A 72,089-nucleotide genomic window follows, 5' to 3' on the forward strand; every position below is an offset into this window, starting at 1 on the left:
CACTAGATGGTATTCCTCATGTACACACATTTATAGGATTGTGAGGTGCACAAAGCACATCACTTCCCCAAAATGGGATTTTCCATTAATCTCTCACAAGAGCCAACTAAGATACACACAAGATGCAAAAAGGCTCGACACAATACTCTCACGTACATGATGTGCAAACCAACATACACATACTTGATTACTCAAGGCAAGCAAATTCAACATCATCATCATTCTTATCATCATAATTATATCGGGATTCAAAGTGGGAGATACCTTTGAAGCCTTAGCCATAAGGCAAAATGCAATAGATGATGATGTGGGATCCCTTGAAGCACCATTCAAGACCACATCTTGTTCCATGGGGTGTTGTGTTTCCTCTACATTGTTAGCATAACAACTCGAGGAAATACATGAATATTTAGCATGGCAACTAGATATAGAAAGCATATCATAATGAGATTTAGTCAAGCTATTTATACATGATATGCACGGACTATCAACACAAGCATGTGAAACATGTAAGGTGCACGAAGTGTTAAAGTCCAAAGATGGAGCATTGTAATAAGATAGTGATGGAGAGTCATCAACGATAAGCACACTATCATCATTGCAATGACCAACACTACTCACCATAGCATTACCTTGTGGCAAACCAGATGTAGGTGAACTAGAGGAAGTTGAGAACACTATACGACCGGAGGTGGAGAGAGTACAATCATATCCAAATATCTTGGACACGCCATATTTAACTTGAAGCATTGTCCACAACTCAATGAGCATCCTAGAATGGCATGAGTTGAAATATAACTACATTGCTCAAAGCATCGAAAAGCACATTAGAAGCTTGGGCATTGAGATAAGAGTTTTTTTCATCCTCTAAAGATAATATTTGCGGATCCTTTGGAGGAGAAAAACCCATATCTACAATTCGCTCTAAATTTGGGTCCATGACCCTAAAGAGATTAAGCATGGGAATTACCCAAACATCAAAATTTGTGCCATCGAAACTAAGAGTGTCAGAGAATCCTAATTCCCTAGTCAACATCCTTACTCTCTAGGCGGTTAAGCCTAACAAAGAGAGACGAGGGTCTGATACCAATTGAAAGATCAAGGATGTTGCCTATAGGGGGTGGGCTGAATAGGCGCTTTAAAATAATTATGGTTTAGGCTTGAACAAATGCGGAATAAACCTAGCGGTTATTTGTCAAGCACAAAACCTACAACAACTAGGCTCACCTATGTGCACCAACAAGTTATGCTAAGAAAGATAAACAACTAAGTGATAGCAAGCTATATGACAAGAAACAATATGGCTATCACGAAGTAAAGTGCATAAGGGCTCGGATAAGAGATAACCGAGGCACGCGGAGACGATGATGTATCCCGAAGTTCACACCCTCGCGGATGCTAATCTCCATTTGGAGCGGTGTGGAGGCACAATGCTCCCCAAGAAGCCACTAGGGCCACCGTAATCTCCTCATGCCCTCACACAATGCAAGATGTCGTGATTCCACTAAGGGCCCCTTGAGGGCAGTCACCGAACCCGTACACTTTGGCAACCCTTGGGGGCGGCCACTAGAACCCGTCAAATTGCTCGGCTTGATCTCCACAACCTAATTGGAGACCCCGACACCTTCCCGGAGCTTTACACCACAATGATTGAGCTCTGAACACCACCAACTGTCTAGGGCGCCCAAGCAGCCAAGAGGAACAAGCTCAAGGGTACCAAGCACCCAAGAGTAATAAGCTTCTCAACTTGTAACTTCCACGTATCACTGTGGAGAACTCAAACCGATGCACCAAATGCAATGGCAAGGGCACACACGGAGTTCCCAAGTCCTTCCATCTCAAATCCCACCAAAGCAACTAATGCTAGGGAGGGAAATGAGAGGAAGAACAAGAAGGAGAACACCAAGAACTCCAAGATCTAGATCCAAGGGGTTCCCCTCACATAGAGGAGAAAGTGATTGGTGGAAATGTGGATTTAGATCTCTCTTTTCCCTCAAAACTAGCAAGAATCCATGGAGGGATTGAGAGTTAGCAAGCTCGAAGAAGGTCAACAATGGGGGAAGAACACGAGCTCAAAGGATAAGGTTTATTGGGGAAGAAGACCCCCTTTTATAGGAGGGAAAAAATCCAACCATTATGCTCACAGCCCGCACAGTACTACCGCTAGGGCAGTGGAAGTCCTTTGAAAAACAGTAGCGAGGAGGCAAAAGGCCAGTAGAACCGCTGGAGCGGTACTACTGCTCGTCCTCACGATACTACTGCTAGGGGTAGCGGTACTACCGCTTGCGAGCGGTAGTAAAAAATACATCCGTGCCTACCACGGCTGGACTTAATACGAGATTTTGGTCCAGAGCGAAAGTAGCCACGGAAGTAGCCGCGGTAGTACCACTCTGGAGCGGCAGTAAAAAATTACATCCCCTCCAAGCGGTAGTAGCCGCAGTAGTACCACTGCAGCCTTTTAAGGGAACCAAAACAGCCACAACTTTTGCAAACGGACTTCGAATTCAACAAAACCAAGTTTGTTGGAAAGCTAACGACATGGGCTAACACAATCTTGATAGAAATAACAATAATAAGCAAATTAGAAAAGTCCCATAAGAAAATGGTGAGAACCCTTCCTCGAATAAGACCGGTAAAATGATACGGTCAAGCTACTCACTTGAGAGCCCCCCTTGATAGTACCGCTATCGATCCTATAACCCAGTCTCCAAACTATCACCATGAGACCGGTAAAATAGAAAACCTATCAAGGGAAAACCTTTGCCTTGCACGAAGTCCACTTGAGCTAGATGATGACAATCTTGACTCCCTCAAGTTGGACCACCTTTCTTGATTGCGTTAGCTCAATAAAGACTAGTTGATTGGTCCCCCATACTCCACTCCGGGTGAGCCACTCTTTGGCACATTTTCACAAGTCCATTGACACCACAATGGACGGCAAGCTTCATCGTGATGCTCCACTTGAACTTGCACACCGCAAACTTGATGATGATCGCCACTTGATGTCATCCTCGATGGGTTGTATGAGATCTTCCTCTTGATGCAAACCCATGGAAACAAACCTAACCCCACATAGAACTCACACGTAGATCATGGGTTAGTAAACAAAGCATAATGGACAATGCTTACCATACCATGGGATCACTTGATCCCTCTCGGTACATCTTCTACACTTTGTGAGTTGATCAACTTGATTCACTCTTGACTTAGTCTTGGTCAACCTTGAACCTTTCCAACTCTACTCATTTGGATGATACCTTGAAGATAAGCATGAATGATCACACAATCTTCTTATTCAATACATGCTTGCAATAAGCTCATGTAACGCCCAAGATGCGGCTATATCTCCCACGTGTCGAGGCACGACTTAGAGGCATAACCGCATTTTGGTATGATCGCAAGAAGGGTCATCTTCACACATTCCCATGTAAATGAACAAGGAAGTAAATAGTTGGCTTACAATCGCCACATCACACAATGATCAAATTATTCATACATCATTTAGAGTACACACAAGGTCCGACTACAGACGGATCCAAATGAAAATAAGACAACCCCCATGCTAAGTCCTGATTGTCCCTACTGGGCGCCACTGCTGATCATCCGGAAAGGAAACATAGTAACGGCCAAGGTCATCATCGAACTCCCACTTGAGCTCGGTGGCATCACCTACAACTGTTTTTGTAGTATCTGTGAGTCACGAGGACTCAGCAATCTCAAAACCCACGAGATCAAGACTATTTAAGCTTAAAGGTAGGATGTGGTTATAAGGTGGAGTTGCGGCAAGCACTAAGAAAATATGGTGGCTAACATACGAGTACAAGATTAAGATGAGAAAGTACACAACGGTCGTAAACTAGAAGTGATCAAGAAGTGATCCTGAGCTACTTACGTTCAAGCATAACCCCACCGTGTTCTCTTCCCTAACCTCATCGGAAAGAGACCATCACGATTACACACGCGGTTGGTGTATTTTAATTAAGTCAAGTGTTAAGTTCTCTACAACCGGATATTAACAAATTCCCAGCTGCCACATAACCGCGGGCACGGCTCTCGAAAGTTTAAACCCTGCAGGGGTGTCCCAACTTAGCCCATGACAAGCTCATGATCCACAGAGACAATGCTCCATTGCGGGACCCTTTGATCAGACTCGGAATCTCGGTGCACAAGATATTTCGACAATGGTAAACTAGTCCAGCAAGACCTCCCGGTGTGCCGTCACCCTGATAATAGCCGCGTGTATCTCGTCTCAGGCCACGTCTGGATGGGTCAGCCTACAGGTATATACCACATACCTCGGGTTTCCCCGAGGCGGCCTCGCAGTCTGCCTGGGTTTGGACCAACACTCATGAGGAGCACTGGCCCACGGGGTCCGGAAAGTCCCTATGCAAGTTCTAGTTGTTATTAGGCAAATGGTAAAACCAATGTTGTGCCTTGTTGGAGGAGTTTTATTCAAAGCGAACTATCAAGAGGGGCCCATAAACCCTCACCGTGTTAGGGATGCAAAATCAAGGAACATAACACTGGTATGACGGAAACTAGGGCGGCAAGAGTGGAACAAAACACCAAGAAAAAGGCCAAGCCTTCCACCCTTTACCAAGTATATGGATGCATTAATTAAATAAGAGATATTGTGATATCCCAACATATCCATGTTCCAACATGGAACAACCTGCACTGCACCTGCAACTAGCAACGCTATAAGAGAGGCCGAGCAAAGCGGTAACATAGTCAAACAACGGTTTGCTAGGAAGGCGGGTTAGAAGCTTGACATGGCAATATGGGAGGCTTGATAAACAAGTGGTAGGTAGCGCGACATAGCGATAGAAGGAACAACTAGCAAGCAAAAATAGAAGTGATATCGGGGGTAATGATCATCTTGCCTGCAAAGTTCTCAGGGTTGTCGAAAGCTTGCTCCTCGTAAACGTACTCAATAGGATCCTCGTTCACGAACTCGTCTCCCGGCTCTACCCAAAGCAAGAACACAAGCAAGGGAACAACAATCAATCATGGTGCAATGCACAAGCAACATGATGCAAGACATGGCATGGAATGCAAGGTATGATGTGCAATGCATATGGGTACTCCAGAAGGGAAAAGATGATCATGGAATCAACTTGGCAAACCAAGGATGCCACTGGATAGGTTGAGAGATTTCGGTCAAAATCGATATGAAGATCACCGGAAACGGATGCACGGTTTGCAAATGACGAGCAAAACAAGAACAATGCAAAACTGCGCTTAACAACAACATAGCACTTAAGATGCATCATGAAAATATGCTACAACACCCCAACATAAAACCAAAACACATGGCAGTGAAGTACATGTGGAGCTCTACAAATCATGAACACTGAGCTACTGCTAGAACTAACTAGAACAAGTCTAAAACAGCATGGCAAGAATGCAAATGACAACAGTTTCACAGACTTAGCAGAAAATCACTGATCATGGCAGAAACAACATCAGTTAGCAATGTTTAGAGCTAGTAAACTACATGCTACAGGAACATATCAAGACAAACTTGAGCATGGAATGCTAGTACTAAAGGTAATGAACAAAACTCCCTTACTGAACTTGAGCCAAAGACCCATAGAAAAGATGGTAGCATCAATGCAAACATGGCAAGTGATATGAACAGGTTTCGGACTTGGAGGAAAATCAAGCATGGCAGAAACAGATTCATGATAGCAACTTTGCGAGCTTGTGCAACTCACCACAAGTCATTTCATGGCATAACAAAGCAACCAATAATAAGAATACACAATTATGAAGCTAAACATGGCAAGAGCATGGTCATAGGGTGCATGGATCACTAGCAAAACACATGGCAAAAATGCACTTCCTGGTAATAGACTGACAGCAATAATATTTAGCAAATCGAGAGCATGGTAATGACAAGCTAAAGCACCCCATAATTGCAAACAAAGGCATCGATGCATAGAGCATAACCATATCTTCAAAACATCCTTACTGAACTTCATCAAAACATGCATGTATTCACTAGAGGCAACAAGTTAACATGGCAATCTAATGTAACAGGAAAAGACATAGTTTTCTGCTAAGTGGCTGAAATCAGCAACATCAAGTGGCCTACTTGGCATGCTTGTGCTAGTCACCACAGAGCACATAAAAATACAAGGATTGCACCACAGTAAATATGGCATGAAGATGCTCCTAAAACATGTAGACATGATGCTCAAAAGACAAACACACAAAATGCTATAAAAAGACAAATCAGCAAGTACTGATAGTTTCCAGCAGATAATATCATTTAGCACTTTTGCAACGAATATTAGGGCACCAATATTGACAATAACATGCATGAAAAAGACACTAGCATGTAGAGCATCATGAGATGAACATTTCGACATATCATGCATGCAAAACGGAGCTACAAGCACGGAGTTATGACATAGCAAAGTAGCACACATGAGATGAAATCGCAGGGACTTGAAGAAAAGAAACCACCTCAGATCTAGGGTTCCGTGCATGCAAACCAAGGCAGCGACGAGCACGTCACCAGCGAGGGCGAGGAGATGGCCGGAGGAAGGTCGGCGATGGGGCGCTCCGGTCGGATCCGGACAGATCCGGTGCGGCGACGACGGAGGGCGCGGGCGGCGCCGAGGCGGGTCGGCGGCGACAGCGCGGCGAGCTCGCGGCGGCGGCACCGGCGGACGGAGGCGGCGCGGGAGGTCGGGGGCGATGCGGGCGCGGGAGGCGGCGACTCGGGCCGCGTGGGCCTGATCCGGGCTCGCGGGCCGGCGGCAGCGGCGGAGGCCATGTGGCGCGAGTGGATTCGTCCGAGACGGCGGCTGGACGCGTCAGGCCATCGGCGGACGTGTCCGGTGGCGCGGAGGAGGAGATGCTAGGGTTTCACCCGTGAATTTCAGAGGGGGGGCTATTTATAGATTGTGGGAGCTAGGAGAGGGCTATTGAGGTGCGGTTTTCGCCCACACGATCGTGCTCCAACAACAGAGAGCATGGAGGGGGTTTAGATGGGCTAGCGGGCTGTTGTGGAGGGGTGTTGGGCTGCAAGGAGAGAGGGGTTTCGGCGGTTACACGGTTAACCGTTGGGGGCATCAAACGACCTCCAAATGGAACGAAATTTGACAGGCGGCCTACCGGTGATGTACCAAGGCCACTCGACAAATTTCGGCCCATTCCGAGAACATTTTTCTCCCGCTCACGAAACAAGATCTGAGAGGTGCAACAGGTGCATGTGTGAGTGTCGGATTCCGAAACGGACAACGGGGAAAATGACCGGATGCATGAGACGAACACGAATGCAAATGAGATGCACATAATGACATGAGATGAAATGCATGACATGGACAAAATGCAAAAACGAGGACAAAACTCAACCACGAAGAATATAACATAACATTGCCGGAAATGGCAAGAGTTGGAGTTACAATTATGGAATGTTATATCCGGGACGTTACAACTCAACTCTCACATGACCAATCTTTGGATAATTCCTTAATAGCACCTTGGTCAACACATAAACTCCTTGAAACCAACACATGGACTTCAAGAAATGCCTATAGACAAATCCTTCAAATATAACTCAATGCAACCATTAGTCCATAGAGAATGTCATCAATTACCAAAACCACACATGGGGGCACCGCATGGACTTTCAAGATGGAAATCACCCGACGAGATTGGGAAGGGTGGAATTTTTTTCCGGTGGATCGGGCTGGCTCTGATAACTATTGTTATGTTCCCACACGCTCTAAGTAGTACTCTGAGTAAATATTCGATACAAGCCCCGATCGGTCCAGGGTTCCACGGAAGAAGAGAGGGGAATCAGGAGGGAAGAGAGCCGCAGCCAACCAATTACTTTCTCCACACCTCGCGCAGGAGGCTTTGAGACCTACTTAACCCTACCCGTCGTCTCCCAAGTATGGGCCGGAAACATGCTATTGGGCTTCACTTTGCGTCGCGGTTGTTCCAGTCCGTTGGTTGATGTAGCAGCCTGGCCCGTAGTGGTTGCTGCAGGTGGGGCCAGGGTGGCAGGGACCGTAACACGCTCCAGTATTCTTTTCACCTTTTCCTAGCCGTTTGTCTCTTTTGTTCATATATATTGTTTTATTTTGTTCTCAAAGAGTGAAAGTTCTTGCTGCTACATTTTAGGTTATATTTGATATTTGAAGAAATGTTTACACCGGTGTTTTGGCGTACATAGCTTGGATTTTGACAGCTATACCGTGCTACATGTTATCATAGATTTGAAACATATGTTGGGGCACACATTACAACTGGAATTTAAATACCCTTCTAGGCTATGATCTTCTGTTGAAGAATGAACTATGGGCTCTTCATCCGTTTTAAATTTGCATCAAATTTGTTCACATTCATTAAACTTCTTCCGAAATGTAACTGCATACTTGCGGCTAGCTTTGGATACTCCCATATCTGTGAGACTGGTCCCACCGGTTTGGGGGTCAAGATGCAGACACCCTAACTCTGTTAAACTAGATAATGCCCCGCACGTTGTTACCGGAATATTTGCAATATATTTCAGAGATATTAATTTTATGAAAATAAGAATATTCAGAGAAATAATATAAGAGTTAAAACTAAAAATACATATGGTTTTTTTGTGTTTGATTATTATATTTTTTGTAAAATATTTATTAAATATATCATGCACGTCTGCATGTTGAGATAAACCTTTTTTATGGAGGTGTTTGGTTTCAGAGACTTTTTGTGTTGGGACTAGAAAAAGTCTCTAGCAAACCAAACAGGGTGAGACTTTTTTGAGACTTTTTGCTAAAAGTTCTTAGAAGCACCTCCTTGAGAGTCTTTTTTAAAAAGTCCTAGGACTAGAGAAACAAACACCACCTATGACTCATTGAATGTTGAGGTATGCTTTTTCTAGTGCATGTTAAAAATGTTTGCACGTTGAAAGAAATAGGTTAACGAAGGCTAGCTATTTATATATAGAAGACTTTGCAATAAAGTGCCAACTGGTGGGTTTTTTTTTTCTTATACAAACACACCCCCTTCTCCTAGCCGTTGGTTCGACGACTGGAAGACCTAGCCCCAGCACGGCATGCCGCACGGCGATGGCCACACGACCCTCTCCTCTTCCCTGACCTGCTCCGCGGCAGACACACGAGGGCAGTCCGCGCCGCGCTGATTTGTTTCCGCCCCAGATTCCTTCTGGTACGCGAGGTGCGCACGACCTGTATTATTAGAGTGTCGTGTTTCCTGTTTGCTAGATTTACTAATTTTGCGCCAGATCTGTCCCCGCTTTTGCTGTTAGGTGTACGAAATGTACCACCCACGTTGGTAATATGCATTGTGCCCTAGAAACATGGGATCGGAATCTAATTCCAGTGTCTGGGTCAACTTGAAGTCCTGAACTGGACTAGTTGATTCCATTCAAATTCTAGCAGGTGGAGATTCTCTTATTTACCCTGGCACTCGTTTGGAACCTGAAAAATTGGATTTATAATCGGCTTGTATATTCCAGTTCTTAAGAATTTGAACCCATCTCTGAAATCCAATTCAGTTCTTGGGAGCACATGTCCTTGTACTAGGATCCGTTTCATGATACTTCACATCTGGGCAATGTGCTTGTAGCAAAGGAAATAAGGGAAGGGGCTGGTCGGATTATAAGTTTTAACTGTTTGTGAATAACATCTCTTCACATCCCTCCATGCAGGAGGATCCTTAACGAGACGGTATGTGCAAAAATGACCTTCAGCCAGCATTGTACCTGCACGCTCCAATCTGGCAGACTGTTTCTGATGAGAGGGTCTAGAACTCCAGATTGGCCAAGTACATGAGTGCTGTCAATAGAATGTTAATCAAGTTACCATTCCGCCAAAGAGAGGGAGGTGAGGGTAGCAGGCCGAAGGTAAGAAACTTGTGTCAAATCTTTGATGGTCGGTACAATTGCAATTGAAATACCATGAGCCAGAGCCGGAGGAAGTGAAACTTAATTTTAGGGCTTTGTGTCAGAAGATTTGGTAGGAACTGTGTGGGTCTACATTTGATCTGGTCATTTCAGGAGCATTTCACGTATAAATGCTCTGCTATAATGCAAGTTGCATCTGGAGAATACACACAATGAGCATTATTAGGGAATCAGAGTTATGTTTAGCATTGTCAGGTTGTCGTCAAATAAAGTACCCCTTAATTAATTAGGCTGGTATGTTTCCCTCGTTCGGCTCAGTCTGCATTTACTACATCTTGACTTGTATAGAAGTCCTTCAAGGGCTCAAGTTGGGCTTAAGGCCCTGGCAGTGTGCCACCTATAATTTGGCTGGTATGAGGCCATTTTAAACGCTGGAGTATTTTTGCATCGAGTTAAATAAAAGGAACAGAAGAAAACACCATGTTGGGGTGCACCAAGCTTGTGTGTTTATCTGCTAATCCATGGGGTTGATCTCAAGTTCAATTGTGCGCAAGTTCTGTTCTTGCTGATTCCCTGCAATATCTGAAGGCTCAAGCATATACTTTCTCAAGGTTTCGTATATTGCAGAGCCAGTCGTTAGTAAACATCGAACGAATATAACTCATCCATCTTCTTATTTTACGCGATCTTGCCAATACTTCAACAAGGAAGGGCCATTTTAAACGCTGGAGTATTTTTGCATCGAGTTAAATAAAAGGAACAGAAGAAAACACCATGTTGGGGTGCACCAAGCTTGTGTGTTTATCTGCTAATCCATGGGGTTGATCTCAAGTTCAATTGTGCGCAAGTTCTGTTCTTGCTGATTCCCTGCAATATCTGAAGGCTCAAGCATATACTTTCTCAAGGTTTCGTATATTGCAGAGCCAGTAGTTAGTAAACATTGAACGAATATAACTCATCCATCTTCTTATTTTACGCGATCTTGCCAATACTTCAACAAGGAAGGGCCATTCCAGCCTGTTGTAGCACTTGAAAGTCCCTGCGATCCCATCTACCATTTTGCTGCTTGGCATTCTAGAGATTTCCTATTACCCTAAACTTTCAAATGTTGGTCAATACTCAATCGTAATATTTTTGTTCAATCAAGTTGGTCGTTGAGCCTAATGTGGAAACCAAGATAGTTCTGGAAATCAAATTACTTATACCAAGCTTCCAAGCTTCATAGTTTAGAGAACCAACCAACTGGGATTATGATAACACACTGAAAGAGATTGATTATATGCTTTTCGTAATAAGACATTGATGTTAATTCTTAGAGAGGATGGAGGTGAGGGAAAAGCTAAACGGAGAAAAAAAAAAGAAAACCAATAAAAGAGCCTTAGACTGTCCTGATCCCTGCTTGTGTCCATGAAATATTTTGGAACCGCTTTACTCTTGCTGGCTAAGTTTATTTTAGCTTTAACTTTCGCTAAAATCAATTAGATCCAAACCGAAGCTCGCCTTTAGAGTTTCTGTAAACTTACCAATAGCCCACTAGTGTAAAATTGCCTACAATATACTATATTCAAGTTCTCGAGGTACAGCCTTCCAACATACTTCCAATGGATTGTTTTGATGTTTTTGTCTCTCCCTGCTTTTGGTGCGGTATGGTTGGTGGCGACTATTTAATAAACGATGTAATAAGTCTATATGCATCTATGATGAAGAGGCTGAGGGTAATAAAGGCCTCCATTATCTGTAAAAAAATGCTCTGGATCTCATGAGTTTGGCCTAAATCCATATGTTATCTCTTACCAAAACAATATGTCAACAGCTGATAGCAAGTCACTGGGTTTAACCTTTGCATAAAGTAAACTTTGAAGCATACGTGTTGGAGCACACGAGATACAATTCACTTTGGTAACAAATGGAGATCAATTGTTCATCTCATAGTTTTCCTTTTTATTATTTACATCATACGAGTCCTTTTATTTCTCCCTTCCAGTAAGTACAGTTTTATTTGTTATGTACATTGTCAGAGTTTGAGAGTTCTAATTTTCTTGCAGCTACGGTAGCCCTGCAACTGGAGGTCATTGATGAGGGCCTAGATTTGAAAGTCATTGTAATAGATTGGAGAAGAACATATCATGGAATGTAATTGTATACACATCCTTCCAATCAGCACCTGTAGAAAATACAGAAATGTGATGCTGCAGAGGTCATGCTGTCTTGCCAGTTCCATGAATGAAATACTAAGGTAAGATGGCCAAACTTGTTTCTCCTAACCAATTCTTCGGTCTTGTATATTTTCTTCACAGAAGTTATGTTTATCGTTTGCAAAAGTATAGTTCACTTAAAATATGATTTTCCAAATATTTACCCATCTTCCGTTTCTCAGTGATCACTTAGGTCCAGTGTATCTATATGTGTAAAAAGAACACACTAAGCAATTAAGTTGATACATGCGATTTCTATTGTAATTAATTGCGACTGTTAGGGACTCATTTTAGACAAGTGCATGACTGATTACTTGAGTGGAGGGTTGCTGAGGATCATTCGCAGCTAAAATGCACCTTCCCTAGTTATTAGGTTTCCATGATACCTCAAGGATTGTTATGTCTCTGCACATCCATAGTTATTTAGAATGGAACATTGTAGTAGATACATGGCACGACTATTGACGATTTATGATGCTTTATTTTCATACATGAAGAAATGGAATTTGGTGTCACTTGCAGGTTCAACTATTCATTTCTACTAGTAATTTGGAAACTAAGTTTAAAGGAATAGGGACAGTGAAATTTATTTCTTAATAAATAGCACAATAGTAATGTCAAGGAAAAGTAGTATACCTTGTTGTAAGTCCATGATGCATTTGCCCATATCACTTATTGGGTTAGACTGAAACTTTAAGCGCTCATCTCCTTTGGAAGACTAACTTCCAGGAAGTACAAGCTGCCAATTGAAGTTTTATTGCACATCAGGAGACATTTCCAAACATATTTGCACTGATGTGAGGGAAAATGCAACTGTTATAAATGGTACTGGTACGTCAATTTATGTATCAGTGCATTGTTAGATAATGTTACCAAATTATGCCCTTTGCATCAATTCTTTGTCAAATTATGATCTTATATCACTACATGTTTCTGAGTTTTCTTCTGTATATCACTAATGTGGTCCCTTAAATTTGTGTGAAGCAGTTGTTTCTTTTGGGGGCATAAATATATGTAACGAGTCCTGAGCAAAAGGTGTTCCGAAATCTTTTTAGATAGTTATATATTGTACTAGAACTCGTTAAGTTATAAAAAAAATATGAAGATACAAATTTTCATACAAGACCTTTGTGATTTTCAAGTTCTGACATACGGACACAAACTGCTAACATATTCAATATAGTAAGTTTATGCATTACTTCCATCTTGCATAACATTCCCTACTATGAAGCCCTCACTGAATTGAAAGATCTTAATAGGATTTCAACTGTTTGGAATTTGTGCAATAAGGGACCTTTTGGATTTCAACCGTTTGGAATTTGTGCAATATGCCTACATACGGACACAACTTTTTGGATCAAAGAATAAGACCACCAAAATTCCTGTGGATTCCTTTCCTTCACCTCATTTGCATAGGATTCTTAAGTCCTAACAGGAGGTTAAACCTCATGTAATTTTCCTTTGTGTCTTGCATGCACCTTCTCTCTTTTTTGATTCCTGTTTACTTCCTGTGGAGTATGCAAACATCATCTGTGCAAATTCCTATGTTTTGGTTCCAAAATCATGACATTTCGGTGCTATGTGCTTCCCATTCCTGTGTTTCTAGAATATTGCCTTCCAGAGAGGCTCTAAAAATAATATAGAGAGGGTCCCCCCTGACTTATTATGAATATGTACATGATACATTGAGCCGATGTAATACTTAGATGTTCTCATTATTAGTTTTGACTTTTGACTATTTAATGTTGCTAGCTACAGAAGTATTGGACATAATCTTGTTGCTAGCACTTGGGGATTAATCAAAGATCAACATATAGTTAATGCTGGTAGACATGATATTTTTATGTTAGCCAAAGTATTACAAACTAGAAATGGATTAAAGTAAATCTGTACTTGTTTGATGTCTCAGACTTACAATAAGTTAGTTGCATGATGCATGGAAAGTTATATGTAAGCAAGTGTTATAAAACTGCTTTAGTTTATAACTAGGATCTCCTAAAGATTGTCTCCAAAGTTTTGATAATATTCACCAAAGTGTGTTTACTGTTCTGTGTCTACTACTTATTTTTTGGATAACTTTCAGAATCTGGCCACCATCTAGTTCTTTGTTGGGCCAAATGCAATTTGTGGAAAAAATCTTGTGTGACCAAATTGGGAGGTAGATTTGGCTGTAGTCTTGTAGTCAAATTTGGCCAATTCTGGCTACAAGCTGACATGCATAACCCTTGGAAAGATGAATATACACACACCTCACGCACATAAAAGATAATTGCCTTATGTAATTTGAATTGCATTGCATATCATATGAGTTTAACGCACCTCATGGACATAAAAGCCATGCCAACGAATACAGCTTTCACAGCATCCTTGCGTCCAGCGTATTCAATTGCTAATGGTAGCATCTCATACAGTGTCAGAAATGCCATTACTCCTCCCACTGTACAAAATGGAAAATTTGAATAAATATTATGTTACTTAGCAAAACTTATTAACATTTTTGAACTGTTCTTTACTCATTACCTAATCCAAGTAGACCTTCCAATATTTCTGGATTTAAGTTGCTCGGAAATAGGTATGCTGCAAGTAGCACAATTTTATATGCCATGTTTGAGATACAAAAGAGGAAAATATAAATGAAGTGCACAAACTCAACCTAGGATGTTACTCACTGAAGGGGGGAAAATCTGCTTGTAATAAAGATAAGTTCTAGAGAAAGATTAGTCGCAACTGGTTGTTCACTGTTTAATAAAGCTCTGCATCTCATTGATTAGAGCATTTTTTAATGATCTACTCCCTCCGTCCTATAATATAAGGTGTTATTACAACCAGTGTACTCATATATTGATTGTAATAACATATTATATTATGGGACGGAGGGAGTATGTACCAAGATCCATTTTCAATGACTGAGCTTCTCAATCAGATAGTAACATGGATCAGTACATCATTACTTCGTGGGGAAAACTCAATTGCTTTGAACAAGTCACTTGTAATAGAATAAGCGAAGACAACCTACCGACGATAATTACACCTATTGGTTCCGCAAAACCAGCAAGGGTTGCTAGTTTGAACGCTTGCCATTTGCTGCATCATAGACACAAAATAACAATATTATTAAACTGTAAACAGCAAAGCTTATTTTCTTTCCAAATCAGTGTGACTATAATATTTATTATACATTTTATGTATTTTAGCAATTATATGCTTTTTTATTATAAAACAAATCATATGCTTCTTTAGGTAATAATTAGTTTGATTAACCTTGTGAATTAAACCAACTAAGCTGTGCCTATTTTCTGATCATTTAGGTGAGGTTTTTTATAAAATATGCCTACATATGAATCAGCACTGTCATGTTAAAATATGTACTTCCTTGTTTAGCTGCAAGTCTTCTCAACCCAGCATTCACACAGACCAAGAAAACACTATATCTAATAAGTTGGTGAGGAATGACCATGCATACCCCTAATAAATGAGATACTACAAGCACTTTACTCTTCCAGAGCACATTAAAGTCGGTGTAGAATGGACTATTGCATTAACCTATTTACCCCTCGATGGATAGTTATTTTGAAGTTGAGACTTCTCAAGCCAGGGACAGTTAATAGTGAAGGCCTGAAGGGGAGAGTGTAAAATATATGATGCATATTGTGTAATAATTTTAGCCAGTACCTGCAAGTGGCAAAATATGCAGGGAGAGCTACAGCAATACCCTGCACATGAACAGAAAATTGCTACAAGTATTAGCAGATTCTTTGGTCTTGTAAACTTAGCTATGTCATTAGAAACACACCAACTTTTCACAAGAATCAGTTGTGTAAAACTTCACCCAATATAGTATTGTACTATTATGTATCTTCGAATCTGCTATGCATTTGCACTGTAAAAAGGTGGGAAGTATCTAAGTCCCAATTTTGTATGTTGGCGATTTATTGAGATTGGGAATGGAAGTTCCACTTCCAGTTTCCACCAAAATGGATATAGTTTAGACTTTAGAGTCATTTTAGATACTTAGATGACATTTTCTGCTCCATACCCATTCCCTATTCCATCTAAAAGCATTATAGATTTAATTACCTCCGGGATGTAGTGTAGAGCTATAGCAATAACCAAGTTAAGGCCAACACGGAATCCCTGAAAGGTAGATAAGATTAATGGGATATACAACATAAACTACTATTCTCCATTAGTCAGTGTCTTGCTCATACTTATTTGATATGTTGACAGTGTTATGGGCTAAAAATAAACATGCATCCAGAATAACTGCAAAAATGCTATTCTACTATAACATGCACGAATGTCGAATGGAGATGTAATACTTTTAGACAAATGACCCGTAGATTGAAATATTAATATTTCTAGAATGTACTTATCCATGAAACAGAGTATGGAGTGTTCAATACTTCAATACGATTTATCAGGTACATAAATCAATAAAAAGAATACTCCCTCCGTCCCGAATTACTTGCCTTAGATTTGTCTAGATACGGATGTATCTAGACACATTTTAGTGTTAGATACATACGTATCTAGACAAATCTAAGACAAGTAATTTGGGACGGAGGTAATACCAGTCAATAATATATATAACATTAATTGAAATTTATCGTAAAAATTAATTCAATGGCAAAGGATAACATATACAAGCAATTTACTGATTCTGTCAAATGTGATCTGCCTGCCTATAATATACTAGTATTTTCTCAAATATATACCTTTGCGGTTCCGAGAAATGCTGCAGTACCCACCGGGAAGTTTTGCAAACTCACACCAGCAACTGTTCACGTAAGAACTTCGTTCATGAATGTGATCATTAAAAATTATAAACTTGTAGGAAAGGGGCATATCATTGTGTATATGATATATTGTTCTACATAATTTTGAGAACTTTCTAATTTCATGTGCTTGATTTATTTTAGATTTATTCTTCTATCACGTACTTTATGGAAAACTACTGCTGCTATCACCTGCCAAGATTGAATTAGTTTTAGGTGTTCAACAGGTGCTGTTGAAATAGAACTATTTTTGGTCATAACTCTATTAAACACTGAACAGGTCCTGAAGTTTTACTGCCAGCATCACTTGTTAAATCATGTCTATGATCTTAAATTGTATTTAGGTGTTCAATCTGAATCCTTTAATCTAATATTTCTACACACTGTCTTGTATGAACAAGCCCCATACGTTTGTTTGGAGTCAATATGCTCGAGCTCAGTACTGAAGTGTTATGTGTAGTCATATAACAATATCATCTGAAGAACCTATCACGAAAATGTGGATTTCTGTATAATATCTTAAAGGGCATGTTTTCTCTTTCCGGGCTCATGTTGTTGAAAACACTGTGATGCATTTTTGGTACTTGATGTTACAAGTTTTGCTTACTTCATGCTGTACAATGCTACTTTTCATTTGAAAGATTGAGCACACATGGATATATTCAATTATTCATACATTGAATGGCTGATAAGTTATCTTTGGTTCAGAAGCATCAACGTAGATGTGCAAATAGTTTGAGTAGAAAATATTTTATATGAAGCTAGCAAAGTACATCAGACTTACCAACTGCGGTGACAATTACACTAAAGATGACTCTTCTTCGGTGTCTCATCATAAGTTCCTTCCGTGCTGTACTGTTAACAGTCTTCTTCCCCAAATGAAATAATCCTATGTTACTTTTTCGATAAATGCTGACTGAAAAAGGCTGTTAGCAAAGTTGAGGGAATTTATACTTGTTTGTCATTTTCATCCGGTGGACTGCATTCTGGCTCAGGGAAAATATCGGCAATTGCTGAAAATAGAAGTGCCCCAGCAAAAAACTGCAAAGCAAGGATGAAAAAGATAAGAAATGGTACAGATGCCTTGCAAAACATCTTGCTTAAAACGCTCACCCAAAGGTTGCCTTTCAGAAAACCAATTGCATCAACAGCATCATAAGCCAGGTCAAAGAAGGACATGCTCAACATGAGCCCAGTAGCAAATCCCTAAAAAGAGTTGTCAAAACAATTGTTAAACGTTGATTTGTGTATAAATAAACCTATGCTGCTCTTTGGATGTGACCTTATGGTCAGAGTTAAGTAAATTGTTGTAGCATTTCACCTGTAATATCCCGAGTGTTCTGTTGTTTGGGGCATGATTTAGTATTGCCAGTAGTGCACCTGATGAGTAGCAATAAAGTATCATTGGCAAAAGTAGCAGGCAAATGCTAGATATCAAGAGGCACAACATCTTGCTTTTCATCTCTGCCTAGTCTATATCATTCCAACGCTTTCCAAATAAATTATGGGAAAGCTCCCATTGAGAAATAAAATTGCTTTTGGCTGTCACTTGAGTTATAGCAATAATAGTATCTGTAAAGCATCAGCTTATGGGCCCTCTATTCACGTTAGATCCTGGTTATATCATATTGCGTTGCTTACGAACTTAACACTTAAAGGCTTACTAACTAAACACTCGTCAGTTTTAAAAGCTGGAGTGTTTTTCCTGAAAACTTAAACCTACACTTAAAGGCTAGTTGGTGTCGAGGATTGGCAGGATGAGTTGGACACAGTGCAAAGATGGAGGGGGATACGAATTTGGGCGATGAGTGAGTGGATTCTGCTGTGGAAGCGGGTGTGCTGAACCAACAGGTAAGGACGTGTAATCCTTGTGCTCATGTGTGCTTCATCGAAAGTAATGTGTACACAAATTCTTCCCATTCTTGGTGTAACAGTAGCAGTCTATTTTCTCTCAGCTGTTAGATGCCAAGTATAAACTGAAAAGATTAATTACTCAATATTATGTTTCACTTTGAACAAACTACCATACTAACGGCCCACATAACATTCTCACAGGATATATATGAATGCCCCATGGACCTTGTACAATTTCGTGCTTAAGATGTACTGCGAGAAAAGAATCTTGATTGGAGCAACTAAATGGAAAACCCACACTACCAGTTACAGCTTTGGAAGGGAAACAATTGCAAAGGCAATGCATCAAATGAAACGCTTGATGCCAATGATGAATACTACTGTGCATGATAATAGTATGAACAGACAGCAGGAGTGAAGGGCTGAAGGAAGACGCATGTATGCGTACCGAGGGAGGTGCTTAAGCCGCCTACGAGAGACAGGGTGAGAGCAACAGCGACCTTGGGATCCATATGAACAGACCGGCTTTCTGATGGAGATGTATATGAGCTTTATATACAGGCCAGGATGGTGACTATGACGTTAGGCAGTCAAGGAGCCCCTGTGTGCGCGGCAACCGATGATGTGATTGAATGGAAAGAAGAGGGAGGGGTGATCAAGTGGAGCTGCTGGCGCCTGGTTATATATTAGCTTGAACATCTACTCAGAGAAGTTGAGGGGGGCAAGTTTGGAATGACTTGGCACATGCTTGCTTGCTCGGTAGCTGCCCTTAATTCTTGGACTTCCTGGTGGTTGGGGTATGCCTGCGGGTAAGGTCATGCTGTGAGGTAACTCTATGCTAGATTTCTTGTGTGTGGTAGATGGGAAGAAAGCTATTTGGGACTAGGAATCTTACAACCTGACTGGCAGAGCCTTGCTAACACCCGAGGGGCATATCTTACAAGCTGACTGGTAGAGCCTTGCTAACACCCGAGGGGCATATCTTATTTTGTTTTTGTATGGAATTATATCGTGTATGTAAGCACTAAATTTTGATTTTTCATCGTATAACTGCGGCACCGTATTAATTACTCCCTCCATTACACCCGAGGGGCATATTGACACGTTTTAGTGTGTTTGTTCACTCATTTCAGTCCGTATGTATCCCATATTAAAATATCCAAAACATTTTATATTTGTGAACAGAGAGAGTATATTAGTGTGTGAAATGAAGGAGGTTGAATCGTCTAAAGTCTGTAGCACATAGTTATTAGCTAGCTGCTGGTAATCTGAGGTTGGTTGCGTATCTAGTGCATGCCATGAAACATGCCTCTTTGCTTCAAATGCGCAGTTGCATCACCAGCATGATACAATAGTTAACTGAATTTGCAGATAAAAAGCAGCGAAAGTGGAGCAAGCAGGAGGCGGACGTAACAAAAAAAGGGACGCCCCAAGTAGTCGAGTGGTGCTCGGGTTAGATCAACTTTCTAGTCGCGTGTCAATGCTTGCTTGTCCCGTAGCCCAGTAGGAATATGTGTCACAAAGTGAAGGAGGAGAACCGTGCTACGTAGCAGTGCACGAGCCTAGATCCTGACGCAGGTCGCTGTCGTCGTCGGCGGCGGCGCATATGGAGGGGAGGAGGGCGAGCATGCGGCGGTCGGCGCCCGAGATGGGCGGGCCGGCAAGGAGCAGGCAGAGGCAGGGCTGCCCCAGCTCGCGCACCGCCCAGCAGCAGTCGTCCGTGGGCGGCGCCGGGCTGAAGGGCGCCACCGCCGCCTTGCACGGGATCATCAGTCCCAGCAGCGCGCCGAGGTAGTTGTAGCTGCTACTGCCGCATGCCGCCGTCGACTCTCCTCCTTTTCCTCCTGCTGCCGGCGGTGATTCTCCGACGACGTCGAGCACCAGTGACAATGACACGACTAGCAGTAACAAGAGGAAGAGATCTGGTTTCTCGTCACGCCCCCGATGAATCATTCCGAACCAACGCAAGCTTGCTAGTGCAGCATGGTGAAATGCATAAATAAGACGTGATTGGATTGGTTGGTTAGGTAGGTCATGCGGTACGTCTTCTCTAGCAACCAATGAACGAATGCGTGAGTGAAAAATTACCCCCTCGTATAACTATAAGGATTAGTTTCATCCAATGCGACATGGAGTTTGTGAGCTACTAGCCCGAGTGAGCGGTAAATTTCATAAGAATAGCATTTAAAAAAAACTGTTTTTTTTCAAGAAACATTGATGTTTTTTCTAAATTTTCACAACGAAATCACATTCATGGAGGTGTGGGAAAAAATTGTTGCTCCAGAAAGTGTGTTTTTGAAGCATTTTGGAGCACTGTTTTTTTCCACACCTGCACGAATATGATTTCATCATGAAAATTTACACGCGTGTAGAAATACATCAATACTTCTGGCAAAAAAGTCCACAATTTATTGAAATTTTTACTATTCTATTGGAGTTTACTGTTTGCTCGAGCTTATGTGAGAGGGACGGTTCAATGGATGATTCATATCTCCCATTTTAACAGCACTTTCGCATCCAATGCAAATATTTTACTCACACAACCATTTGAAAGCACACTAAACAATAACTGAGGTCCGGTTCAATGGATGATCCATATCTCCCATTTTATTGCCTTAGTACCTACTGCGAGATAATGTCATCGCAGCTTATGAGTGCTTACACTATATGAAGAATAATAGGAGTAAGAAGAACTCTCATTGTGCCATTAAAGTAGACATGCAAAAGGCTTATGGCAGGTTGGAATGGGTATATCTGGAGGCAATCATGCGGAAAATTGGTTTGTGTGACTCCTTTGTGAGTGCAGTTATGAGAGGAGTTCGGTCTGTTTCATTCTCTTTGCTTTTCAATGGCAATCGAACAAGAGAATTTATCCCATCAAGGGGAATAAGGCAGGGGGGTCCTATTTCTCCCTATCTGTTTCTGCTGGCAGGTGAAGGCCTTTCTTGTTTGATCAAGCATGCCAGCAATGAGGGAGTGCTTCAAGGGATAACAATTGCACCTCAAGCCCCAACCGTCCATCATCTTTTATTTGCTGATGATTGTATACTTTTTTGCAAAGCTAAGAATGATGAGGTGGAGGCGCTCAAGTCTGTCCTGGATAGGTATTGCGGAGCATCTGGACAGCGTATAAATGTTGACAAGTCAACGGTGTATTTTGGTAAGGGCAGCCCGGAATCAGCAAGGAATGAGATCAAGGGAATTCTGGAGGTGCATAATGAGACACTCAATGAAAAATATTTGGGGCTACCTACGGATATGGGGGACTCCAAAAATGGTGTTTTTAGCTATCTAAAAGACCGTATATGGAAGAGGGTGCAAGGATGGATCGAGAAAACTTTAGCGGGGAGTGGGAAAGAAGTGCTCATAAAATCAGTTGTGCAAGCAATTCCCACCTACTCGATGGCAATATTCAAATTACCACGGGGACTTTGTCAGCACTTGACGTCTATTATCCGCAAGTTCTGGTGGGGAAGTAAGTCAGGTGAAAGGAAGATGGCATGGGTGGCATGGGATGATATGACAATGCCGAAATATAAAGGGGGTCTTGGCTTCAGAGATTTGGAAATATTTAACCTAGCCCTGTTAGCAAAACAGGCCCGGAGAATCCTTCAGGAACCAGACTCCTTGAGTGCTCGAATTTTAAAGGCAGTTTACTTTCCGTCCTCGGATATTCTTTCAGCCGAGGTGGGGAGCTGTAACGCCCCAAGACCAATGTGCCAGGTGCCTTTGAGTTATTCGCTGCTGTTGCCATGTCATTTGCTTGCGTGTTGCATCTTGTCATGTCATCATGTGCTTTGCATCATCATATTTTAAAACTTGCATCCGTCCCGGTCTCCTCGTTCCTTCCGTTGTCCGTTCTGAGTCCAGACACCCTTGCACGCGCCCGCGGCATGTCCGAAATATTATTTTATAAGTGGCCGGAAAATGTTCTCGGATTGGGTTGAAAGTTGGCGTGTGGCCTTATTATAGTGTAGGTAGGCCGTCTGCCAAGTTTCATCACATTCGGAGTTCGTTTGATAGCCCAACCGTTAAACTATAGCGGCATTATAGCCGGTCTAACGTCGGACGTTTTCGGTCTCCGGAAACAGTCCCCGGGTCTCTCTCTTCTCTCTTCTCAGTCCATTTCCTTCTGCACTACATCTCACCGCCAGGCCCAGCCTAACCTCTCCCGTCAGCACGCGGCCCTCCTCGCGCGCGCGTCCGAGAAGTTGTCCCGGACCCGACCCGAACAGTCGTCACCGTCGTGTCCGGATCATCCCCAAACATCTACAAAATATCTCCGTTTTCTTTGTTTGGTCTCCCTAACCTATTTATCTAGGACCGTCCGATTTAATCGGAGGGACCAAATACCCCTACCCAAAAATTCACTTGTTATTTAAAGACTAAGCCCTAAAACCTAGGGGAGCTGTCCCATCCATCAATCCCCATGCCGCCGCCACCTTCCTTGTTTTCCCCATCGATCCAATCCATCGATCCCTCCCGATCTCTCCACCCAACCAGTGAGCCTCCTCCCGATCCCTTCCAAATCAATCGCAGTAGCCTCGCTCCGTTCGAGAGGAGCTCGACCCCGAGACTCCAGCCTCCTCTCGCGCCCGAGGGGCTCCCCGAGCACCTCGTTCCTGTCGGCTTTGACACCGAGCCACCGGCGAGCAGCAGCTGCAGAGCCATCGCCAGGCCAGCCCCGTCGCGCGCCATTTTCTTTCCCTTCCTCCCTGGCTCACTTCTCCTTCCGTTCTCTGATCCCTCTCTCTCTCTTTCTCGATGTGTGTTGACCGCAGGAGCCGCCGTGAACATCACCGCAGCAGCCGGTCGACCCCGCCTCTCCTGCCCGTTAACCGCGCCGTCGAAGCCCTGCATCGCGCCAAGCGTCGCCGGCGCCCCATGTCCCGCCGCCCGGATCCGTCTCCCGAGCGCCGAGGACCCCGTCGTCGGACCAGCAGGTCCACTCGCCCCTTGCCCCTTTCCTTTTCCCCTGGTTCTCCTTCTCCTCTAACCATCTCTCTCTTCTGCTCATGAACCCTCGTCGCCCGCTGCCCTCTCGTTCGTCTTCCTGCGGATCCAGTCCTCCCGCTGCCGCCTCGCCAGCCTCACTCACGCCCCTGCTCGCCTGCGCCAAGTCCCTGTCGTCGCTGCTCCGCTTCCCTGCCGAACAGAGGACGCCCGCTCGTCCCAGCCGCGTTGACCGTCGATCCACGACACTTGAGCACCCGCGGGTCAGCCTCCTCCGCGCCAAGGCCCAGCTCCTCTTCACCAGATCCGCGGGCCTCCCTCTGCTTCCAACTGGGCCATGGCCCATGGTGAGAAACCCCCAGCGCCCATGTCCTGTTTCGGCCTGTAGCTCTAATTCGGCCCGATATGTTTTTTTTCGGGTCCTGCGAATTTTGCCAATTATCCAGAGAATTACAGATTTGCAAAAAACCCTCTAACTTCATGCATATAATTACTCATGAACCATGCATCCATTTAAAACATGTCATATATGTAACTTGACTAGAATTTCATCTAGTTTAATAATTTACAACTTTCATCTATGTTTAAAATGTTTAAAATGATGTTTGATTAAATTTGCTCCTATGCCATGCTAATATGATTTAATTCATAACTAAATAACCGTAACTCGGAATTTAATAAACTTTATATGTAAATGGGGTAGAAAAATGCCTAGTTTAACATGGTGTACTTGTTTTGCATGTTTAACAACCCTAAAACTGTGTTTAGGGCAGAACAGTACCATAACCAAAATATGCGTATGGGGATTTACCGGAATTGTTGTTTGTTGTTTCCGGCCTCATTTAAACTTGCCTAGATAGGTAGTTTTCTTTGCTTCACCATCTTGCCATGTTTAAAAACATTTAATATTGTTGGGTACATAACGAGAGAGAACTAAATAAGTCATGTGGTGTTTTCTTCAATATGCAACGGAGTTGCATGTTGAGCTCCACTTAATTTGTAGTATTGTTTGTGCACTTTGCGATGCCATGCTTCATTAAACCGGACATGCATCATACTCGATTGTGCATCATGCCATGTTGATGTGTTGGTTGTTTACTATGTTTGCTTCTTTCCGGTGTTGCTTCTTCGGGTTGGTTCCGATAACGTCGTGTTGTGAGGACCCGTTCGACTACGTCCGTTTTTCTTCTTCATGGACTCGTTCTTCTTCCTTGCGGGATTTCAGGCAAGATGACCATACCCTCGAAATCACTTCTATCTTTGCTTGCTTAGTTGCTCGCTCTTTTGCTATGCCTATGCTGCGATACCTACCACTTGCTTATCATGCCTCCCATATTGTTGAACCAAGCCTCTAACCCACCTTGTCCTAGCAAACCGTTGTTTGGCTATGTTACCGCTTTGCTCAGCCCCTCTTATAGTGTTGTTAGTTGCAGGTGAAGATTGAAGTTTGTTCCTTGTTGGAACATGGAGTTCGTTCCTTGTTGGAACATTGGTTACTTGTTGGGATATCACAATATATCTTATTTAATTAATGCATCTATATACTTGGTAAAGGGTGGAAGGCTCGGTCTTATGCCTGGTGTTTTGTTCCACTCTTGCCGCCCTAGTTTCCGTCATATCGGTGTTATGTTCCCGGATTTTGTGTTCCTTACGCGGTTGGGTAATAATGGGAACCCCTTGACAGTTCGCTTTGAATAAAACTCCTCTAGCAAGGCCCAACCTTGGTTTTACCATTTGCCACCTAGCCTTTTTCCCTTGGGAGTCGCGCATCCCGAGGGTCATCTTTATTTTAACCCCCCCGGGCCAGTGCTTGTCTAAGTGTTGGTCCAAACTAGAGCCACTTGCGGCGCCACCTCGGGGAAACTTGAGGGCTGGTTTTAGCTGTACGTAGTGTTCATCCGGTGTTGCCCTGAGAACGAGATATGTGCAGCTCCTATCAGGATGTCGGCGCATCGGGCGGTCTTGCTGGACTTGTTTTACCATTGTCGAAATGTCTTGTAACCGGGATTCCGAGTCTGATCGGGTCTTCCCGCTAGAAGGAATATCCTTCGTTGACCGTGAGAGCTTGTTATAAGCTATGTTGGGACACCCCTGCAGGGATTTGAACTTTCAAAAGCCGTGCCCGTGGTTATGGGCGGATGGGAATTTGTTAACGTCCGGTTGTAGAAAACCTGAAGTTGACCTTAATTAAAATGCATCAACCGCGTGTGTAACCATGATGGTCTCTTTCCGGCGGAGTCCGGGAAGTGAACACGGTGTTGGAGTAATGCTTGACGTAGGTTGTTCTAGGATCACTTCTTGATCATACTTTTATCGACCGTGCTTTGCCTTCTCTTCTCGCTCTCATTTGAGTATGTTAGCCACCATATATGCTAGCCGCTTGCTGCAGCTCCACATCATATCTTTGCCTTACCTATAAGCTTAAATAGTCTTGATCGCGAGGGTGTGAGATTGCTGAGTCCCCGTGACTCACAGATACTTCCAAAACCAGCTTGCAGGTGCCATTGAACCGTGCCGGTGACGCAACTGAGCTCAGGAGGAGCTCGATGAAGATCTTGTCCTTTGTGTTGTTTCGTTTCAGTCGATCAGTAGTGGAGCCCAGTTGGGGTCGATCGGGGACCTTGTCGCATTTGGGGTTCTTCTTTTATTTTGGTTCCGTAGTCGGACCTTGATTGTATTTGGATGTTGTAATGCTTTATTCATGTAATTGTGTGAAGTGGCGATTGTAAGCCAACTATGTATCTCTTTCCCTTATGTATTACATGGGTTGTGTGAAGATTACCTCACTTGCGACATTGCTTTCAATGCGGTTATGCCTCTAAGTCGTGCTTCGACACGTGGGAGATATAGCCGCATCGAGGGCGTTACAGGAGCCGCCCATCACATGTACGGAGATCAATTTGTGAAGGCCGCGACATCCTCAAGGTTGGACTTATACGGTGAATAGGGGATGGACTCTCAACGAGTGTGTGGAATGAAAATTGGATCCCAAGGGACTATCACTTGCGTCCCATTTGTCCTATTTCTGATGTTCCAGTGGAAGTAGTTTCAGACCTCATATGCCCAGCCACGAGGAGCTGGAACATTACAGTACTGCAACATCAGATGTTGCCTATAGACGTTGAGGCGGTCAAGAAAATTCCAATTAGTTACGTACTGCAGCCAGACTTTTGGGCTTGGCACTATGAACGATCGGGCTCTTTCTCAGTGCGATCAGCTTATAAGCTTGTTGTAGAAACGAAAAGCGCCGAGAAGCTTGGCTCAATTGCGAGGCTGAGGCATCAAACACAGAACAAGAAGAGAAGTCGTGGAAGAAGCTTTGGTCAGTACAGGTTCTGCCAAAAATTTGAATGTTCGCCTGGCGGTTAGCTCGATCATCCCTGCCCACTGGGGAGGAGCGAGCGAGGCGTCAAATGGCTACATCGGCGACATGCATTATTTGTGGCGCAGCGGAGGACTCGTGGCGCCATGCACTGCTAGACTGCAACATGGCCAAGTCAGTATGGTCGCTCCGTGAGGATGATGTGATCATCCCTTTGGTGGGAGATGAAACTCTGAATGCGAAATTATGGATGTTTAACCTTACCAAAACGTTGAAGGAGGATCAGTGCGTGGAGGTTCTAGTGACATTATGGGCACTATGGTGGGCTCGACGCAAGGCGATCCACGAGCAAGAATTCCAAAGCCCATTGTCCACACATCTCTTTATTAGTAGGTACTTGGATGAGGTGCGAGGAAGTCAATGGGGCCAAAGTAGAAGTTATTGTTCAGCTACCATTTGAGCTCCTCAAGCATGGAAGCCACCGCTCGTGGGACATGCAAAGCTTAACGCTGATGCAGTAGTGGCAAAAAATACAAACAAAGGAGCCGTGGGAGTTGTGTGTAGGGATGAACATGGAAATTACTTGGGGGCTTCTGCGGTTGTTTTTGAAGGTTTGACGGAGCCTGAAATTTTGGAAGCGTTTGCGTGTCGAGAAGCTCAAGCTCTAGGTGAGGATTTGGCACTTCGCAAGATCCATATCGCTACCGACTGTCTGAGAGTCATACATGAGCTTAAGGAGACAGAGCAGCGTGGTGAGTACTGTATGATAGTGAAGGAGATTAACTCTCGTAGATCCATTTTTTTGGCATGTGAAATATGCCACAAGCAGCACGAGCACAATTTTGAGGCTCATACTATTGCTAAGATGGCTACTAGCTTGGATGTGGGACGTCATTTGTGGCTCTCCAATCCTCCTAGTAACCTTTGTATCCCACAAACCTTGTTTGATTGAATTAAAAGTGATGTTTCGTCTAAAAAAAGTACCTACTGCGAGATTGACCTGCAAAGATGAATTTGCCTAAAAAAACTTGCAAAGATGAATTGAATTACTTGCTTTCTAAAAATATGTTATCAATAAGCATTTTGAAATTTTAAGTATTTTAATATTTTCAGAGAGTTGGGCTTCGCTAGGCTTGACTCGGCTCAAACCGAGCCGTCCCTCTCACTTAACACATGGGGGGGGGGGTGTGTTTTCTTTTTTCTTAAAATCGCATGGAATATAGTTTTTTTACCTTTGTGCTAAATGTTGTGTATTTGTGCAATTTTCTCTAAAGCAAATTAGAATATTTCATCACAATGTCAAATGTATCTTATTTTATTAATAAAATGTTTTTATAAAGAATGCATGAGCACACACATAAGGGCAACTCCAAGCGGAACACCAAATGTCCACGAACACGTTCAGACATGTCCATAGATAGCGGGTAAGGCACCGGCCATCCAACCGGAGTCGCCTAAAGTTCAGCCGATTTGAAATGGACGATGACCTTGTAGGGGCACCTCTAAGGCCATCAACACCACCGTCTCGTCTACGCCGCCATCCAAGACGTCGTCGTCCGATTGAAGCAGCGTGATGACCGATATGAATTGTGTGAGTGAATTTTATCATCCTTCTCATAAGAGATCAACATGTAGCCGTGTTGGATTTTCCATGCAATAGAGTGTGTTTCGCGATTTCAATCTGGGTACTCGTCGAGGGTGGGATCCTCCTGCGCGACCACTAGCGCATAATAGCGATTCTTCTCCTCCTCCTCCTCCCCCTCCTCCTCGATGATGATGAGGGCGACCTTCTTCTCCACTTGCTCGTCATCAAAAGTCTGCACTTTCTTCTCCGAGAGCGGCACCCAGTCCGCTCACAGGGGAACCGACGCCTCAGAGTGGCATCCGATTAACGGACCTGTCCCCGGATATGGAGTCGGGCACATGTTAGAATAAAACACTAATGCAAGATCATAGACGACACACCGAGGCATGATATTTGTTAACGAGGTTCACCTATATGGCTACATCCCCAGGGATGACTACGGTCACTCCTCCCCAAGATACTGCAACATCGGCCGCCCGTGCGCTGGCACAAGCCGTTGGCTCCCCCGCGTACCTGTTGCTATCAAATTGTCATGGGTTACAACGTGTGGTGCCCCTCCGTATATAAGATGCCTAGGATACAACGTGTCCGACTCCTACACAACTCGTACCTAACCACACCAATTACAATTCCCAAGTCCATGTAACCCCCTGCGTACATAATATTCAACACAAATATAACAAACTCCACCTTGGCGAATATTCTCCACCAGTTAGAAGTCGTCCATACTCGAACCTCCATGTACTCCGGACTTGGGTTGTCTTCTTTGTAGCTTACTGAGAGTTACCCGACGGGCCAGACCCGCCGCCACCATGACTCCATTGCTACTCCTGTAGCTCCACTCTCCATGGCTCCATCGACAATAGTGCTCCCTTGCAACTTGTAAAGATGCGAAGCCGTCCTCTCTCCTATCATCATAGTCACCCCATCTTCCATGATTTTCACGGTCTTCTTATCTCGATCACGACAGAATTCCATACCACCATCATGAAGAACACCAAGCAAAATTAGATTCCTCTCCTTAGCCCTGGCACATGCCTGACTCCCCGAAGCATCTGATCAACTCCATCAAACATCTTGATTTTGTTGTCACCTACTCCAGCAACACGATAACCTGTGTCATCGCCCACATAGGCTAAACCAAACTCACCAGACTTGTACGAAGAGAACCACTCCCTGTTGGGAGTCGCATGAAAAGAGCAAGCTGAATCCAACATCCACGCTTCAGTTTTTGTTGACCGCTTGTTTGATACTACGAGAACATCACTACTGCTGTCTGAGTCATCACCACGAGTAGCCGCATTAGCACTTGCCCCACCCTTCAGTTCTAGGCATTCCCTCTTTACATGTCCCCAGTCCTTGCACCTGTAGCACTGCACCTTTTTCTTCTTTTTCTTCTCCGCCTCTTGTCCCTTCCTGAGTTGATAACCTTTAACTGCCAACCCCCAACCTTGAGTACTCTCCTCTGTAGCATTCTTTTGCTTCCTCAACTCATGTCCAAGCAACGCTGTAGTGACTTCCTCATTATTGACGGTTGTCTTTCCATGTGTCAATGTAATGACCAAATGCTCATAGAACAGTGGCAACGAAACAAGAAGAAGTAGTGCCTTATCCTCATCATCAATCTTCACATCCAGACACGCTAGATCCATGACCAACTGATTAAAGGCATTCACATGCTCCACAAGATCCGACCCCTCCTACATCTTCAGCCCATAGAACTTTTGCTTCAAATACAGCTTATTGGTCGCTGACCTGGAAATATAACGATTTGCCAACTTGTCCCAAATTCCCTCAGGAGAATCTTCGTCCATGACATGATACATGACCTGATCCGCAAGACAAAGCCGTATGGTAGCGGCCGCCTGCACTTGCATATCCTCCGACACATCATTGTCAACCTTGGCCGGCTTCGTCTCCTGCAAACCCTTCAAGATTCCCTGTTGCGCCAGAATATCCTTGACTCTTGTCTGCCATAGACCAAAGTTACCCGTGCCATCGAATTTCTCCAAATCAAACTCAGTGAACCCCGGCGCCATGCCGAGCTGCGATCTAACCGACCTATTGCCACCGGTCTTACCGCCCTTGTTTTCTTCTGTGACTTCCTCACGAAAAAGATCACTGATCCCATATTCCTCGTCTGAAGCCACGCCGTAGTCGGCGATCTAACCAAGAAATATGACCATCACAACGTCCCTGTCTGCCCTTCAGAAAATAACATGAAGCCTCTTGCCACAATGCACAGATTAATTCCACCCACACCAACTCGTCCGCTCCACCTTTTCCCTGAACTCGCAGACTATTTTTTCTGTGCCTTTGCGCCTCGTCGCCCCAGCCTCTTATTATCCGCTGGCTCAGCCGACCTTACTTTTTCCTTCACTGACACAAAAAAAACCGAGTCAGGGAAGTTGCGTACCTTTCTTCCTACTCATCTTGATGGTCATGCAATCGTGCCTTCATCAGGATCATCTGGTGGAATTCTGGTTGCGTGGGACACTTCTCTGGTCTCTGGGCAGGTTGTTGCAACACACAAGTATCACCTTCGAGTCAGGCTAGCTTCTACTGGGTCCAAATTTTCAGTACTCATCACCACGGTTTATGCTCCTTGTCTTGCTCAAGATAGACCTTTGTTCTTCAAGGCCATTGCTACTGATGTTGGTCAAGTGAATGAACCATGGATGATCATTGGCGATTTTAATATGTATTGCTCGGCGGATGAGAAGTCTCATGGTCAGGTGAACTGGTCAATGATGGAAACTTTCAACCAGTGGATAAGGGAGAATTGCTTGGATGAGGTAGAGATATGTAACAGGAAGTTCACCTGGTCCAATAAAAGGGACAATCCAACTCTTGTTCGCCTGGACCGGGTCCTCATCAATGCAGACTTGATTCTGGCTTTTGCTCACACTACAGCTTCAGTCGTAGCCACTGTTACTTTTGATCATGTGCCTATCCTGGTTCAGTATGATACGAAGCCTGCCAACTGTAAGTTGTTCAGGATGGAGAATCACTGGCTGGAGATGAGGGAAACACGAGAGATCATTGCTGATGGTTGGTCTCGTGCGACAAGGCTGTTTCACTCCTTTGCTTCTCTTATTAATTTCCAGATGAGGCGCATCCACGCGACCATTAGAAAGTGGAAAAGGAACATACCTAGCCTTGACATGCTGATCAGTAATAATAAAACCATAGTGGATTACCTGAATGCAGTTGAAGAGAGACGTTCGCTGTCCTTGATATGTCCATTTTGCATCATGCTTTTATATTGATATTTATTGCATTATGGGCTATTATTACACATTATATCACAATACTTATGCCTTTCTCTCTTATTTTATAAGGTTTACATGAAGAGGGAGGATGCCGGCAGTTGGAATTCTGGACTGGAAAAGGAGCAAATATTAGAGACTTATTCCGCACAACTCCAAAAGTCCTGAAACTTCACGGAGCATGTTTTTGGAATATATAAAAAATATTAGGTGAAGAAAATACCAGAGGGGGCCACCAGCCGGCCACAAGGGTGGAGGGCGCACCCCCCGTCCTCGTGGGCCCCCTGGCAGGCCTCCGACGCCCATCTTCTACTATATGGTGTGTTTTGACCTGGAAAAATAAGAAGGAAGCTTTTGGGACGAAGTGCCGCCATCTCGAGGCGAAATCTGGGCAGAACCAATCTAGGGCTCCGGCGGAGCTGTTCTGTCGGGGAAACATCCCTTTGGGAGGGGGAAATCGAAGCCATCGTCATCACCAACGATCCTCTCATCGAGAGGGGGTCAATATCCATCAACATCTTCACCAGCACCATCTTCTCTCAAACCCTAGTTCATCTCTTGTATTCGATCTTGGTCCCAAAACCTCAGATTGGTACCTGTGGGTTGCTAGTAGTTTTGATTACTCCTTGTAGTTGATGCTAGTTGGTTTATCCGGTGGAAGATTATATTTTCAGATCCTTAATGATAATTAATACTCCTCTGATCTTGATCATAAATATGTTTTGTGAGTAGTTACATTTGTTCCTGAGGACATGGGAGAAGTCTTGTTATAAGTAATCATGTGAATTTGGTATTCCTTCGATATTTTGATGAGATGTATGTTGTCTCTCCTCTAGTGGTGTTATGTGAACGTCGACTACATGACACTTCACCATTTTTTGGGCCTAGGGGAAGGCATTGGGAATTAATAAGTAGATGATGGGTTGCTAGAGTGATAGAAGCTTAAATCCTAGTTTATGCGTTGCTTCGTAAGGGGCTGATTTGGATCCATATGTTTCATGCTATGGTTAGGTTTACCTTAATTCTTCTTTCATAGTTGCGGATGCTTGCGAGAGGGGTTAATCATAAGTGGAAGGCTTGTCCAAGGAAGGTCAGCACCCAAGCACCGGTCTATCCACATATCAAATTATCAAAGTAACGAACGCGAATCATATGAGCATGATGAAAACTAACTTGACAACAATTCCCATGTATCCTCAGGAGCGCTTTGCTTTATATAAGAGTTTGTACAGGCTTGTCCTTTGCTACAGAAAAGGATTGGTCCACCTTGCTGCACCTTAGTTACTTTATTTACTTGTTACCTATTACAATTTAACTTATCACAAAACTATCTGTTACTGATAATTTCAGTGCTTGAAGAGAATATCTTGCTGAAAACCACTTGTCATTTCCTTCTGCTCCTTGTTGGGTTCGACACTCTTACTTATCGAAAGCACTACGATAGATCCCCTATACTTGTGGGTCATCAACACTCTTTTCTGACGCCGTTGCCGAGGAGTGAAGTGCCTTTGGTAAGGAAACATTTATATAGTGTGCTGAAATTTACTGTCACTTGTTACTATGGAAAATAATCCTTTGAGGGACTTGTTCGGGGTATCTTCACCCCGACCGAAAGAGCAAAGAGTTGCTCCTCAACCTACTGCACCTACTAAAAATATTTATTATGAAATTCCTTCGGGTATGATAGAGAAACTGCTAGCTAATCCTTATGCAGGAGATGGATCATTACATCCTGATATGCACCTAATCTATGTGGATGAAGTTTGTGGATTATTTAAGCTTGCAGGTATGCCCGAGGATGTTGTCAAGAAGAAGGTCTTCCCTTTATCCTTGAAGGGAACGTCATTGACATGGTATAGGCTATGTGATGACATTGGATCATGGAACTACAACCAATTAAAATTGGAATTTCATCAGAAGTTTTATCCTATGCATTTGGTTCATCGTGATCGGAATTATATAATATAATTTTTGGCCTCGTGAAGGAGAAAGTATCGCTCAAGCTTGGGGGAGGATTAATTCAATGTTATATTCATGCCCCAATCATGAGCTCTCAAGAGAAATTATTATTTAAAAAATTTATGCTCGGCATTCTCATAATGATCGATCCATGCTCAATAGTTCTTGTACTGGTTCCTATATGAAGAAGGATATTGAATTCAAATGGGATTTATTGGAAAGGATTAAATGCAACTCTGAAGATTGGGAACTCGATGAAGGTAAGGAGTCAGGTATAAACCTTAAGTTTTATTGTGTTAAATCTTTTATGGATACCGATGCTTTTCATGATTTTAGCACTAAATATGGACTTGAATCTGAGATAGTAGCTTCTTTCTGTGAATCTTTTGCTACTCATGTTGATCTCCCTAAGGAGAAGTGGTTTAAATATCATACTCCCATTAAAGTTAAAGTAGTAGAACCTATTAAAGTTGAATAAGAAACTATTCCTTATAATGTTGATCCTATTGTTCCTACTGCTTATATTGAGAAACCACCTTTTCCTGTTAGAATAAAGGATAATGCTAAACCTTCAACCGTGGTTCGTAAGAGTTATACTAGAACACCTACACCCTCTGACCAAATTAAAGTTGAACCTAGTATTGCTATGGTTAAAGATCTCTTGGTTGATAATATTGATGGGCATGTTATTTATTTCTGTGATGAAGCTGCTAGAATTGCTAAACTTGATATGAAAGATAAACATAGACCTGTTGTTGGCATGCCTGTTGTTTCTGTTAAAAATAGAAGATCATTGTTATCATGGCTTATGTGATGTGGGTGCTAGTGTGAGTGCAATTCCTTATACCTTATATAACAAAATTATGAATGATATTGCACCTACTGAGATAGAGGATATTGATGTTACTATTAAGCTTGCCAATAGAGATACCATATCACCAATTGGGATTGTTAGAGATGTTGAAGTCTTGTGTGAGAAAATCAAATATCCTACTGATTTTCTTGTTCTTTCTTCTCCACAAGATAATTTTTGTCCCATTATATTTGGTAGACCCTTCTTGAATACTGTTAATGTTAAGATATACTACAAGATATATATTGTTACTGTTGGTTTAGGGGATATGTCTCATGATTTTAATTTCTCTAAATTTCATAGACAACCTCACGATAAAGAATTTCTTAGTAAGGATGAAATTATTGGTCTTGCTTGCCTCCTACCGATCCTTTAGAACAATATTTGCTAGACCATGAAAATGATATGTTTATGAATGAAAGAAGGGAAATAGATGAAGTATTCTTTAATAAAGGGCCTATTTTGAAACACAATTTGCCAGTTCAGATCCTTGGGGATCCTCCTCCACCTAAGGGTGATCCCGTGTTTGAGCTTAAACAATTACCTGATAATCTGAAATATGCTTATCTTGATGAAAAGAAGATATATCCTGTTATTATTAGTGCTAACCTTTCAAAGCATGAAGAAAATTAATTATTTAAAATTCTGAAGAAGCACCGTGCCGCTATTGGATATACTCTCGATGATCTTAAGGGCATTAGTCCCACTCTATGTCAGCACACCATTAAATTGGAGAAAGATGTTAAACCGGTTGTTGATCATCAACGACGGTTAAATCCTAAGATGAAAGAAGTGGTAAGAAATGAAATACTAAAGCTTCTGGAGGCAGGTAGAATTTATCCTATTGCTGATAGTCAATGGGTAAGTCATGTTCATTGTGTCCCTAAGAAGGGAGGTATTACTGTTGTTCCTAATGATAAAAATGAATTGATTCCACAAAAAAATGTTACAAGTTATAGAATGGTAATTGATTTTTTGCAAATTAAATAAAGCTACTAGAAAAGATCATTACCCTCTACCTTTTATTGATCAAATGCTAGAAATATTATCCAAGCATACACATTTTTACTTTCTAGATGGTTATTCTAGTTTCTCTCAAATACCTGTGTCAAAAGATGATCAAGAGAAAACAACTTTTACTTGCCCTTTCGGTACATTTGCTTATAGATGTATGCCTTTTGGTTTATGCAATGCACCTGCTACCTTTCAAAGATGTATGACTGCTATATTCTCTGATTTTTGTGAAAAGATTGTTGAGGTTTTCATGGATGATTTCTCTGTTTACAGAACTTTTTTGATGATTACTTAAGCAACCTTGACCGAGTTTTGCAGAGATGTGAAGAAACTAATCTTGTATTGAATTGGGAGAAGTGACACTTTATGGTTAATGAAGGTATTGTCTTGGGGCATAAAGTTTCTGAAAGAGGTATTGAAGTTGATAAAGCTAAAGTGGATGCTATTGAAAAGATGCCATGTCCTAAAGATATCAAAGGTATAAGAAGTTTCCTTGGACATGCTGGTTTCTATAGGAGGTTTATTGAAGACTTCTCTAAATTTCTAGGCCTCTCACTAATCTCTTGCAAAAAGATATTCCTTTTGTTTTTGATGATGATTGTAAAGAAGCATTCGAAATACTTAAGAAAGCCTTGATTTCTGCACCTATCGTTCAGCCACCTGATTGGAATTTACCCTTTGAGATTATGTGTGATGCTAGTGATTATGCTGTTGGTGCTATTCTAGGACAAAGAGTTGATAAGAAATTAGATGTTATTCAGTATGCTAGTAAAACTTTGGACAGTGCCCAGAGAAATTATGCTACCACTGAAAAAGAATTTTTAGCAGTTGTATTTGCATGTGATAAGTTCAGACCTTATATTGTTGATTCCAAAGTAACTGTTCACACTGATCATGCTGCTATTAAATATCTTATGGAAAAGAAAGATGCTAAATCTAGACTTATTAGATGGGTTCTCTTGCTACAAGAATTTTATTTGCATATTATTGATAGAAAGGGAGCTGAGAACCCCGTTGCAGACAACTTGTCTAGGTTAGAAAATGTTCTTGATGACCCACTAGCTATTGATGATAGCTTTCCTGATGAACAATTAGCTATCATAAATGCTTCTCATTGAAGGAAATATGCCCTAGAGGCAATAATAAAGTTGCTATTTATATTTCCTTATATCATGATAAATGTTTATTATTCATGCTAGAATTGTATTAATCGGAAACTTGATACATGTATGAATACATAGACAATACAAAGTGTCCCTAGTATGCCTCTACTAGACTAGCTCGTTAATCAAAGATGATCAAGTTTCCTAACCATAGACATGTGTTGTCATTTGATGAACATGATCACATCATTAGGAGAATGATGTGATGGAGAAGACCCATCCGCTAGCTTAGCATAATGATCGTTAAGTTTTATTGCTATTGCTTTCTTCATGACTTATACATATTCCTTTGACTATGATATTATGCAACTCCCGAATGCCGGAGGAATACCTTGTGTGCCATCAAACATCACAACGTAACTGGGTGATTACAAAGATGCTCTACAGGTATCTCCGAAGGTGTTTGTTGGGTTGGCATAGATCGATATTAGGATTTGTCACTCCAAATATCAGAGAGGTATCTCTGGGCCCTCTCGGTAATGTACATCATGATAAGCCTTGCAAGCAATGTGACTAATGAGTTAGTTACGGGATGTTGCATTACGAAACGAGTAAAGAGACTTGCCGGTAACGAGATTGAACTAGGTATGAAGATACCGATGATCGAATCTCGGGCAAGTAACATACCAATGACAAAGGGAATGACGTATGTTGTCATTGCGGTTTGACCGATAAAGATCTTCGTAGAATATATAGGAACCAATATGAGCACCCAGGTTCCATTGTTGGTTATTTACTGGAGATGTGTCTCGGTCATGTCTACATAGTTCTCGAACCCGTATGGTCCGCACGCTTAACGTTCGATGACGATTTGTATTATGAGTAATGTATTTTGTGACCAAATATTGTTCGGAGTCCCAGATGAGATCACAGACATGACGAGGAGTCTCGAAATGGTCGAGAGGTAAGGATTGATATATTGGACAATAGTATTCAGACACCGGAAGTGTTTCGGAAAGTATCGGGTACATATCGGAGTACCGAGGCGGTTACTGGAACCCTCCGGGGAAGATATGGGCCACATGGGCCATAGGAGGGAGGCAAGGCATCGCACAAGGGGTGGCGCCCCCTAGGGAAGGATTCCGAATTGGATAAGGGGAGGGGGTGGTGCCCCCCTTTCCTTCTCCTCCTCCCTCTCCTTCCCCCCTCCCCCTTCCGATAAAAGAAAAGGGGGAGGGGAGTCTGAATTGGACTAGGGATCCAAGTGGGACTCCCAACATGCACCTCCTTTAAGTCCGATATTACTTCATTCCTTCATACTCCTGAGTTAACCGACATATCGGAATAAAACTCATACATATTTTGTCCAAACTGCTCTATGTGGAATACATTTTTCCTTTCCATTGGTCAGGTGTTCCCACAGGGTACTAGCACCCTTAAAATGTAATACACAAATCCATCCGTAGACCATATTTCTCATATCCTCGAAAATGGTCAACATATGTGTTCGTAAAGTAATGACTCACACAATTCAACATATGAAATCATGATACATTAACTTTATTGATTCATGAATTCATTACAAACTCTGAGGCTTCCATTACATAATTAAACTCATCGAACTTATGAAAATAAAATTGCTTTCTACTACTCTTATTATCCATATCAAAATCCCAACTACTCAGCTCCAGCTTTCATCTGATCTGAACATTCCCTAGCAAAATGTCCTGCTTCCTTGTAGCGAAAACAATTGACTTCCGACATGTCTCTGGGCTTCTTTGTGATTATGTAGGCTCCTTGGATTTTTAGTTTTTTTTCTGGACATTTATCAGTGTAATGACCTAAATCCTTGCAAGTGAAACATGTGATATTACTCAGGTCCTTTTCTGCAGAAATTGGGTTGTTCTGGGGATGCCTTCATTTTCTCTTCCTGGATTTCTCCGTAATGATCAGAGCTTCTATTTCCTGAGGGTCAAACTTCACTTCTGCTGTCGAGAAGTCTCCGAGATACTCTTCTCTTTCCTTTTTGCAGTGATGTAAAAAATGTCCTTCTCCACATGAATAGCAGGCTTGGGTGTAAAATCTGTTTAGGCCTTCTCCATCAGGGTCTTCAACATCTTCTTGCATCATAGGTTCTTCTGAATTTTCCCTGAGGGTTTCTTTATGCTGCTTGGTAATTTCTTGTACTTAGGGTAATAGTGACACTGAGCAGGGTAGTGTGTAGTTCCTTCACATAGGAAACAAGTAACCCACCCAGTCGGGCATACTTCGCATGAGTGATTTTCCTCACAACGGGGGCATCCATCCTTGTGTTCTTCATGGGTGTGTCCTATTTCTTCACAAATCTTGCAGGCACAAGGTTTCTTCTTCGGGTTATCATAGTGCTTCTGAATAAGATGGGATCTCAATAGAGTCTTCTTGAATTCCTCCCAAGTTTTTATTCCGTTGCATCCTTGTATGGCTTGATGCATTTTCCACCAGGTTGCAGCACTCTTGGTAAAATACTGAGGAGCAACCTCATACTTCCTTGTAATCAAAATTTTCCCAAAGTGATCCTCCATGTTTTGAATCCATTGCTTTGCGTCCAACTGAGTCATCGGTCCAGAGAATAGCAGTCTGTCTTCCTTCATCATCTATTGGGTGCAACTGTTTTGGGATGAGATACGAGAGAAGAAAAGAGAGATACACACAATACAAACAATAGTTTTGAAGAAACGGGTTTTATTTTGTGGCTGTCGGAAAAACATCAAACAAATGACAGCTCACAAATCGTCGCTTCTAACATAAGTATATAACATGGGTTTGGTCTTCTAAAGGTCAATAATTCTTCAGATTCTTCAAATTCTTCAAGTCTTCGGATTCTTCAACTATTGTAGCATTCAACTCTTCTAATGCATGGTGAGGTCCTCTTTACTCTGAAGTGACTATCAGTTGTCTAATATCTTGTCCTTCTTGGAGTGGCTTCAATTGATCCTCTGACTGGTCAAAAGGGACATGGGTATATTCTAGCTATTTGATGTAAGAGGGACTATTTGATAAAATTAGAAAAGAAGAGAAGTAACAGATCCTTTTGAAAAGAAAGTTTTAGAGACATACTTTCCTAGGGGCTTTCTGATTTCTAGGGTCACGTCCTACAATCAACATGTGCTCTGATACCATATCTGTAGCGACCCGACCTCAAACGGTCAAGTCTCTGTGTATCTGTGCCATCCCTGGATCAGTATGCTGGCACACATAGTACATCAATGTATATATCAAAGTGCAATACATGTATAAATAACGTAAAACTGATATATACCTCATAAGTCTCAGCGAAAACAAACAATCGGGTGTGGAGTCCCATCAATGCCATCGGCAGGTTGAGTGTAGACCGTAACCCAACAACGGAACTCACTTGTCGTAGGAAATAATCCAGCAACATGATACATTGCAGCCATGTAGGTCAATACATTGAATGTACCGTCAAGATCACAATAAGAGAAAACAGATGATAAACTATTCTATATGCAATATGGCTTTGTGGCTCTGTGTTTGAGGTTTTTGCGTAAAAGCTGATTCTATTTTCCCTACAACAAAGGAATATCAGGAGCCTGTACTACGGAGTTTTCTATCATGACATGGTTTCGCCAACCGATGCCTCATAGCCCATATCATCATAATGTTGCCCACAATTAAGTTATCACTCCAGTGTTGAGAGTTCCGAGATAGATTCAAGTCTAGAGGCTCAAATTGTCTATAACCAGGGACACGGCTAATCGATTAGGTTTTAACCCTCTGTAGAGGTTTGTACACTTTACCCACAAGATTCGATCCCTCTTTTTGCGTTCTCACACTTCAGGGTGTTTGAGAACAAGATGACCGAAACATGGTCTTCCGAAGAGTTCCTCTGACCACTATCCGGTGCTCATCCAATCCTACCGTAGTTCTACATCTGCTAGCACCGTCCCAACTAGAGTCACCACTAGGGTCAACCAAGCCAGAGCCCATAGTGACTTGCGGTTGTAGAGGTAAGCTTCCGGGCATGAAGTATTCTTCCATCTCTTTGAGTCTAGGTGAAGCTTTCCGCAAGATGTGGCACTTCTCCATGCATCCCGGCCATCCACTGGTTGCTCCAGGGTGCCCATCAATTCTGTCCTTCACCCAGTAGTGTGTATTGAATTCTTGTCTTGAGTCTTGAAGTCTTGAGGTCTTAAAGTCTTGAGGTCGTGAAGATGCAGTCCTTGCAGATGCCATCATGAAGGTGTCCTCATTGACATAGAGTCCTCCATTCTCACACCACTCTCGAGTACTCATACAAACCTCGTCTACTATTGCGTAGCATTAGAATAAATAACGTCCCAGGCTTGGTAATAGGGTGATGGGTTCCTACCTCATGCATTCTACTCAACTACAAGAAGTCAATATCACTACTAGAGGGATTATGAATGGTGATACTAAAATGCAATAAAACATAGTTATGAATAACATGGTCAAAGTGAACTTGCCTGGTATTACTTGATGAAGATAACAACACTCTCAGAATAATGACTTGGTAGAACTAATCGTCACTCCGTTGAAAATCTATATTAACAGACATAGCATTCGTATAAGCAAACATCCTAGCAAACAATCCTATCAATCAAAATAACAATCAAAAGCAAAAAAGAAACAATAATGTTCAAATAAAAACAAAGGAAAATCAAAGGAAAACTTCAAAAGAAAACTTCAAGGAACTAGTTGAGATCAACTCACACAAGTTTTATCATAACAACACTAAATAACTCTAATGACTTTTCTACAAGAAAAAATGTAATTCTAATGAAACAACAGAAAATAATTTACTAAAGCATTTACTAGCAAAAAGAACTAGTATGAAAACTATTTTTATCAACTATCACTATGAACTAAACAAACAAATACTAAAACAGTAGCTAAACACTAATAAATAACTACAAAAATTTATCTACTGTAGTCTAACAGAAACATATGACAACATGTAAAAATTTACAATAAGAATTTACTAAAAATAATTAAAACACTAATTATATGACTAAAACAACTACATAAGCAAAACATTACTATTTTTTTGCAATAAACCTAATTTAAAATAAACTAAAAATAAGCCACTATATACTACTGGATAGACAAAATAGTAGCAAAAAGAATCAATCAAAAATCTATTCTAGAATTCAAACTAGAGTCAAAACAGTGTTTGAAGCATATTTGAAATAATTCAAATTTAAACTACTCAAATTAAAAAATTCAAGTCACTAACAGAAACTTCATAAAATTTGTGACACATTGCAATTGTAGTCACTCAAAAACATCAAGTAGGCTAAAAGATACAAACAATCTAAGATTGAAACTATTTCTGAAAATAAACAGAACTGGAAAAAAACAAGTCTATGGATCGGCCAGTGACCACGTGCTGTCTGTGGTTTGCCAGGGCTATGCACTGCGGAGACTAAACGATGAACGCTCTAATCTAAGGGAAACAGTGGCGGCGCGGGAAAATAAAGAAAATAGAAGGTGCCGGTTCAATCTAAACCTAGTATAACCGTAAATAAAACCGATCTACTTAATAAAAACCTAACTGTTCACTGCGATCTAATCTATAGCGTCGAAGGGAGATCGGACGGTCAAGGGTTTACCGCGGCGGTGGAAGAGCTACAGCGAGGTCATCGTTGGTGGTGGAGGCTCGGGGATGACACAGGTGAGGCCTCCGGTGGTCCTCGGCGATGGGCGAACGTGGCGCATCGCTGGGTCTCGATGGTGCTAGAGTTCGTCTTTGAGGAGGTCTGAGGCGAGCTTGGCGGGCTTCGGCTCCGGCGGTGGGCACCGGTGGTGTTGCAGAGCAAGGGCTCCGGTGCTCCTCGAGCTCCGGGGGATGCTCGACATGGCTCAAAAGGTCGAGGGAAGGATATGGGTGAGCTTTGGAGGTGATGGGGAGGTGTGAGGTGCTCGGGTGGGCGGCAACGGCGACGGTGGCCGAGGTGAGCTCCGGCGAGCGATCGGGCGAGGCAGAGGGCACGGGAAAGAGGGGTTTTACGCGCAGAGGGTTGAGGGGGCATGCTTATATAGAAGGGGTCGACTTGGAGGAGGTGGCGAGATGGATTCGGGATACCGAGAAGATCGGGATATCCGGCGGCGCGGCGGCGATGGGCTCTGCCCCACGGCTTCGAGAAGAAGAAGGTGGGCGCGAGGTTTTGCGCGGACAGCTAGGGCCCGTGAGTCACCGTCGGTGAGAGAGAGAGAGGAGGTAGCGGGCGATCGGGGTGAAGCGGTTGCGGGAGCGAGGCCATGGGGAAGGTGGCTGTGGGCCGGCTTGCTAGCCTAGGAGGTTGCGGCTAAAAAAATGTTTTCCCTTTTTTTAATAGAGAACAAAAACTAAATAAACTAAATAAAAAAAACTTTATATAGGCATATTATATATCAAAATCTTCACAAAAATAAATCCTAAAACCTGAACTATTTTTCAGAGACAAATAACATCCACAAGAATTTACAAAAATCAAACAGTACTGATGTTGCAATAGAAACCAATAAAAATCATTATCAAAATACCAAACTGAAGGAAATATGCCCTAGAGGCAATAATAAAGTTGTTATTTATATTTCCATATATCATGGTAAATGTTTATTATTCATGCTAGAATTGTATTAACCGGAAACTTAGTACATGTGTGAATACATAGACAAAACAGAGTGTCCCTAGTATGCCTCTACTTGACTAGCTTGTTGATCAAAGATGGTTATGTTTCCTAACCATAGACATGTGTTGTCATTTGATGAACGGGATCACATCATTAGAGAATGATGTGATGGATAAGACCCATCCGTTAGGTTAGCATTATGATCGTTAAGTTTTATTGCTATTGCTTTCTTCATGACTTATACATATTCCTTTGACTATGAGATTATGCAACTCCCGAATATCGGAGGAACACCTTGTGTGCTATCAAATGTCACAACATAACTAGGTGATTATAAAGATGCTCTATAGGTGTCTCCGAAGGTGTTTGTTGGGTTGGCATAGATCAAGACTAGGATTTGTCACTCCGAGTATTGGAGAGGTATCTCTGGGCCCTCTCGGTAATGCACATCACTATAAGCCTTGCAAGCAATGTGACTAATGAGTTAGTTGCGGGATGATGCATTACGGAACGAGTAAAGGTACTTGCCGGTAACGAGATTGAACTAGGTATGGTGATACCGACGATCGAATCTCGGGCAAGTAACATACCGATGACAAAGGGAATAACGTATGTTGTTATTGCGGTTTGACCGATAAAGATCTTCGTATAATATTTAGGAACCAATATGAGCATCCAGGTTCCGCTATTAGTTATTGACCAGAGATGTGTCTCGGTCATGTCTACATAGTTCTCGAACCCGTAGGGTCCGCACGCTTAACGTTCGATGACGATTTGTATTATGAGTTATGTGTTTTGGTGATCGAAGTTTGTTCGGAGTCCCGGATGAGATCACGGACATGAGGAGGAGTATCAAAATGGTCGAGAGGTAAAGATTGATATATTGGAAGGTAGTATTCGGACACCAGAAGGGTTCTGCAGCGTATCAGGTACATACCGGAGTACCGGAGGGGTTACCGGAACCCCCCGGGGAAAGATATGGGCCATATGGGCCATAGGAGGGAGGCTAACCAGCCCACAAGGGGCTGGTGCGCCCCCACAAGGGAGGAGGCCGAATTGGACTTGGGAAGGGGGCGCCACCCGCTTTCCTTCTCCTACTCCCTCTCCTTCCTCTTTTCCCCCTTCGGTAGAAGGAAAAAACGGGGAGGCCGAATCCTACTAGGACTGGAGTCCTAGTAGGACTCCCCTCTCCTTGGCGCGCCCCCGGTGGCCGGCCTCCTCCCCTCCTCCTTTATATACGGGGGCAGGGGGCACCCCAAAGCACAACAGTTGTTTCTTAGCCGTGTGTGGTGCCCCCCTCCATAGTTTACCACCTCGGTCATATTGTCGTAGTGCTTAGGAGAAGCCCTGCATGGATCACATCACCAACACCGTCGCCACGACGTCGTGCTAATGGAACTCTCCCTCAACCCTCTACTGGATCAAGAGCTCGAGGGACGTCATCGTGCTGAACGTGTGTTGAACACAGAGGTGCTGCACGTTCGATACTTGGGTCGGTTGGATTGTGAAGGCGTTCGACTACATCAACCGCATTAACTAAATGCTTCCGCTTTCGGTCTACGAGGGTATGTGGACACACTCTTCCATCTCGTTGCTATGCTTCTCCTAGATAGATCTTGCGTGATCGTAGGAATTTTTTTGAATTACTGCGTTCCCCAATAGTGGTATCAGAGCCAGGTTTTCGGGGAAATGACACCTATGGGATCCTGAGGACCCCTTCTACGGTTGGCGGGGGTGCAGAGTTGTGCAAAGAGTAGGTCTAGCGATCAGCGCAAGGGGATTTTACCCAGGGTCAGGCTGCAAATGATGCGTAAAACCCTAGTTCTGCTTGTCTGTGTTTATCTTGTGTTCTCCAGTTCTTGGACTAGCTACTATGCATGCCCAGTCCAAAAAGTCCAAATCCTTCCACAGTACGCCTCGGGCCTCCTTTTATATGTCAAAGGGGTCGCCACAGTGGCACACATGAGGTGGAAAGTATCTACAGTGTACAACTTTATCTCCAGACATCGTAGGACAAACGCATTTAATGCGCTACCTACGTGCCATCTTGCTTTATCGGGGATGGCAATAGAGCTCGTCCCGTCCGTAGCCTCCTTGCCTTGCTTCGACGCGCGTCCGGATGACAAGGCATGCAGCGCCATGCTGGCTGGCTGGTCACTGTGCTGGTGCGGTGATAGGGCTTTCACGAAGACCCACATGCCACCATGCAGGTGCTCGATTAGTTGTCCTAGAAGCTGCATGCTGCCACGCAGGTGCTTGCCTAGTTGGCGGGCTGGTTGCCGCGTCGGAACGGCCGCGGGGCAGCGAAGCTTTGGCAGGTGCGGGCCTGGCCGTGGCCCCGCAGATGCCCCTGACAAGGGTCTTGCCGGGGTCTCGCGGTTGTCCCCGGCAAGGATCTTGCCGGGGGTCTTCGTCTTCTGGTTCTTATCTAGACTCGTAGGCCTTCGGTCTTCACAAAGATCTGCATGCCACCACGCAGGCGCCCCTGAGTCTTGGTCTCGACGTTGTCGATGGTGTCAGAACTCTCAGGCTTAAGGGTGACGGCCTTGCTGGTGTTGGGCAAGTCGCCCCGGCAAGTGGCAGGCCACCCCGGCAAGGGTGTTGCCGGGGGAAGTCCATCTTGCCCCTTTGCTCTTCATGCCTCAGGCTTGAGTGCTGCCTTGGCAGTCTCGTACCTTTCCTTCCTCTTCCCCGCCAAGCATGGCCGCAGGTGTGGCTACGACTGCCCGTGCACAAGTAAAGGGGTACAGAAAGGCCCCTACTTTTGTACAATGACAGGAGCCCCGGGGCCTGGGCCACACATAAGCGTGAAGCGTTGTTGGGCCAGGCCCAAAACATTGCGAGGGCACGCGTGGCAGAGTTTTAACTGCGTTAATTTCTTCGCCAGTTGCGGTTCCCCATGATTCACATTGAGTGCGTGACGTGGGGGTCTTGTGTGGGACGGTCGCAGCACACTTGCGTCACCTCGCGGTGAACAGTAAAGAGGCGGCCCACGTGTTCCCCATAAAAAAGAGGAAACCGCAGGGGCGCTGCTCATTTACAAAGTGGACTCAGGTCATGGCCTTCATGGCGCCCGCGCCCCATGATCACAGGGTGGGAAACGGTCGTCCCACTTGTCTTCTTAATTCCGGCTCGCTCGCCACATGTCCCCCATGCCTCAAGGAGGGTAGGTGGCGGATACGAAGGGCACGGGCCTTAATGCCAAGGCGGGAAGCCGGGCGTTGCTGATTGGAGCAGTGGGTCGGTCCTAATTCCCTGCGCTTCTGGCGGCCGGATTGGTCGAGTGGGGCGACCGCCCTTAGGTTGGGGGTCCGAGCCCCGGCTCTACCCCTCTATAAAAAAGGGAGAGGGATAGCGTCCTTCGGCATTCATCTCCTTCCTGCTTGGTCCCTTTCTTCCACTCGCCATGGTGAGAGGGCGCGTCGGCGCTCCAATGGCGGCAACGAGTTCTTCTGCTCGACAGCGTGTCCCCTCTCCTCCGGAGCTCATGGCAGCAGAGCCCGCTGTGAGAGGAAGAGGGAAGGGGCAAGGCCGAGGCTGCCGTGGCGCTCGGGGGAGAGGAGGACGGGGCGGCGCACCAGCCGCGCTTCCGCCAGTGGCTCTTCCCCCAATGGAGGGCCATGTCAGAGACCAGCCTTGCGAGTTCTTCATCAGGCTATACTAGCTAGTGTGCGGTCACCTCCGCCTCCCCACCCCGTTTTCTCAGGTAATGGAGCTTGACCCGCCACAGGCCTTGAGGCTGCATATGAGGGGCTGCGGGAGCGGCGGCATGCGGGTCAACGTTGACTTCCCCGCCCCTCACATTATGTACCTCTGTCGTGGGTGGAAGACCTTTTCCCGTGCCCATAGCCTGTCGGAGGGGCACGTTTCCAGTTCAATTTAATGGAGAACGGCCTGCTCTCCGTCAAGGTCTTTGGGCGCTCCGGAACCCGCTTAGGGTGCTGTGTGGAGAGCTCCATCGACAATGAAACCTCCTCCTCGAGCGACAGCGACAAGGAGGACAGTGAGAACGACGATGATGGTAGCGGGCGGGAGGACGCCGATTCTTACTCCGGCTGACCATCAGCGGCAGCACCATCATCTGCATTGCCCTCCTCCCCTGGCCACGCGCCTTGCCGGGAGCCATCCCCGCCATGCTCTCTATCGGCGTGTTCCCCGTCGCCTCTTTTTTGTCTTCACCTGCCGAACCTGGGAGGAAAGGGGCAAGAACGGAGATCACGGGGCACTTATCTTTCTTTTAGCTTGTAGGCACTTGCCAAATCTTAATTTCTAAATAATGTAATCTCTCGAGCCCATGCTTGTGTCTTGTAGCATTCGTACTTGTATCAGCATGTCAATGAAAAAGACCAGCCTTGCCGGGTACCCATGCATGTACACGACTGAGGGAGTCCTGGATTAGGGGGTCTCCGGACAGCTGGACTATATCCTTTGGCCGGACTGTTGGACCATGAAGACACAAGATTGAAGACTTCATCCCGTGTCCGAATGGGACTCTACTTGGCGTGGAAGGCAAGCTAGGCAATACGCATATGTATATCTCCTCCTTTGTAACCGACCTTGTGTAACCCTAGCCCCCTCCGGTGTCTATATAAACTGGAGGGTTTTAGTCCATAGGACAACATACAATCATACCATAGGCTAGCTTCTAGGGTTTAGCCTCTCCGATATCGTGGTAGATCAACTCTTGTACTACTCATATTATCAAGAATAAATCAAGCAGGACATAGGGTTTTACCTCCATCGAGAGGGCCCGAACCTGGGTAAAACATCGTGTCCCCTGCCTCATGTTACCATCCGCCTTAGACGCATAGTTCGGGACCCCCTACCCGAGATCCGCTGGTTTTGACACCAACATTGGTGCTTTCATTGAGAGTTCCTCTGTGTTGTCATCGTTAGGCTTGATGGCTCCTTCAATCATTGATAGCGATGCAGTCCAGGGTGAGACTTTTCTCCCCGGACAGATCTTTGTATTCGGCGGCTTCGCACTGCGGGCCAACTCTCTTGGCCATCTGGAGCAGATCGAAAGTTACACCCCTGGCCACTAGGTCAGGTTTGGAAGCTTAAACTACACGGCCGATATCCGCGGAGACTTGATCTTTGACGGATTCGAGCCCCTGCCTAGTGCGCCACGCGGTCACGATAAGCATGATTCAGCTCTACCATCAGACAGTGTTTAGGAGATTGCACCGGCAACCGCTCCGACCCTCAATTCGGAGCCAATTGCGCGATCCATGGACGGGTGGATAGACCCCGCCATGGAGGCCGTACTCTCAGCGGCGATCGAGCCGAGGATCGACCTTACCCTTCACGGGAGCCGTGACGCTGAACTACCGGATTCTTCCCCGGCCACGGACTCCGAACCGCCTGCGCCCGTGCTTGTCGAATCCTACTGGGCGCCGATCATGGAGTTCACCTCCGCGGATATCTTTCAGCACTCGCCTTTCGGCGGCATACTGAACTCATTAAGGTCTCTCTCCTTGTCAGGAGAATCCTGGCCGAACCATGTCCGGCAGTACTGGGATGCGGATGACGAAGAAATTCGCCGCCCACCCACCACCCACTTAGTAGCCATTGTCGACGATTTGACCGACATGCTCGACTTCGACTCCGAAGACATCGATGGCATGGACGACGATGCAGGAGGCGAACAAGAACCACTGCCCACAGGGCACTGGACAGCCACCTCGTCATATGACATATATATGGTGGACACACCCAAAGAAGGCAATGGCGACGGGACATCGGAGGATGACCCCTCCAAGAAGCAACCCAAGCGTCGACGTCAGCGGCGCCGCTCTAAGTCCCGCCAAGGCAAAAGCGGTGATACCGGCATAGGAGATAATAGCACTCCGGACAGTGCCGAAGATAAAAACAATCCCCTCCAGCAAGATTTAGAGCAGGAGGATGGAGAAGCCAGCCCTCCCGAGAGAGCGGCAGATGGAGAGGCAGAGGATGATAATTACATGCCTCCCTCCGAAGATGTAACATCCCAAATTTGCAATTTGGAATGTTATACACTAGATCATCATGCATATCATATTTTTCTTGCATTTTGGTTGATCCTAGAAATTTCACGCAACTCAAGGACCTTCGGAGAGAGTTGGAGATTTCGTTATTTTCATATTTGAGAGTTTTCTCGAATTTGAAAAGAGGATCATTTGATTTATTTATTTTATCTTCAATTATTTTTCCGGTGTTAAAATATATGAGAGAGGGAATAATATGACTTTCCCAAATTTAGGAAAAATGAAGATTTAATAAATAGATCAATTTTGGTTTTGCCGGAGTTTTGTTTGCGTTTTATTTGGATAGGGAAAAATGCGCGTTTTCGAAAATTGCATTTTAGGTCCGGAGTAAAGTTCATTTTGTTCGGCTCATTTTTAGGAGTCGGGGAAAATTACTTTAGGTTTTTCGGAGTTCGTTTAGTTTCTTTTCTTTTGTTTTCTGCGCGCGAAAACCAGTTAAAAAAAATGAGCAGTGCCTTGGGCGAAGGCCTAGCCAGCAGGCCGTCCGGCCAGGCCCCAGCCGCGCGTGCACCAGCGCCTGGCGCAGGAGGCAGCCGCCGCCTCTTGCCTTAGCCGAATCCTTTTAGGATTCTAGGCTAGCCCTTTCCTTTGTTCCGTTTTCTTTTTCATCTAGGATTCCTTTTTCCTACTCTATTTCTTGTCCCCTACCCCAAGTCTCCTCTCCCCTCCCCAATATAAATACCCCAACACCCCCCTCTAAATCATCAAATCAAACCCCAAGCCCCCAAGCCCCAAGCCGCGCCCCACCCCGCGCCCTACGCCGCACCTTGCCCACGCCGCGCCCTACGCCGCACCTTGCCCACGCCGCGCCACCCCACACCCACGCCGCCGCCGCACCTTGCCCGCGCCGCCGCCCTACGCCACGCCGCCGGAGCCCCTCGCCGGAGGTTGCCCCGCGTCTCTTTTCCTCGGATCGTTTTCTTCTAATCGTTCCGATTCTTTTCTTCTCTTCTGATTCGTTTTCTAGATCGGTTTTTCGTTTCGGTTTTCTTCTCCGAAACCCTAGATCGGATTCGTTTTCTCTTCCGATTTAGTTGCCTTTGGACCGTTCGCCGGACCGTTCGTCTCAACGAACGTGATCACCGGATTCTTCTAGGTTAACGAACGTCCGTTCGTATAACCGTTCTCCTTTTTCTTCTCGTCGGATTTATTCCGCGATCGCGATCTCAGATCCGATCTTCGTTCTAGTTTATCTTCTCGCTCGTTTATCGGAATCAGGTGATTCAAGCGCCTGGAGTTTCGTTTCGAAACCGCCGTTCCGTCTAATCAACTTAAAAAAGTTTTTGCCCCGGTAAAATTTGACCTAGTTTCAACTTGCTAGAACCGAGTTGTTTCTTCCGCCGTTTGTTTTCCGTCGTCTGTTCGGTTCTTTCTTTCTTTGCAACCGGAGTTCTTAAGTTGAACCTTATGGTTCATTCTCTTGTTCGAGTTTTACCTGTGCATTAGATGAGTACTTATTGTGTGCTTGTTGTTTGTCTGCGATAGATCACCCGGATTGCGCCGCTTGTTACTTCGAAACCCTAGGTCTCGCGGATCATCAGCAAGGCAAGTAACACTTTGATCATACCTTTTCTACAACCCATGTTTTATTGCATTAGATCAATCCTCACACATTGCATGACTAGGATCTAATTAAATTGTGGGATGGGAAGTAGATGAGGTAGTACCTATCACCTGTATTATTATGAAACCTTTGGGAGTTACTTCTACGTTTGCTTATTATGCCATGCTATGCTAGTAGACGTGGATTGGGTGAGTGATATTCCATGATAGATGTGAGTTGATAATTTTAATGGTTTATCTAAGGTGGCAACTTAAACACACATCTGGGTGGATTGAGGCACCTGATGTCTATCAGGACTTGCCTGTTTTTTTTTCGGACCGCCACCCAGGCTCAAAGGGATCATAAGAACTTTCATGCTAGAAACTTCCGTGTGCAGCCACAAGCCATTATGGGCTCTGGCATAGTTGACTAAGTAGTGCGAACTCTTACGGGGTGGACTAGCAGATGTAGGGGTTGTAGGTGGTACGGTCTACCCCACATGTAAGGTGCTAGCGCTTCTGAAAGACTGTGTCTCGGTCATCCGTCTTCTCAAACACCATGTAGTGCGAGAAACCAAACGGAGGCGATCGAGTCTTGTGGGGAAAAGTGCGCAAACCTCTGCAGAGTGTACAAACTAATCATGATTAGCCGTGTCCCCGGTTATGGACAACTTGAGTATCTAGTACTTGAATATCATGTGAATCTCAACATGTTACTTCTAATTAATGTTGTTGGGTTTTAATTATTTTTAATTGGGATTGAGAATGCTGTCAACCATTCTCGATGTTTCACAACCACCATGATAGTTAAATAAATTTATTCCTTTGCAGTAGGGAAAAACTGGCTTTATGCAAAACTGTAACCATAGAGCTTTCCACCAGCCATATATGCATATAGTATAGCTGTTTCATTCCATTACTCTCTATGTGTTACTTTGCCAGCATATTCCATGTGCTGACCCGTTTTCGGGCTGCAACTTCTCATGTTGCAGACTTTTCAGACGACGAGTAAGGTGTTTTAGGTCGTGGTTCTATACTCAGTGATGCCGTTGGAGTTGATGGACCCATTTATCTTCCAAGTCTTCCGCTGTTATCGACACTAGATGGCCTTAAGCCATGTTTATTGTAATAAGTTCTCTTTGAGACAATGATGTAATAAGTGTGTGATTGCCACTCTGCTATAAATCCTTCGATGTACTGTGTGGTGTCAGCATTACTGATCCAGGGATGACACCTGAGCACAGAGCGCTTGATCCATTTGGATCGGGTCGCGACAGAGAATGGTATCAGAGCACACGCTGACTGTAGGACACGACCACTAAGTTAAAGCCATAGATCACCATTCTCTTCTCATTTTCTAACTCCTCATCTTTTCTACTCTATTAGGATGACGAACGCGAAGATTAAGTACGCTCAACCGGATGAAGGCACACCATTTGGATTTCACCTGAAGGAAGTCACCAAGTACCTGAACATTGGATTACCAAGCTTCACGGGAACTTTCAACACCACTCTGCCTGAAGAGGAGCGCTGGAAGATTCAAGCTCACGTTCCGGGAAGGACATTCGCGCCAATCATGAAGCCCATAGATAGTGTTTTCAATGCACCAACCTGGAGTCTGGGAAGAAGCATGGCAGCTCATATCACCATAGGACGCATTGGAGAAGTTTATCAAGAAGACCTCAAGGACACTATCTACCAGATTTGCGGACGCCGAGATGAACAATGGGAGTTAGTCAGCACCAAGAAGGATAGATCCATTGCATCTTTCATCCAGGAGTTAAACCAGCACATTCGACGCCACGAGAACTAGATGTGCAATGATATGATAGAGTTTAAGAATGCAAAGGCAAGGATCATCGAGCTAGAAGGAGAACTGAAGTCTACACGCAAGGACTACATGGACGAGATCGTAGCTCTAGCAAGACACAATGGCGATCTTAAGCAGGAGATTGAAGAACTCAAGAGGAAGTTAGCATCCCAGGAAGAAGACGAGTACGTCGCATGTCCGGACAACTACATCATCATCGACGACACCGATTCGGATCCAAGTGAACCCGACTTTGAAGACGAAGCTGGAGCAGATATCATGGAGTCTTCCACCGGTTCAAATTTCTAGATGACCACCAGATAGTAGTAGTATTCCCCCATGTAAACACAATATAGTCGAGCACTTTTACGATAGTTGGACCGTTTGTAAGCCCTTGTTTGATTGATTGAAGTGATTTTGTGTGCATTTGCTCATGTGCATATGGGTAGTGTTTTCCCTTTAGACCTCACTCTATTCTTATATCTCGTCTTTTCAAAACCCTCAGATGCCTCCGAGACGTGACAATGGATTTCCACCGGAGCTCACTCAGTTGATCCAGCAGCAGAATCAATTGATGCAGATGTTAGTCCAGAACCAACAGAACAACAACAACAACCCACCACCACCACCACCTGTTGACCACTTAGCCCGTTTTCTTAGGCTGAATCCGCCGGTGTTTTCCAGTAGCACTGAGCCAATAGTAGCAGACGATTGTCTCCGCAAGATAGGAAGGAGTTGACCACTGCAGGATGCACGGAGGTGAGAGTAAAGTTGCCGCTCACCAGCTTGACGGACCCGCGGCAGCATGGTGAGAATTTCCACATCCACTTACCCAGTTGACACTGTCACCATGGGATCAGTTTCAGCAAGCTTCCGCACTGCCCATGTTTCAGACGATTGATCACTTAGCCCTCTTTCTTAGGCTGAATCCGCTGGTGTTTTCCAGTAGCACCGAGCCGATAGTAGCAGATGATTGGCTCCACAAGACAGCAAGGGAGTTGACCACGGTAGGATGCACATATGCGGAAAAGGTGAAGTTTGCCGCACACCAGCTTGAAGGACCCGCAGCATCATGGTGGGAGAATTTCACAGCCACATTCCCTGTCGACACTGTCACATGGGACCAGTTTCTGCAGGCTTTCCATACTGCCCATGTTTCAGCAGGAGCTATGGCCATGAAGAAGCGAGAGTTTCGCAACTTGCGCCAAGGAGGACGGACAGTTGGCCAGTATGTGGAGGACTTTAGTAAGCTAGCACGTTATGCCCCAGATGACGTTGCTACAGATGCAGCTAAGCAGGAGAAGTTTCTGGAAGGACTGAATGATGAGTTGAGCATGCAGTTGATGGTAGCAACCTTCAACAACTACCAGGAGTTGGTAGACCATGCTCTCATGATTGAAGGGAAGCAGCAGCAAATTGAGAACCGCAAGAGGAAGTATGGATAAGGGAAGTACAATTCAGGAGCTCAGCAGAAGCCACGTTTTACCCCTAGACCGGGAGGACATTTTCAGCATACCCATGGAGGAGGTAGCTCGCACAATCATAATGGCACCAAGAATGGTAATAGGAATGGAGGAAGCAACGGCGAGAACCGTACAAACCCATCAAACCCAGCCAAGAGAGACCTGAGCCAAGTCACTTGCTTTAAGTGCCAGAAGACCGGACATTACGCTAATGAATGTCCTGAAGCCCAGAATGGAAGTGGCAATGGTAGCTCTGGGAAGAAGCCGAACCCTTTCAACAGGGGACAGGTGAACCACGTAAATGTGGAGGAGGTTGAAGCCCAGCCCGATGCAGTAATAGGTAAGTTTTTGGTTAAGTCATTTACTGCACTCGTTCTTTTTGATACTGGTGCATCGCATTCATACATATCAAGGGGATTTTTGGATAAGTATAAATTGCCAACCCAAGACCTTAGGTCACCCATGTTAGTAACCTCGCCTGGAGCAGAGTATATGGCTAGTCTATGGTGTGATCGGTTACCATTAAGGATTGGTAACTACGTATTTCCCTCAGACCTAATAGTATTGGAATCTCAAGGATTGGATGTGATATTAGGCATGGATTGGTTATCAAAGTATGAAGGGAACATTGAATGTGCCAGTAAGTCAATTTTGCTTACCACCCCAGAAGGGAGAAGGATCAAGTATGTATCCCGGCATGTGCCGAAAAGGACTCAAGTAAATTGCCTAACGGGAGTTGTGCAGGAGGAAGTACCAGTAGTGAAGGATTTCCCTGATGTATTTCCAGAAGAGTTGCCAGGCATGCCATCGGATAGAGATATTGAGTTTTTGATTGAGCTTTTGCCAGGCACAGGGCCAATATCTAAGAGACCATATAGAATGCCCACAAAGGATTTGGAAGAGATTAAGAAGCAGATTAAGGAGTTACTGGACAAAGGTTATATTCGCCCAAGTTCTTCACCTTGGGGATCGCCGGTACTTCTAGTAGAAAAGAAGGATGGATTGTTAAGAATGGTTGTTGATTATCAAGGATTGAATGAAGTAACCATCAAGAACAAGTACCCACTACCGATGATCAATGATCTATTTGATCGATTGCAAGGAGCTAAGATATTTTCCAAGATCGATCTGCGATCAGGATACCATCAGTTGAAGATTCGAGAACAGGATATACCTAAAACGGCTTTTACCACCAGGTATGGGCTGTATGAGTATACCGTTATGTCATTTGGCCTGACTAATGCACCTGCATATTTCATGAACATGATGAACAAAGTGTTTATGGAGGTCTTGGATAAGTTCGTTGTAGTGTTCATTGATGATATCCTGGTTTACTTGAAGAATGAAGAGGAGCATAAGGAGCATTTGCGTTTGGTACTTGGTAAGCTCAGAGAACATCAGTTATATGCCATGTTTAGCAAATGTGAGTTTTGGTTGAAAGAAGTTGGATTCCTTGGACACGTTATATCTGGAGAAGGTATAGCGTAGATCCCACTAAGGTTGACACTGCGACAAATTGGGAAGCCCCAACAACAGTTGGAGAGATCCGGAGTTTTCTTGGACTTGCAGGATACTACCGGAGATTCATTGAAAATTTCTCGAAGATTGCAAAGCCTATGACGGAGTTATTGAAGAAGGATACCAAGTTCATATGGCCTGAGGAATGTGAGGCCAGTTTCCAGGAGTTGAAGAAATGCTTGGTTACATCACCAGTGTTGATTTTGCCAGATCAGACCAAGGATTATGAGGTGTATTGCAATGCTTCACGTCGAGGACTTGGAGCAGTGCTTATGCAAGAAGGAAGAGTTGTTTCCTATGCCTCACGACAGCTTAAGCCTCATGAGTTGAATTATGCTACGCATGATTTGGAGTTAGCAGCTGTAGTGCATGCATTGACGACTTGGAGACATTTTATTATTGGAAACCATTGTGAGGTGTACATGGATCACAAGAGTTTGAAGTACATTTTCACACAGAAGGAGTTGAATCTCAGACAAAGGAGATGGTTGGAACTCATCAAGGATTATGATATGAGATTGCATTATCACCCCGGAAAGGCTAACGTAGTAGCTGACGCATTGAGCCGTAAAAGTCATGTCAACACCTTAATGACGGGAGGTTTACCAAGGGAGTTAGCCGAGAATCTTCGTGAGCTATGTTTGGAGATAGTTCCGAGAGGCTATGTAGCAGCATTGGAGATTCAGTCTACTTTGATGGATAAGATCAGAGAAGCCCAGAAGACTGACAAGGAGATTGCTTCTATTAAGGAGAAAATAAGCAAAGGAAAAGCTAAAGGATTTCGTGAGGATGAGCACGATACCTTATGGTTTGAAGACCGTGTTTATGTGCCTAATGATTCGGAGATCAGGAAGTTAATTCTGCAAGAGGCCCATGACTCACCATATTCGATTCACCCAGGAAATACCAAGATGTATTTGGATTTGAAGGATATTTTCTGGTGGACCGGAATGAAGAAGGATATTGCGGAATATGTAGCCATTTGTGATGTATGTCAAAGAGTAAAGGCAGAGCATTAGAAGCCAGCAGGATTGCTACAGCCATTGCCGATACCCGAATGGAAGTGGGATAAACTAGGCATGGATTTTATGACAGGACTTCCCAGAACTCGTTCAGGCTATGACTCGATTTGCGTTGTAGTCGATCATTTGACAAAGGTAGCTCATTTCATTCCGGTAAAGACTACCTATACCAGTGCCAAGTTAGCAAAGATATACATGACCAGAATCGTATGTCTACACGGAGTTCCAAGGAGCATTGTATCAGATAGAGGAACCCAGTTTACCTCAAAGTTCTGGAATCAGTTGCATGAAACTTTGGTTACCAGGCTAGAGTTCAGTACAGCTTTCCATCCACACACAGATGGATAGACCGAGAGAGTCAATCAGATTTTGGAGGATATGCTGAGAGCTTGTGCGCTAGATTATGTATCTAGCTGGGATGGGAATTTGCCATACGTAGAGTTCTCCTATAACAACAGTTATCAATCCAGTTTGAAGATGGACCCTTTCGAAGCCTTGTACGAAAGGAGGTGCAGGACCCCTTTGTCGTGGGATGAAGTTGGAGACCTCCAATTGTTTGGACCAGATCTGATTAAGGAGTCTGAACAGAAGGTAAAATTGATTCGCGATAGGCTCAAGGTAGCCCAGTCCAGGCAGAAGAGCTATGCAGATTCAAAATGCAAGGAGACAGTTTACGAAGTCGGAGACCGGGTTTATCTTCGAGTATCTCCACTTCGAGGAGTTAAGCGCTTTGGAGTTAAGGGAAAGTTAGCACCACATTTTGTAGGACCATACAAGGTTTTGGAGCGTATGGGAGAAGTAGCTTATAAGTTGGAATTGCCTGGAGGATTGTCAGGAGTTCACGACGTGTTCCACGTTTCCCAATTAAAGAGGTGCCATGCAGAGATGGCTGATATACCGCTAAGGGATACAGTGCCGCTGGAAACGATTCAGTTGGACAGTGATTTAACCTATGAAGAGAAACCAGTCAAAATTCTTGAGTATGCCAGTCGAGTCACCCGCAGCAAGGTTATCAAGTTTTTCAAAGTTCAGTGGAGCCACCACACGGAAGATGAAGCCACCTGGGAACGAGAGGAAGATCTGTTGAAGGACCACCCTCACCTATTTTCTAGCCAACCCGAATCTCGAGGGCGAGATTCATCTTAAGGGGGGTAGGTTTGTAACATCCCAAATTTTCAATTTGGAATGTTATACAATAGATCATCATTGCATGTCATATTTATTTGCATTTTGGTTGATCCTAGAAATTTCACGCAACTCAAGGACCCTCGGAGAGAGTTGGGGATTTCGTTATTTTCATATTTGAGTTGTCTCAAATTTTGAAAATAGGATCATTTGATTTTATTTATTTTATCTTCAATTATTTCAATCATAAAAATTATGAGAGAGCGAATAAAATGACTTTCCCAAAATTAGGAAAAATGAAGATTTAATAAATAGATCAATTTTGGTTTTGCTGGAGTTTTGTTTGCGTTTTATTTGGATAGGGAAAAATGCGCGTTTTCGAAAATTGCATTTTAGGTCCGGAGTAAAGTTCATTTTGTTCGGCTCATTTTTAGGAGTCGGGGAAAATTTACTTTAGGTTTTTCGGAGTTCGTTTAGTTTCTTTTCTTTTGTTTTCTGCGCGCGAAACCAGTTAAAAAAAAGGAGCAGCGCCTTGGGCCAAGGCCCAGCCAGCAGGCCGGCCAGCCAGGCCCCAGCCGCGCGTGCGCCAGCGCCTGGTGCAGGAGGCAGCCGCCGCCTCTTGCCTTAGCCGAATCCTTTTAGGATTCTAGGCTAGCCCTTTCCTTTGTTCCGTTTTCTTTTTCATCTAGGATTCCTTTTTCCTACTCTATTTCTTGTCCCCTACCCCAAGTATCCTCTCCCCTCCCCAATATAAATACCCCAACACCCCCCCTCTAAATCATCAAATCAAACCCCAAGCCCCCAAGCCCCAAGCCGCGCCCCACCCCGCGCCCTACGCTGCACCTTGCCCACGCCGCGCTCTACGCCGCACCTTGCCCACGCCGCGCTACCACACACCCACGCCGCCGCCGCACCTTGCCCGCGCCGCCGCCCTACGCCACGCCGCTGGAGCCCCTCGCCAGAGGTTGCCCCGCGTCTCTTTTCCTCGGATCGTTTTCTTCTAATCGTTTCGATTCTTTTCTTCTCTTCTGATTCGTTTTCTAGATCGGTTTTTCGTTTCGGTTTTCTTCTCCGAAACCCTAGATCGGATTCATTTTCTCTTCCGATTTAGTTGCCTTTGGACCGTTCGCCGGACCGTTCGTCTCAACGAACGTGATCACCGGATTCTTCTAGGTTAACGAACGTCCGTTCGTATAACCGTTCTCCTTTTTCTTCTCGTCGGATTTATTCCGCGATCGCGATCTCAGATCCGATCTTCGTTCTAGTTTATCTTCTCGCTCGTTTATCGGAATCAGGTGATTCAAGCGCCTGGAGTTTCGTTTCGAAACCGCCGTTCCGTCTAATCAACTTAAACAAGTTTTTGCCCCGGTAAAATTTGACCTAGTTTCAACTTGCTAGAACTGAGTTGTTTCTTCCGCCGTTTGTTTTCCGTCATCTGTTCGGTTCTTTCTTTCTTTGCAACCGGAGTTCTTAAGTTGAACCTTCTGGTTCGTTCTCTTGTTCGAGTTTACCTATGCATTAGATGAGTACTTATTGTGTGCTTGTTGTTTGTCTGCGATAGATCACCCGGATTGCGCCGCTTGTTACTTCGAAACCCTAGGTCTCGCGGATCATTAGCAAGGAAAGTAACACTTTGATCATACCTTTTCTACAACCCATGTTTTATTGCATTAGATCAATCCTCACACATTGCATGACTAGGATCTAATTAAATTGTGGGATGGGAAGTAGATGAGGTAGTACCTATCACCTGTATTATTATGAAACCTTTGGGAGTTACTTCTACGTTTGCTTATTATGCCATGCTATGCTAGTAGACGTGGATTGGGTGAGTGATATTCCATGATAGATGTGAGTTGATAATTTTAATGGTTTATCTAAGGTGGCAACTTAAACACACATCTGGGTGGATTGAGGCACCTGATGTCTATCAGGACTTGCCTGTTTTTTTTTCGGACCGCCACCCAGGCTCAAAGGGATCATAAGAACTTTCATGCTAGAAACTTCCGTGTGCAGCCACAAGCCATTATGGGCTCTGGCATAGTTGACTAAGTAGTGCGAACTCTTACGGGGTGGACTAGCAGATGTAGGGGTTGTAGGTGGTACGGTCTACCCCACATGTAAGGTGCTAGCGCTTCTGAAAGACTGTGTCTCGATCATCCGTCTTCTCAAACACCATGTAGTGCGAGAAACCAAACGGAGGCGATCGAGTCTTGTGGGGAAAAGTGCGCAAACCTCTGCAGAGTGTACAAACTAATCATGATTAGCCGTGTCCCCGGTTATGGACAACTTGAGTATCTAGTACTTGAATATCATGTGAATCTCAACATGTTACTTCTAATTAATGTTGTTGGGTTTTAATTATTTTTAATTGGGATTGAGAATGCTGTCAACCATTCTCGATGTTTCACAACCACCATGATAGTTAAATAAATTTATTCCTTTGCAGTAGGGAAAAACTGGCTTTATGCAAAACTGTAACCATAGAGCTTTCCACCAGCCATATATGCATATACTATAGCTGTTTCATTCCATTACTCTCTATGTGTTACTTTGCCAGCATATTCCATGTGCTGACCCGTTTTCGGGCTGCAACTTCTCATGTTGCAGACTTTTCAGACGACGAGTAAGGTGTTTTAGGTCGTGGTTCTATACTCAGTGATGCCGTTGGAGTTGATGGACCCATTTATCTTCCAAGTCTTCCGCTGTTATCGACACTAGATGGCCTTAAGCCATGTTTATTGTAATAAGTTCTCTTTGAGACAATGATGTAATAAGTGTGTGATTTCCACTCTGCTATAAATCCTTCGATGTACTGTGTGGTGTCAGCATTACTGATCCAGGGATGACACCTGAACTTCTACGTTTGCTTATTATGCCATGCTATGCTAGTAGACGTGGATTGGGTGAGTGATATTCCATGACAGATGTGAGTTGATAATTTTAATGGTTTATCTAAGGTGGCAACTTAAACACACATCTGGGTGGATTGAGGCACCTGATGTCTATCAGGACTTGCCTGTTTTTTTTTCGGACCGCCACCCAGGCTCAAAGGGATCATAAGAACTTTCATGCTAGAAACTTCCGTGTGCAGCCACAAGCCATTATGGGCTCTGGCATAGTTGACTAAGTAGTGCGAACTCTTACGGGGTGGACTAGCAGATGTAGGGGTTGTAGGTGGTACGGTCTACCCCACATGTAAGGTGCTAGCGCTTCTGAAAGACTGTGTCTCGATCATCCGTCTTCTCAAACACCATGTAGTGCGAGAAACCAAACGGAGGCGATCGAGTCTTGTGGGGAAAAGTGCGCAAACCTCTGCAGAGTGTACAAACTAATCATGATTAGCCGTGTCCCCGGTTATGGACAACTTGAGTATCTAGTACTTGAATATCATGTGAATCTCAACATTTTACTTCTAATTAATGTTGTTGGGTTTTAATTATTTTTTAATTGGGATTGAGAATGCTGTCAACCATTCTCGATGTTTCACAACCACCATGATAGTTAAATAAATTTATTCCTTTGCAGTAGGGAAAAACTGGCTTTATGCAAAACTGTAACCATAGAGCTTTCCACCAGCCATATATGCATATAGTATAGCTGTTTCATTCCATTACTCTCTATGTGTTACTTTGCCAGCATATTCCATGTGCTGACCCGTTTTCGGGCTGCAACTTCTCATGTTGCAGACTTTTCAGACGACGAGTAAGGTGTTTTAGGTCGTGGTTCTATACTCAGTGATGCCGTTGGACTTGATGGACCCATTTATCTTCCAAGTCTTCCGCTGTTATCGACACTAGATGGCCTTAAGCCATGTTTATTGTAATAAGTTCTCTTTGAGACAACGATGTAATAAGTGTGTGATTGCCACTCTGCTATAAATCCTTCGATGTACTGTGTGGTGTCAGCATTACTGATCCAGGGATGACACCTGAGCACAGAGCGCTTGATCCATTCGGATCGGGTCGCGACAGAAGACGAGGCAAGCCTAGACGACGACGAATTCGTCGTGCCTGAGGATCCCGTCGAACAAGAGTGCTTCAAGCGCCGGCTTATAGCCACAACAAATAGCCTTAAGAAAAAGCAATAGCAGCTTCAAGCTGATCAGGATTTGCTAGCTGACAGATGGACTGAAGTCCTTGCGGCCGAGGAATATAAACTCGAACACCCCTCCAAGAGTTACCCAAAGTGCAGGTTGCTATCCCGACTGGAGGAGGAAGCACCAAAACCTACATCTCCAGCGTATGACGCGGCTGATCGACCACCTCGTGGCCGCGACAAAGTGGCATTTCAACCAAAAGCTCAGCCCGCACCCCGACGCCATTCAAATAAAAATGTCAAGGCATGGGGAAATATGCCAGACCTGCGAGACGTATTGGAGGACAAAGCAAAACACGCAAGATTGATCTACAGATCACGAGGGCGCACCACTATGCGAGACGATAACCGTCACGCTGGATACAGTAAAAGTAAATTCGGCCGGGCCAAACACAGCGGACAAGACTAATTTGAGCTGCATCGCGGTATAGCCCAGTACAGAGGAGCCGCACACCCCCTATGCTTCACAGACGAAGTAATGGATCACCAAATCCCAAAGGGTTTCAAACCCGTCAATATCGAATCATACGACAACACAACAGATCCTGCGGTATGGATCGAGGACTTCCTCCTGCACATCCACATGGCCTGCGGTGATGATCTACACACCATCAAATACCTCCCACTTAAACTCAAAGGACCAGCTCGGCATTGGCTCAACAGCCTGCTAGCAGAATCCATTGGCTGTTGGGAAGATCTGGAAGCCGCATTCCTCGACAACTTCCAGGGCACTTATGTGCGACCACCAGATGCCGATGACTTGAGCCACATAATTCAACAGCCATAGGAATCGGCTAGGAAATTCTGGACACGGTTCCTGACAAAGAAAAATCAAATCATCGACTGTCCGGATGCAGAGGCCCTAGCAGCTTTTAAGCACAACATCCGCGATGAGTGGCTCGCCCAGCACCTTGGCCAGGAAAAGCCAAAATCTATGGTAGCCCTCATGACACTCATGACCCGCTTTTGCGCGGGAGAAGACAGCTGGCTAGCTCGCAGCAATAATATATCAAAGAACCATGGTACTTCGGATACTAAGGATGCCAATGGCAGGTCACGTCGCAACAAACACAAGCGCCGCATCAACAATGACAATACCGAGGATACGACAGTCAATGCCGGATTCAAAGGCTCTAAACCTGGTCCGCGGAAAAAGCCATTCAAAAGAAGCACTCTGGGCCCGTCCAGTTTGGACCGTATAATCGATCGCTCGTGACAAATACACGGCACCCCCGACAAGCCAGCCAACCACACCAACAGGGATTGTTGGGTGTTCAAGCAGGCCGGCAAGTTAAATGCCAAAAACAAAGATAAGGGGTCACATGGTGATGACGAGGAGGAGCCCCGGCAGCCGAACACCGGAGGACAGAAGAGGTTCCCCCCACAAGTGCGGACGGTGAACATGATATACGCAACCCACATCCCCAAGAGGGAGCGGAAGCGTGCGCTAAGGAACGTATATGCGTTGGAGCCAGTCGCCCCAAAGTTCAACCCATGGTCCTCCTGTCTGATCACCTTCGATCGCAGGGACCATCCCACTAGTATCCGTCATGGCAGATTCACCGCACTGGTCCTAGACCCAATCATCGACGGATTTCACCTCACTCGAGTCCTTATGGACGGAGGCAGCAGCCTGAACCTGCTTTATCAGGACACAGTGCGCAAAATGGGTATAGACCCCTCAAGGATCAAACCCACAAGAACGACCTTCAAAGGCGTCATACCAGGTGTAGAGGCCCATTGCACAGGCTCAGTCACACTGGAAGTGGTCTTCGGATCCCCGCATAACTTCTGAAGCGAGGAGTTAATCTTTGATATAGTCCCGTTCCGCAATGGCTATCATGCACTGCTCGGGTGAACCGCATTTGCGAGATTCAATGTGGTACCGCACTATGCATATCTCAAGCTCAAGATGCTAGGACCTCGGGGGGTCATCACAGTTAATGGAAACACAGAGCGCTCTCTCCGCACGGAGGAGCACACTGCGGCCCTCACAGCAGAAGCACAAAGCAGCCTCTTAAGGCAATCCACCAGTTCGGCGATTAAAGACCCGGACACCTTCAAGCGCGCCCGGAGTCATCGGCAACAAGACCGCCTGGCACGTTCCGAGCTCGCATAGCAATGCGGCCCCCACCCCAGTCCCAGCCAAACGGCAAAATCCGTGCCACGCGTACATAATTACGCATTGAAAATACCATGGGCACAGGTGGGGAGGGGGGCACGACTACGGCACACCCCAAGACGCGGCTCAACTGCACTAGGGGCTTCCCGCCTTATTATTTTTTCTCTCTTTCAGGACTTTACTTTCTGGAAACCCCGTCCGGCAGTATGTTTGCCGGACACATGATATAGCACCAAGGAGTCAGAAAGCTACGTCGCATCATGGAATTCCCAGGTGGTCTCCGATAACGAGTGAAATACCTGCTTTAAATACCATTCCTCAGCTTGCCCTTGGAGGGGACAAGTCAAATAGTCCTATCTTTTTGCTTATCGCACTAATTGTATCATTCTGCTTCGACACACCTTTTTGAATAAACAATGCATAGCACTAGACTATTACCACATTCTCTATTCTTTCTTTTTTATACATATATATGTTCATTCATGACATTAAACACCCGTACACTCTGGTACGGCCAATACGCCAGGGGCTTCAACGTACCCCATAATACGGCGTGAGAAGTCCGAACACTTTCGATAGTGCGGCACCCCAAACTTATGGAATTATATGCATCAGCTCCGAATCATGTCTTGGGTCAATAGTTGGGTTTGCCCGGCTCCCATGTTTTGGTACCTTACGTTCCGCTATATCGGCTAAGGTAGCACTGGGAGAACTACTGCGATTGTGCCCCGGTTCAGCTGGGCTAAGCACCTCAGTAGAGAAAGCTAAAACTGACTGTCATGATAAGGCGAGAGACTGGTCGCTGTTCGAGAGGTCTCGAGTCCCTAAAGACTTGTGCCGCTTAGAGCGAGGAGTCGGCTTTGTCCCGCTTAAGGCGTGTATAGCGCCCCGGAGTCGGTCTTCCGAATACTAGGGGCTTCGCCAAAATTTAAAATTGTAGACTTCTATGGCTAAGTGAGAGTGATGAAGCATTATAGTCCGATTGCCTTGTTCATTGAGCTAAGCACCTCCCTCGAAGGACCCAACAATGGGATAAAGAGTGCTCAGATTTATCCCGAACACCCCAGCACTCGTGGCATGGGGGCAGAAGCCGACGACTGGCCATCTCTCAGATTTGATAAACAGCCGCACAAAAGGTAATATTTTAAATTCAAACAAGCGTTGCATAACGCATATGAACAAGTTTTCATAATACAGTATCACACGAGCAAGTTCATTCAAATATTACATCCTTCGCACACTCGTCCACTACAAGACGGGCGCCCTTCAGGACACCCTCATAACACATCTCGGGGTGGTGATGCTCCTTGCCCTGCGGCGGCCCCTCCTTCACCGGCTTCTCGGCGTCCATCTTGGCCTAGTGCACCTTTGCACGGGCAAAAGCCCGGCGGGCACCTTCGATACAGATGGACCGCTTGATGACTTCCAGCCGTGGGCAAGCATCCACAAGCCGCCTCACCAGGCCGAAGTAGCTGTTGGGGAGGGAGTCGCCAGGCCACATCCGGACTATAAAGCCCCTCATGGCCTGTTCAGCCGCCTTGTGCAGCTCGACCAGTTGCTTCAGCTGGTCGCTCATAGGCATCGGGTGTTCGGTCCCAGTATACTGGGACCAGAACAACTTCTCCATCGAGCTTCCCTCCTCGGCCTGGTAATGTTTTGCGGCATCCGACACGCTGTGGGCCAAATCTGCGAATGCTCCTGGAGAGCTCCGGACTCGGGTAAGTAACAGGTAATTTACTTTCACATGCTTGCTTTGCATATTGAATGTCTTACCCGCTGCTATTTTATTCATCGCCTCAATCTCCTAGAGGGCTTTTTGGCCTTCGGCCTTGGCACGCTTTGTGCTCTCGAGGGCCGCGGCAAGCTCAGACTCTCGCGTCTTCGAGTCAAGCTCCAAAGCCGCGTGCTTCGTCACGAGAGCTTGGAGATCTTGCTGCACCTCGCCCACCCGTGCCTCTTGTTTTTCCCGCTCGGTGCGCTCCTTGGCCACTTTGTTTTCGGCCTCGGACAGCGCTTGCTTCAGGGTTGCCACTTCGGTCGTGGCCCTGGCACATTCACGATGATCCTATCATTTCGCAACCACATTTTTCTTTTATATATAGACAAGGTATTACTTACCTTTGTTCTCCTCGAGCTGCCTCTTGGCAAGGCTGAGGTCTTTCTCGGACCCCTCGAGGTCCTGCTTCAGTGCGGCGACCTCCGCAGTCAGTGCGGCAGAGGTCAGCAACGAAGCCTGCATACGCATACAGACATACTTATATTAGACTCCTGCGGATATTATTTGATCCTCTATTCGGCTTTTCTTTGTGAACACCAAACAGAGCATCAGGGGCTACTGTCTATGCAGTAATATTTTTCCTATATTTTAAATACTTACCTCAAAGCCTGTTAGAAGGCTGGCACAGGCTTCAGACAGTCCGCTCTTGGCGGACTGAACCTTCTTGATCACCGTACTCATAATAGTGCGGTGCTCTTCATCGATGGAAGCGCCACGAAGCGCTCCCAGCAGGTTGTCCGGTGCCTCTGGATGGACAGAGGTCACCGGCACGGGCGTCTTGCCCCTTTTGGAAGGGGGCCGCCTGCCCGAGTCCGGAACCACTGGAGGTTCCGGCGCGGTGTTCGGCTGAGAGCTGAACTTGGAGCCCCCGAGAGCCTTGCTCCCTCTGCTCCTGGAGTCCGGAAGGTCGCCTTGAGGCGCCCCCAGGACTGTCTCCCCCCGGCTCGGTGCCCCTTGAGACAATACCTCGGCATTGTCCGTAGGGCAAGGAGAGGAGGCAGTTGGAAGTGTATCACTGTTCATGTCCGATGAGTCCAAGGAACCGTCTGACGATGATACATCGATACGGGCTTGGGGCGGACTGCATAATCATATTTGATGTTAGGAGAAGCAGTGCGACAAAGGTATGCTATGAGTTACTCTGGTATCCAAATACTTACGACTTCGCCAGGGGCTTGGCCCTGAGCAGCCACTCGTCTTCACCATTGGCGGCGGTGGTGGAGCAGTCCGAAAGGAGAGTCCTTCCCTTCTTGGACCCTTCGGCCTCCCCGGTTGGGGCGGCCTTCCTTTTCTTGTCTCCCCCGGTTGGAGGGGGAGAATCTTCATCTTTCTTCTCCTCGTTTTCACGGGAGGAATGCGTCTCGATGTCATCGGACGATGAGTCCGATATCACCTGGCGCCGGGAACTCTTTCGGGTTCCCTTGGCCTTCTTCTTGGTCTTCTCTGGCACCTCATAAGGGGCCGGAGTCCGCATCTCCATCAGGAGAGCGTCCGCAGTGTCTTCGGGCAGAGGGGCCGGATAGTTAATCTGCTCTGATGTCTCCACCCAGTCCTGTCAAAGGCATGGGAGCTCAGACCCCGCACATGGTTAAGCTATGGGAAATAAATATCCTACCAGATGTACAGAACTTACCGAATTCGCAGGGCGCTTCGCGCTTAGCCCGCGGTCCTCGGTAAGCGAAGGAGGGACCTTGGCACCCTTGAATAGCACCCTCAGACGTCCTTATGCATCGTGTCGAAGAGCTCGTGTAGAGTCTGGTGCTGGGCCGGGTCGAACTCCCATAAGTTGAAATCCCGTTGTTGACACGGGAGGATTTGGCGGAAGAGCATGACCTGGACTATGTTGACAAGCTTGTGTTTCTTTCTTATCATGTTCCGGATACACTTCTGGAGTCCGTCCAGCTCCACCGATGAACCCCAGGACAGGCCCTTCTCCTTCCAAGAAGTGAGCCGCATGGAGATTCCGGATCGAAACTCGGGGGCCGCCACCCACTTGGTGTCGCGCGGCTCGGTGATGTAGACCCACCCCGATTGCCACCCCTTTATGGTCTCCACGAAGGAGCCCTTGAGCCATATAACGTTGGGCATTTTGCCCACCATGGCTCCGCCGCATTCCGCTTGTTGGCCGCCCACCACCTTCGGCTTGATATTGAAGGTCTTCAGCCACAGGCCGAAGTGGGGCCGGATGCGGAGGAAAGCCTCGCACACGACGATGAATGCCGAGATGTTGAGGATGAAATTCGGGGCCAGATCATGAAAGTCCAGCCCATAATAGAACATGAGGCCACGGACGAATGGATGGAGGGGAAACCCTAGTCCACGGACGAAGTGGGGGAGGAAAACCACCCTTTCATGAGGTTCCGAGGTAGGGATGACCTGCCCCACGACTGGCAGCCGGTACGCGATATCCGCAGCTAAGTATCCGGCTCCACGTAGCTTTTTGATGTGTCCCTCCATGACGGAGGAGGCCATCCACTTGCCTCCCGCTCCGGACATGTTTGGAGAGAGTTGAGGAGAAGGATGTGGACTTGGGCGTTGGAGCTCGAGTGCGCGAGAATGGATGGGCAAGGAGGAAGAAGGCGTGGGTAGAAAAAGGTGAGACCTTATCCCTTTATAAGGGCGGACGAAACTATGCACCCCCCGCCAGCCTGGTAAAACTCGCTTATCCCCCAAGTGCCATAATTGGTGGCGCGGTTGGGTTACCCATGTTCGTATTGATGAGAATCCCGTAATAAGGGGAACACGATCTCTGCTTTGACAAGACGTGTCAAGAAACCACCTCGCGTTATGTGCGGGGCTGGTTAAAGAAAAACGGTTCAAATAATTACCGGGCCGTGGCGTGATGTCATACTGCCAAAACTTGTCAGCAGATTAGATTTGTGGAAATATTATTCTCTCTACGGTGGTATGTGGAACTTATTTTGCAGGGTCGGACACTACCCTTGTATTCAAACTCTTCTGTGGTGTATTCGGAGGAGGAACCCGCCTTGCAATGCCGAAGACAACACTGCACGCCGGACTCATCGTCATTGAAGCCTGGTTTAGGGGCTACTGAGGGAGTCCTGGATTAGGGGGTCTCCGGACAGCTGGACTATAACCTTTGGCCGAACTGTTGGACCATGAAGACACAAGATTGAAGACTTCGTCCTGTGTCCGGATGGGACTCTACTTGGCGTGGAAGGCAAGCTAGGCAATACGGATATGTATATCGCCTCCTTTGTAACCGACCTTGTGTAACCCTATCCCCCTCCGGTGTCTATATAAACTGGAGGGTTTTAGTCCATAGGACAACATACAATCATACCATAGGCTAGCTTCTAGGGTTTAGCCTCTCCGATCTCGTGGTAGATCAACTCTTGTACTACTCATATTATCAAGAATAAATCAAGCAGGACGTAGGGTTTTACCTCCATCAAGAGGGCCCGAACCTGGGTAAAACATCGTGTCCCCTGCCTCCTGTTACCATCCGCCTTAGACGCACAGTTCGGGACCCCCTACCCGAGATCCGCCAGTTTTGACACCGACAACGACCATGTAGAGGCGAAATGCCTCTTTAATGCAAATAAACGAGTTCTCCCGGCAAGCTATCCTGATGGTGCCCTCTGTGCCTGCTAGAGAATCACATCTGCCGGGTTACAAACAAAGGGCCCAGCTCCTTGTCAATCTCCTTTTAGTAAAGGCTACTGCAACCATTTTGACCGAAGCAGCATTCGGGTCAGGGATGGGAGCACCTGAGTTTAAAAGAGAGTGGCGAGGTTTTCTAATGCACAAGTCACATGTTACGAACATGAATGGGCAAGAAGTGAACTTTATCTGTTTGGTTTGCCGAGGATTGCCGTGCCGGGTAGTCCTCCCAACTTCTTGCCGGAGCCAGGTCCTTGGCGGAATCGAGCGTCCTTGCCGCGACTGGAAAGAAGAGAGGACAGGAGCATGGAACTTTGGTGGTCCATTAACATTTGTTGGAATAAAAAAGCAATACAATATCCTGGACAAGCATGTATATACGTATACACATAAACATGGAAATCAACGGGAAACTGTACATACTAAGGTTTTTTCTGACTGTGCACAGGGTCTGCGCATGGCTTTGTACATAGGGTTACATGACTTGCAGGCAAGGCTAGTACAAAAAGGGGGTTGCCGGGGCTCCCGGCAACCATGCCTTAGGGGTAAAACTTGCGAAGATGTTCGATATTTCAGGGATTGCTCACCAGAATGCCGTCTTCGGTCTCTACGCGGACTGCACCGGGCCTGGTGACTCGTATTACCCGATAAGTGCCTTCCCACTTTGGCGTCAACTTGTTTGAACTCTTGGAGGATTGGATTTGCCGAAGAACAAGGTCGCCTTCCTCAAGGCTTCGCGCGTGAACCTTGCGGCTATGGTAGCGGTGCAAGGCTTGCTGGTGGCGAGCGGCTCGCACAACAGCCTGGAGACGATCTTCCTCAAGGAGAGTCGCATCATCTTGGCACAACTACTCTTGCTCAAGCTCATCATAAGAGAGCACTCGAGGTGACCCGTATATGAGTTCCGTGTGGAGAACTGCTTCTACCCCGTATACCAGGGCAAAGGGTGTCTGGCCAGTGGCTCGATTTGGTGTCGTTCTGATCGACCAAAGAACCATTAGCAATTCATCAATCCAGCGCCTTCCGCACTTATGTAGTCTCTCGAAAGTTTTGGTCTTAAGGCCTCGCAACACTTCTGTATTTGCCCTCTCAGTCTGGCCGTTACTTCTGGGATGAGCAACAGAAGGAAAACAAACCTTGCCGCCGAGGTCTTGGATGTACTGCATGAAGGTGCGGCTCGTGAACTGCATGCCGTTGTCGGTGATGACTCTATTTGGCACACCAAAACAGCAGACTAGTCCCTTGAAGAACTTGACGACTGATTGTGTTGTCACCTTTCTCACCGGTTCCACTTCCGGCCACTTTGTGAACTTGTCGATTGTGACGTACAAGTACTCAAAGCCCCTGACAGCACGGGGAAAGGGGCCCAGTATGTCGAGCCCCCAGACCGAAAATGGCTAGGAAAGAGGGATTGTTTGAAGAGCTTGGGTTGGCTGGTGGAGCTTCTTTGAATGGAACTAGCACGCTTCACACTTGGTTACTAGTGCAGTTGCATCCTGGAGAGCGGTGGGCCAGAAGAAACCTTGCCGGAACGCTTTGCCGGTAAGGGCTCTTGACCCTATGTGGGAGCCATGCATGCCTCCATGTATCTCTAACAACAGCTCCAGTCCATCCTCTTGAGGAATGCACTTCAATTTCATGCCGTTCGGTCTCCTTCTGTATAGAGCATCATCCACAAACTGCTACATGCTGGACCGACGGGCTACTTTCTCTGCCTCCTCCTATTCCTTAGGGAGTTCCCCTGTTTGGAGGAAACGGATGGTGCGTTGCGCCCATGCCGGAGCCTGGGGCTCGACGACAAGGACTAAAGGCTCATCTTCGACCGTAGGGGCAGCTACTTCTACGGTCAGGGCTTGGGGCCCTGCCGGAGGCTGCTGCTCCCTGGCAAGCTCGGGGTACCCGACAACTTCCTTGTCGGAGGCTCCTGGGAGCTCAGCGAGAAAGTACTCACCGGGGCCTGCCTTCCTTCGCTTGTTCTGTCCCGCTGACGGCTCAATGGATGGCTGGGTTAATTGAAGCACAAAGGTGCCTGGTTCCACATGCAACTTGAGGGCAGTGCGTTTCTACAAGTCGTCGGCAATGCCGTTCTCTGCTCAGGGAACATGATCTGCTTGTAGACCGTCAAAACGCTCCTCCAACTTCCTCACTTCATCCACATAGGCCTCCATCAACGGGCTCTAGTAATCCTTGTTAACTTGCTTGACGACAAGCTGTGAATCACCCATGATGATGAGCTTCCTGATTCCGAGGTCTGCCACGATCCTGAGACCAGCAAGCAATCCCTCATACTCTGCAGTGTTGTTTGTTGAATTTTCCCGGGGAAAGTGCATCTGGACTATGTACTTGAGGCGCTCTCCGGTGGGTGCAACGAGTAGCACGCCGGCACCAGCACCTTGCAGCGAGAAAGCTCCATCAAAGTACATAATCCAATCACGGCTCGTCTCCTTGTCGGGAAAGGTGGTTTCTTGAATTTCTTCGTCGGGCGTTGAGGTCCATTCTACTATGAACTCTGCCAAGGCTCGGCTCTTGATTATTGAAGTACTTTCAAAATTGAGGCCAAAGCTTGACAGTTCCAAC

General features: G+C 45.2%; 2 protein-coding genes across 2 annotated transcripts; both read right to left on the reverse strand.

The window, feature by feature from the left end:
- Nucleotides 1-11,766: 11,766 nt before the first annotated feature.
- On the reverse strand, nucleotides 11,767-19,753 carry LOC125521770 (zinc transporter ZTP29-like). Its single transcript, XM_048686834.1, has 13 exons — nucleotides 19,144-19,753; nucleotides 18,163-18,221; nucleotides 17,955-18,047; nucleotides 17,796-17,882; nucleotides 17,626-17,707; nucleotides 16,782-16,843; nucleotides 16,144-16,200; nucleotides 15,739-15,779; nucleotides 15,083-15,150; nucleotides 14,587-14,643; nucleotides 14,386-14,503; nucleotides 12,703-12,805; nucleotides 11,767-12,035 (listed from the first exon to the last, which is right to left on the reverse strand). The coding sequence occupies exons 1-12, from the start codon at nucleotides 19,205-19,207 to the stop codon at nucleotides 12,760-12,762; spliced, it is 834 nt and encodes a 277-aa protein (XP_048542791.1). The 5' UTR covers nucleotides 19,208-19,753; the 3' UTR covers nucleotides 11,767-12,035; nucleotides 12,703-12,759.
- Nucleotides 19,754-20,137: 384 nt separating this feature from the next.
- Nucleotides 20,138-20,880, reverse strand: LOC125521771. The gene has a single exon (XM_048686835.1). It carries the CDS (start codon nucleotides 20,646-20,648, stop codon nucleotides 20,238-20,240), a length of 411 nt encoding a protein of 136 aa, XP_048542792.1. The 5' UTR covers nucleotides 20,649-20,880; the 3' UTR covers nucleotides 20,138-20,237.
- Nucleotides 20,881-72,089: the final 51,209 nt, after the last annotated feature.

Source organism: Triticum urartu, chromosome 7, assembly GCF_003073215.2.
Source record: "Triticum urartu cultivar G1812 chromosome 7, Tu2.1, whole genome shotgun sequence".
In the NCBI taxonomy this organism is placed as follows: Eukaryota; Viridiplantae; Streptophyta; class Magnoliopsida; order Poales; family Poaceae; genus Triticum; species Triticum urartu.

Coding starts and splice junctions, on each gene's coding strand:
- LOC125521770 (XM_048686834.1), bottom strand. CDS start 19,207: ATGGATCCCAAGGTCGCTGTTGCTCTCACCCTGTCTCTCGTAGGCGGC. Junction 16,844..17,625: donor TGTAATTGTCACCGCAGTTG/GTAAGTCTGATG, acceptor TTACGTGAACAG/TTGCTGGTGTGAGTTTGCAA. Junction 14,504..14,586: donor GGAAGGTCTACTTGGATTAG/GTAATGAGTAAA, acceptor CATTTTGTACAG/TGGGAGGAGTAATGGCATTT.
- LOC125521771 (XM_048686835.1), bottom strand. CDS start 20,648: ATGATTCATCGGGGGCGTGACGAGAAACCAGATCTCTTCCTCTTGTTA.